This window comes from Schistocerca nitens, chromosome 2 (assembly GCF_023898315.1).
Source record: "Schistocerca nitens isolate TAMUIC-IGC-003100 chromosome 2, iqSchNite1.1, whole genome shotgun sequence".
NCBI lineage: Eukaryota > Metazoa > Arthropoda > Insecta > Orthoptera > Acrididae > Schistocerca > Schistocerca nitens.
This window is the reverse complement of record NC_064615.1, coordinates 1,007,599,096-1,007,671,184: the sequence shown is the minus strand read 5'-3', so window position 1 is coordinate 1,007,671,184 and position 72,089 is coordinate 1,007,599,096. Positions and strand designations below refer to the sequence as shown.

Sequence of the window (72,089 nt, the reverse complement as noted above, 5' to 3'; positions counted from 1 at the left end):
AAAATCTGGGAGACTTACAACAGCGTTATACGAAAATATTTTTGATTTGTGATGAAGCCTTCCGTGCAGAAGAACAAACTCCTCTGTTAACTGTCCCGAGAGGAAAATAACAAATTCACAGTTGAACGACGACATACTTCAAGGTCAACGGGAATTGCCACTGTGCAGTATTAAAGTGGTTCGCCCCCCAAGTCACTCCGCCGGTACAGCTCTGCGAGGTCAGCTAAGGTACGGAATTTTATAAAAAAAGCTTCCAGACTGCTCTTATCTCGTAGAGAGAAAAAAAGAATCACATCCCGAAAAGAGGGCACTAAAACAGATTCCACTATACATCACCAACTATCCTCGCCAATATTTGGCGACATGAAGCGTTACGCATGTTTTGCTGCCGAACTGTGCGATGACAGCGAACGTTTTACGAATGTAAACCAAGTTAGATTTTTATGTAAACTTTAAAACGACCATGTCGGTTGTTTGGTTGATTTGAGGGAAGAGACCGAACAGCCGTGTAAAAATGCGACGTTTATAACGTGTGCAAGATGCCGAAAAAGTTACTGCTTCCCCTACAGAGAATAACTCTCCAGCGCTTTTACGTCAACAACTGTAAAATATTAACAGTATCTAATTTTATGTACAAAGTTCTCGTGGACGCCTTATAATTCCTCATGCTCTTACGTAAATATTAACAAATGCAGTATACTGAGCTTCATCCCGGTTTATATGCAATGCAAGTAAAGAAAGAGTTGAAAGTAAAAAAAATGGATGTTTCCCTCTTTCGGACTCGAACCCACGGCCCTCAGATTATTGTTCTGTTCCCTTTCCACTGCACCAACCGCCACCTGGAAACTAACACAAATGGCTGATGCTGCACCCGACCCGCACCAAAAATGCTATTTTCTTTCAAGGCTTGGACATCTGGAGCTCCCACTTTCGTCACTTTCAATTCTGGCCAAGACATGTGTATACCTTGAATATGTGCTGTTTCCAGCCATCAGCAGTCCAATGCCGATGTTGACAGGCCCAGGCGTGGCGTAAAGCTTTGTGTCGTGCAGTAATTAAGGGTACGTGTGGGCCTTCGGCTCCGAAAACCCATATTGATGATGTTCCGTTGAGTGGCTCGCACGGTGACACTTGCTGAGGGCCCAGCACTGAAATTTGCAAAAGTTTCGCGTAAGGGTTGCACTTCTGTCACGTTGAACGATTCTCTTCAGTCGTCGTTGGTCCCGTTCTTGCAGGTTCTTCTTTCGGCCTCAGTGGTGTCGGAGAGTTGATGTTTCACCGGATTCCTGATATTCACCGTACCCTCGTGAAATGGTCGTACGGGAAAACCCTCACCTCATCACTACATCGGAGATGTTGTGTGCCATCGCTTGTGCGCCGACTAGAACACCACGTTCAAACTCACTCAAATCTTGTCAACCTGTCATTGCAACAGCAGTAACCGATATGATAACTGCGCCAGATACTTGTCTCATACAGGCGTTGCCGATCGCAGCGCCGTATTCAGCCTGTTTACATATCTTTGTATTTGAATACGCATGGCTGTACCAGTTTATTTGGGGTTTCAGTGTATAACAGTTAATATTGATGAATAAGCGGGAGAAACAGGCAGTAATAAGGGAGTCGGGAGGATTAAAAAATCTGTACAATACGGGATATCCCTCAAAACACGGGAGAGACTCTTGGCGTGAGAATGCTAGATGTGAGTGATGTCCTTATGTTAGTTAGGTTTAAGTAGTTCTAAGTTCTAGGGAACCGGTGACCTCAGATGTTAAGTCCCATAGTGCTGAGAGCCATTTTTAGAATGCTAGACGCGGTCCCGCCGGACCGCAGCGTACAGCCGGGCGCCGCGCCGCCATGCGGTCTGTTTCCGCGGCGCTGTCAGTCAGTGGCGGCGGCGCCTGTGCAGCGCGCCGGAATGCGCGCGCGTTGGCAGCGATTTCGCTTTCTTCGGAATGCGCCGTGGGCCGCGCCGCCCACGTGGCCGCTTCCTGCGGCCGCCCTCTCTGCAGGCACTGTGCGGTGTCCGCTGCCCGCCGCTCTGCTCGCCAGCTTGGCGGCCGGCGCTGGCAGGCGGCCCGTGCCTTGTTGCATTTATTTCTCGCCGCGGAAGGTCGACGGTCGAAGTCGAAGCTCGTCCGCCATACTTACGCTACCGTTTCGGGGAAAAGCAGCAGCACCTGCGCATAGCGAGAGCTTGTCGTTCGTCGTGCGTACACGGTTTCCCGAAATTCCTTCATCGGAGAAGTGCCTGTTCCAGAATTCGAATAAAGAAAATTTCCAACTTAGAATTAGATAGTTGGTGTAGCGAAGCAATTTAAATCATTTAATAAAAGGAGAACCAGATAGATTACCAATTATGTTATTTTCAGTGTATGATGTGCAGTGTTACGTGGCTTTATGCTTGATTACAGACTTACTATTTTATCAGTTGATTTGTTTTCACCACGTAACGCCCGCTGTTCACGTCCTTCTTCGTTGCTGAGCGATGTACCACTTTTCGTTCTGACGCCGCAACTCGTCCTTTCCTGTATTTTTACTACTTTTTATCTATATAACTGATGAACTATTCGTTTTGCCGTTTAACAACTTTTTAATAACTATGGAAGTATTAAATGGTTCGAATGGCTCTGAGCACTATGGGACTCAACATCTTAGGTCATAAGTCCCCTAGAACTTAGAACTACTTAAACCTAACTAACCTAAGGACATCACACACACCAATGCCCGAAGCAGGATTCGAACCTGCGACCGTAGCAGTCCCGAGGTTCCGGACTGCAGCGCCAGAACCGCACGGCCACCACGGCCGGCATGGAAATATTACAGGCATCGGGTCCCACCTAATGTGTCACCCGCCTATACTTTTTACATGAGCCTTTCAAGACTCGATCGATCTGTATACAAAGAGAAAGCAGAATATCTTCCTTTGACTTTGTCCAACAACGACCTAGGAAGCTCGACGCCGCCCAGGCTCTTCCATGGGTCGCGGTAGTTTACAGCAGTCGTTTTAGTCCTTGCCCACTTGCCGCTACGTCGAAATTTCGTGGTCATCGTTGGGCAACGTCTTCCACGTTATCTGCAACACAAATCAACTTTCTTCCCACAGAATTTCTGAAACCCCAAAAACAAACTGAAAGAACATAATAATAATAACTGTTCTTACAATTATTCGTATAAGTCTTGGTCGATTTAATGAGGGGTGGGACAGGCCTAAGCCTTGTGACACCACAGCTGCTACAATAGCTGCATACTCAGCAATCACGTACACTAGGTGACAAAAGTAAGGGATAGCGATACGCACATAACAGCTGGCGGTAGTATCGTATACACGACGTGTAAAAGGGCAATGCATCGGCGCAACTGCCAAATGTAATCCTGAGATTCATATGAAAAGGTTTTCGACGTGAATATGGTCGCACTACGAGAATTAACAGACTTTGAAGGCGGAATGTTAGTTGGAGCTAGACGAATGTGATATTCCATTTCGGAAATCGTTAGGGAATTCAATAATCTGAGACAAACAGTGTCAAGAGTCGGTCGAGAATAACAGATTTCAGGCATTACAATAACTTTATCTTGGAACTCTTCCATCTGGTCCGTGTTTGCATAAAACAATATGGCAACGGTGAGACGCCTTGATGCAAAATACCTTGTCATTCGTTTACTTATTTATTCCCCAAACTAGTTTCGGCGGCAAATATCACCATCATCAGTGGGTTCTTTAAATCTAAAACGCACATAGTTGTGCAAACAGAGTAACACAGTATTACATTTTTACTGTTCGTTTTTTGATGTACATTTTTCTGTGGATACTTTCATACTATCTCATTTACTGTATGTTATGGCATTAATGTCGCTGTTTGCGGGATATTTTCTGTACTTTGTCTGTTGCCGTTTTCTCTCAGCGTACATCATGTCATCTGCAGATGAGTGAGCGGTCATCTGCGACTAGCCGGCCGGAGTGTCCGACAGGTTCTAGGTGCTTCAGTCTGGAACCGCGCGACCGCTACGGTCGCAGGTTCGAATCCTGCCTCGGGCATGGATGTGTGTGATATCCTTAGGTTAGTGCTTTGTGGTGTAATGCGTCCCTTTTGTTTATGAAACGATCTAAAGGGGCCAATTTTCTCCGTATATTTACATATTTATAAAGAATCATTATACAGAGTGTTTAAAAGCCATTGCATCACACGGTTAAGTGTGACAGGTCACGCCAAGTGGGAACAACTTTTACTACAGACAAAATGTTCGCTGATGCTTCCGGGCAACACTAGGCATGTTTTGTTGAATTCGCCGGTCCTTGAACGACGAGATTTCACAGAACCAGCAGGGTCCACTCAATGCTCCTTACCCAATAAATTAGTAGTGTATTTCAACAATAAGAAGAAAGAAAAACTTGAGAACTGTGTCTATTAGCGCAAAAATTTTGTAAGTGGATCAAAAACACTGAACTATTCCCTTTCACTTGCAGCAGGTGACTGTATTATAGACAACACACATTGCATACGCACGCTGTGGAGTGCCTACTACACTCTGCCACCTCCTCTCAGGGGCACAACCGATAGTAAATGACTTTTAGCATCGACAGGAAGTGTCAGCGCAAAATAATGTCTCCCAGAAATGTTATTCACCATGACATCCGCCACTTGCAGATGCTGACTTCGAAACACCCTGTATGTACGTACGTATGTATGTGTGTGTGTGTGTGTGTGAGTGTGTGTGTGTGTGTGTATGTGTGTGCGCGCGCGCGTGCGTAAGGTAGACCGGGGGGGGGGGGAGATGGAGAAGATGCCACTGTTAATTATTTTTTTCTGTAACGTTTTAGCCACCCATTAAAAAAGTTCCAAATTCCTTCTGAGTTAAAGTATGATCCTGCATTTAACTACCCACAAACATAAACAGTAAATATCTGAATAAATGATAGGTACACTGCCATATTGAAAGTACTATATAGTTGTATCTTCCAGCCGGCCGGAGTGGCCGAGCGGTTATAGGTGCTAGAGTCTGGAACCGCGCGACCGCTACGTCGCAGGTTCGAATCCTGCCTCGGGCATGGATGTGCGTGATGTCCTTAGGTTAGTTAGGTTTAAGTAGTTCTAAGTTCTAGGGGACTGATGACCTCAGAAGTTAAGTCCCATAGTGCTCAGAGCCATTTGAACCATTTTTTGTATCTTCCACTCATTGCTGTATAAGATGCCACCTGTACTTGAAGAAGATGTAACTCTAATTTGTGGATCGGAATAAGACAAGAAAATTAAATTATTTCGTTTAACTAAAATACAAAAATAATCTGGCAGTTTGTTGCTCGTTGCTATTAGATTAACGCTTTCATTTGCTGTTCACTGTTGAGTGATTAATGTTTTACAAATATTGTAGTTACCACTGCCATTTCACAGTCCTAACACAACCACTTCTTACGCCTAAAACATTGGATGCTGTCGCACTTGGGTCCTTTATTATCATAAAAGGAGCCACACATTTCCACACTCATCGTCGTCGCTGTCATTCTCCTCATTGGTGTTACTCAGAGATAAAGAATCCTCATTGCTTGAAGATGAATTGACAGAGGGTCTGAACTCCGTGTTTCACAGTATATGGAGTTTTAGTCCATTCTTTCGTGCATTGTCCCATATCTGCCCTCTTTTTAGACTACGTTAGTACCTCTGAAATTTGAACTTTCCTCTCGGTTGGCCTGGATGCCAAAGCTTTGTTGGACGTATTTAATCAAAAGAGCAATTATTAGACTGTTCTGCACGACTTCTCGATGGTCTTGCAGCACTTCTGGATGGTCCTGCATGCATGTCGCTACTAATGCTGTAGCCGTGACCGGTGCTGGTGCAGAAGCAGACGTTGAAACACGGCTTGTGGAGGTACAGCAGGATTATTAGAGTGCTCTACATTGCTGCTGTTTCCAGTTGTGTGTTAATTGTATCGCCTGTTGCTCTGTCCGATATTGCAAATGCGTAGTCTGCAATTTTGGAGGATCATGTGGATAAATTAGGCATGCCGAAAATCCAGAGGTGCCATTACCCACAGATGCAGCACGACTCCATGCAGAACTCCACAGGTTACCTAACTGCAGACGAGTAACTTTGAGGCTGGATGGTTGTGAACACAACTGTTGACAGCCTCTTGCCAAAATGTTTTTAAGGGCTGGATGAAAGCCCAATCTAGTGATTGCGAGTACTGCGTAGTATGGATAGGTAGGTGAAGGAGAACAGTCTAACTCTCGGCTTCGAAATCAAGAAGATTGAAATCAGAAAAGAGTGACCTGGGACCATCCAGAATTAGAAATAGCTTCCCATGTTCCTTCAAGGAATGAAGCAATGGTTCAACTATTTCCTAACATATATCCATATTTACATACGCAGAACTATCTTTCATTTCGATGTGGGAGGCATGCCGTCTTCAAATTCAGATTTTTTCCTTTTCTCTTTAAATATGCGGTAGGGTGTAAGGAATTTCCATTCTCCATTGAAGCAAGGAATTAGGGATACGGTTTCGTCTTTCTTTACTGACGTTACGTGATGGACGTCTTTGGCACCCCTCAGTACAAGAACGTTTCCAGGTTTATCGCTCATCTGGGGTCCACATTTTCCGTGTTATAAATTTTCCCTGGTTGCCGGAACAACTTGTTCTCCTGGCAGGTGTGTAAAAATAGGGAAAAATCCAACCGACACATTTCCACATTTGCAATGGATGTACCCTGGGCATTGCTTACAACAACAGTGGCAAGAATAGATTCAACCAATCCTAGCCTGCCATCTTACTTTCTTTATTGATTTGATTAGGTATTCCACTTTTGTCCGCAAATGAATGTGCTAACCCCCGAACTGATGTTACGGTGGTGTATATCCAGCATTTTGCAGTCGTCTGATAAAGTCCACAAGTTTGATTTCATTTTCATCAAAAAGGTGTCCTGAAGAAATTTCCAATATGAATTACGTTTATTATTTTTTTGTAACTAAAATCCAGCGCCTGTAGTAAGAACAAAGTTTGCGCCACTGTTGATTTCATGATATTTTTTCCTGCAGGGCCTGGGTCGACCTTTGCTTGAATTGTTTTCTGTTCTCCATTTCAGGGCCCTGCATGTTCTTACATCTCTTATTTAAATGTACAACTTACACATTTTAATATCAATCACAAGTAGTTAGAATATATTCCTAACACTTACTCTACACAACTCTTTTGAACTTATCCGGCACACAGAGAAGATGCAACCTACATTTTCTTCAACATAACCTCCATTACAAAAAGGCTGATCATACTAGCTGGAAGCCACACAGTATGGTATCAAAACACCCATCATGATCATCAAACATCCACGACAACGGAACTGTAAGCTGCTTGCTTACAACTCAGAGTCAATACATCCTCCTCTTACTTTGTCTTCAATGGATAAATGCAGGCAACTGTCCTCTTCCTACAAACTCCACGTTCTCAGTAACAAGTGGTTTTGGACAGTGCTGTCATCTTTTGGGTATTGGCTGAAATATCAACATAGTGGCGTCTCCCGCCTACTGGCATCTTACACTGAATTATCTACATATTTATGTACGTTTTACGTCTTCTCGTAAACTACTAGACCAGTTTCAGTCAGACCTGGTACACACATCACTTTCTATCTGGATAGAACCACTGGTAGGGAAGAACGACCTACATCCCATACTGCTGGGGGTGAAGAGGGGGTAACTTAGAAGCGTAACTCAGGAACGTATTGAGCAATCTCAACCAAATTTTATATATATATATATATATATATATATATATATATATATATATGATTCATTATTTGTGTAGAAATACTGTAAAGTTAATTCACCTGCACTAACCTTAGGGGGCCAGAGTGAGCCGCATGGCTTTGGATAACGCGGTCTCCACGTTCATTGGTGATAAACACCGACCTGTTCATATCCCATGAACACAACGATCTCAGTTGTTTTCGGAGCGTTGTTTATAACTTGAAATAAGTGTAGCTTCTAAAACTCTAAGTCTTTTCATTTGAACCGTAACACCTGCAGTAAACAAACTTTAAAAAACAAAGGAGTGAATACGAAGAAAGGAGATGAATACGTGCCATATTACAGATTTCCACAACTTTTTGCTTGCTTGAAACTAAACCAGAGTTCAAAGTTTCCTCACGATTCAGATGTGACTGCAGTGTGAAATTCACTACAGATACAAATGAAACTTGTGTACAACTACGTGTGACGCGAACGAAGCTGTGAGGAAAAAAGCTAGTTCAGTTTAAAATCTAATGGCCGTCCCGTCATAACTTGTGACTTCACCCTATCAAATGATTTAAATAGTTTTAGAATTATTGATGTATCTGTCGTTTCGAATCCGTGCCACGGTCGAACGTAACAACTGTGTTGTGAGCTTCTGCGGCAAAGCGATTTCCAGAAACGGTATAATACTTTTTTATTGTGGTATGTTTATGTTCGAAGTCTGAAAGTTAGAAGGTTTTTTCGTAGAGTCCTGAAGTTGTGGTCTTGATTTAAAGCTGAACTACGTGAATACTACACTCCTCGGCAGTTTTCCAGTATTTTTGCAAGCAGTCTCCATGGAAACTGCAGTTTCCCACTGCCTTGCCAATAAAGTGGAATCTACCGTTTGCGTGACATGCAGTCGAGTCTCTGTAACCGTCCAGTTCAATCTCTCCAAAGATAAATTTTTATCAGATAGTTTCGACAAGTGATAACTTCCAGTTGTGACTCATTCACACGTTAAGTAAAGATTTTTAAGTTTTGTACGTGCGTAATTTCAAATTTATCGGGTAATGAAAACATACAGCTGTTTGCTCTGCGAACAGTTTGAGCCTTTTATGTGTGGGCGTTCAGCTCAGGCCTATCGTCGTAGACATTGCTACGTATCCACCTTGTCGTCACGACACTTGTACGAACCGCGGGTAAGTTTCTTCAGAATTGCACCATTAAGAGCAGATTTCATATTACCCAAATGTAACGCTATCAACGTCGTAGTGTAATATATACACTCTTTGCACGTCATCAGGGCTCAGTTCGAAACTGGACTCATCACTGAAGACAATTGTACTTCAGTCAATGAGATTCTAGATCGTAGACATATCTGAAGACATCGCGGACAGTGGTGTGATACGAAAATGTCTGTCGCCTGCCATGCGCCTCGACTGACAAACAGTAATGATGGTCTGGGGTGTCATTTCTTCTCATAGCAAGACCCCTTGGGTTGTCAGCTGTGACCCTTACAGCACAGCGATACGTCGACAATATTCTACGCCCCGTTTTATTGTCCTTCATAGCAAGCTTTCCTGAGCTTACATTTCAGCAAGATAATTTCCGCCCGCACACTGCGGCGACAATTTCTACTGCTCGTCTTCGTGCTTGCCAAACCCTACCGTGGCCGGATCTCTCCTGAATTGAGACTGTTTGGAGCATTATGGACGAGGCCCTCCAACCAGCTCGGATTTTGGCGATAGAATGCGCGAATTGGACAGAATTTAGCACGATATCGCTCAGGAGGACGACCAACAACTGTATCAGTCAATGCCAGGCCGAATAACTGCTTGCACGTGGGCCATAGATGGATCAACGAGTTATCGACTTGCCAATTTGTGAATTTCTTTCCCTCGAATAAATTATTCAGTTTTTCTGAAACTGTAACCATCTGATCATTTTTTTTTCTTTGTACATGTACATCACGTCCACCGATTTCCGTCCCATTCTGATAATTCCTTCGCGGTGCGTCGCTGGATTTTTTTTTTTCTCCCTAGTGTATGTTAACGGCAACAAAAATCGGAGATTGGTCGTAAAGCGAAATGTTACATGCGAACGGAAAACACCATTATAAATGAATTCACTAGTTGAAAGTATGTCGAATTTCATATAATACTAGTAAGTTAAAATTATTTACGTTCTTGGTCCTTGATGTAGCGCATCAGTAGCGAGCATGAACGTAAAAGGAACGGAAAATATTAGAGTGTAATAATTCGTACAGAGTGAGCTCATTAAGAGATGGAACTTGACGATGTCTAATACGAAAATTCGTCTCCTGCTTATTGAAAGGTACATCTTGGCTTTCCGCCGGAGTTATTACAAAACAGTTAATTAATTATTATCTCTTAAAAGCACCTGTTTAAAATATCTACCGTGACGATCTGATTAATTGTGAAAAGAAATAGTAGTGTGCACATTGATCGTAATTTCAGATGAGTGCTATTCTTCCCCCCCCCCCCCCCCCCCCCACTCCATTGTACAGCTGCCGACGATTTAGCAGCACGGCTGTCGGAAACGACTGTCTTCAACTTTTAAAGTTATTAGCTATAGTAGCGATTCACTCGAAACATAAGATTTGTATTTGTTTCTGGGGGAAATTAAAGATTGTGTCAGTAATTAATTTGTGAACTACTCTATTGCAAATAATTTTAATTCACCTGCCATTACAAATCACCACTACAATTTTTAACACAGCATTATCGGCACACTGTGTGAGTATACACATTATTCATGTCGAAAACGATGACGCACGACTTCAGTACCCACTGCAAGTCCGTCGTTGACATTTTCACTGTCTTGACAAACCTGCCGTAAGCGACTCCTCGCAAAATGTACGGCTCTCACGCCACGTGAAACAAGGAACCCGAAAAAGCGCAGTGGCAACACCTTTTCACCCTACGGCAGCCATTATTTCTTGAGTTTTTCAAGTCAGTGATTCACTTAACGGTAATAAGGTATTATACTGACTCGTTCAGCTAAACCTAGTGTAAAAAGAGCAAAACATACGGTGTGCTTTAAGTGATGTACGCAGATTGGTTTCCCGCTTCTCTTTAACGACTGCTGTTACGACAGCTCGGCTTCCAAATACGGCGGCAGCTGCTTTACTTGGACAGAACGATAAATACACGGCCAGGCGGGTCTCATTGCAGGAAAAGCCAGCGCGTGTCCGAAGGAAACAATTGTCTGAGTAATTGAGACAGTAAACCTCGAACGGCCGTCTGGAGGTGAAGGCAAACGCATGGGTGGGCAATGGCGGCTCGTGAAAGCAGCTGGACAACGCATATTTCCTCTTCTAATTCCCTAATGAGTTTTCTAAGGCACCCTCATATAAAAAATTAATTACATATCGTTCCTATATGCTGAAAGATGTATTTCTTCCAAGTACTGAATCTTCCTTTTTTTAGTCCTTGAGACAACACTATTCTGTAGATTACTTACGTTGAGGCATTATCAAACGAGTTTTCGACGAAGACGATACTTATGAAATATATAGTTGTAACGACCAAAGCAAAAAATAAAAATATAATAACACAATTAGAATTATGGAGGATGTCCCGTCGACGTCGAGGTTATTAGAGATGGTGCTCAGGCTCGAATTACGTCAGGGATAGGGAGGGAAATCGGTCGTGCCTTTCAAAGGAGCCATTCACGCTTTTGCCTGAAGCGATTTAGGGGTTGGGTTGGATTGTTTGAGGGAAGAGACCAGACAGCGAGGTCATCAGTCTCATCGAATTAGGGAAGGGCAGGGAAGGAAGTCGGCCGTGCCGTTTCAGAGGAACCATCCCGACATTTGCCTGGAGCGATTTAGGGAAATCATGGAAAACCTAAATCAGGATGGCAGGACGCGGGATTGAACCGTCGTCTTCCCGAATGCGAATCCAGTATGTTAACCACTGCGCCACCTCGCATGGTAATTAAGAGTTAAATGTTGAACAACACGACCTGTTGCAGTTGTCGTAAGCTTTTGGTGTATCTTTTTATGACGGGAAATGAAGTAGTGTTTCAATAGTGTTATGTCATAAAAATTGCAAAGTTGAGACAAAAACAAACAATTAGTACGTTAATAAAGCCCTAATGCTCGCATTAATCATTTTCACTGGTGAGCACCACTGAATGAGTAACTACTAGATTTTTTTTTCTTCGATGCCAATCGATGATCGGAGAAACACACAGTGGCCATCTTCAGATCTGTTTAAAACTTATCCTAACACCCTAATGTGATAATTGGAAGATAGCGGAGAGACAGTGGCGGAAGTGAAGGCGTGATGGAGGATAGCAGTTCGTGCCTGAATAGCTCAATAAGAGAATTAGCCACGAAATGCAAAGGTCCAGGGTTCGAATCCCGATGCGGCACAGAGTTTCTTTCTACCAGAAAATTTCAAAACAGCACCCACTGCGCTGCTGAGTAAAAGATTAGTCTGTCTTCTATTTTTCCTTCTTCGTTCAGATGGTTCAACGAGTAAATTCTGATATCTCTCCGGAAACTGTTAGTTCATTTTGTGATCTTACAACAGTCCCAATTAGTCGAACCTGCACAAGAGATCACTTTAACGAAGAAAGCAGATTAGCAAGGGATCAGTTTGGTCTTAGGAGAAGCAGAGACATTCTATAATCGATTTTAGCACTGCTTTTAATTTAGAGGGGAGATTTACGAAAACATTGATACATTCAATACTTGACGAAAAATGTGAAGCACCTAAAGGTATGGTCTTTAACCGCTTACACGCCATCGGCGGGTGTGTCAAATTACTACAGTTTAAACTCTCTGTGGGAGGTAGAAAAAGGATCTGATTGCATTGGTGTTCTCGGTTAGAGTTGTTACTAGGCCTGCTAAACATGTATGGACATGAAAAGCGCCAAGTATGGAGTGATCGCAGTTTTAAAGCGGCCTCATTACGGATCTCCATTTGGCCGGCTGGTGAAAACATGCAATATACAGACTTGCGGAATATTCGGTATTGCTTGGGGATATGAGGCCAAGCACGCTAGACAAGGTTCCAGTGGATCACGTCTGACCACCACAATTGAGAATTGTCGTACTGTGCAGCGAGCATATCCTAGCCTCTTCACATCTTCGCCTGATATCCGTGAATAAGTAGTGGACTTCCTGCAATATTCTGTGTCATTCGCCTTCATTGGTTGGAGCCTACAAGTAGCTATATTAGGGATTTACCGTCTCAAGCGTAAGATGCTGTTAAAACATCAGAAACGGCTGAGTTCGTAATGGTGTCGTCATGGGGAAGCGTGGACAGCTGACGAGTGTCGTCGCACCGCCCTGGCTGGCCGTCGTCGGCCAGTATAACGACAACTTGGCAGTGGTCCCATTCCTCCAGTATTTTGGAGGGGCGCAGCGGTGTTATTCCTGGCAATGCAGCTTGGAGAGCCATCGGCTATGACGTCAGGTGACACCTTGTAGTGATTGAAGGAATTCTGACGGCACAACGGAATGTCATGTACATCCTGTCTTCTCATGTGTTGCCTCTCATGCGACAATATCGTGGTGCAACTTTACAACAGGACAATGTTCGTCCACAGGTGACACGGGTCTCCGTAAAATGTATGCGTTATGCATAGACAGTCCCGTGTCCAGCAAGATCTTCAGACACGTTACCGATAGAGCATATTTTGGACCAGCTTGGATGACAACTCTGTACCAATTCCCATGATATCAAGGGCCAGTACACAGTCGTGGGCCAGCTTGCCTCCGGATTGGATTCAGCGTCCTTGTGACATCCTTTTCAATCGAATCAGAGCGTGCATCGAGGCCAGAGGGTGTTAAATATCAGACAGACATGTTGTTTCATACTGTTGATTAATTTCTAAATTTGGTTCTATTTTGTAATCACTGCAACATCGCATATCCTCTCAACCCGTTAAGTTTCATCTCGCTTCCTCCTCCCATTCTGAGCGTATCACTTATTTTGTCAGTCAGTAGATTAAGACGCTTTTGATATTTCATAGTAGACTCTTTTTGCCGCTCTTAGGCGGTGAAGTATATCAATTACTAGCAATGAAGTTACTCCACTCTCTTCATGTGATTCACGAAAATAATCAGGACTGACATATGCGCAAGAATGAAAAGATCAGGAAAAGTATAAGGCAAGGTTGTCAATTGCCACAACCGATATTTAATTCGTATATACACTGAAGAGCCAAAGATACTGGCACACCTGCCTAACATCGTGTAGGGTCCCCGCGAGCTCGCAGAAGCGACGCAACACGACTTGACATGGACTCGACTAACGTCTGAAGTAGTGATGGAGGGGACTGGCACCATGAATCCTGCAGGGCTCCCCATTAATCCGTAAGGGTACAAGGGGCTGCAGATCTCTTCCGAACATCACATTGCAACGCATCCCAGATATGCTCAATAATGTTCATGTCTGGGACGGGAGGGGGGGGGGAGTGGCCAGCGGAAGTGTTTAAACTCAGAAGAGTGTTCCTGTAGCAGTTCTGGACGTGCGGGGTGTCGCATTGTCCTGCTAGAATTGCCCAAGTCAGTCGGAATGCACAAATGACAGGAGTGGATGCAGGTGATCAGACAGGATGCTTACGAACGTGTCATCTGTCAGAAACGTACCTATACGTATGAGGGGTCCCATTTCATCCCAACTGCACACGTCCCACACCATTATAAGGCCTCCACCAACAGTCCCCTGCTGACATGCTGGGTCCATGGATTCATGAGGTTGTCTCCATACCCGTACACGTCCATCCAAACTCGACACAATCTGAAACGAGACTTGTCCGAATAGGCAACATGTTTCCAGTCATCAACTGTCCAGTGTCGGTGTTGACGGGTCCAGGTGAGGCGGAAAACATTGTGACGTGCAGTCATCTGGGTTTACACTAGTGCGCCTCCGGCTCCGGAATATTATATCGATGATGAAACTTCCTGGCAGATTAAAACTGTGGCCGGACCGAGACTCGAACTCGGGACCTTTGCCTTTCGCGGGCAAGTGCTCTACCAACTGAGCTATCCAAGCACGACTCACGCCCCGTCCTCACAGCTTTACTTCTGCCAGTACCTCGTCTCTTACCTTCCAAACTTTACATAAGCTCTCCTGCGAACCATGCCGAACATGAGTCGTGCTTGGGTAGCTCAGTTGGTAGAGCACTTACCCGCGAAAGGCAAAGGTCCCGAGTTCGAGGCTCGGTCCGGCACACAGTTTTAATATGCCAGGAAGTTTCATATCAGCGCACACTCCGCTGCAGAGTGAAAATCTCATTCTGGATATATCGATGATGTTTCGTTGAACTGTTCGCACGCTGACACTTGTTGATGGCCCAGTATTGAAATCTCCAACAATTTGAGCAAGGTTTGCACTTCTGTCATGTTGAACGATTGTCTTCAGTAATGGTCCCGTTTCTGCAGGATCTTTTTCTGGCCGCAGCGATGTGGGAGATCAGATGTTTAACTGGATTACTGATATTCACGGTATACTCGTGAAATGGTTCTACGAGAAACTCCCCATTTCATCCCTACCTTGGAGATGCTGCGTCCCAACGCCACGTTCAAACCACGTTCAAACTCGTTTAAATCTTGATGACCTGACATTGCAGCAGCAGTAACCGATCTAACAACTGCATCAGACACTTCTTGTCTTACACAGGCGTTGCCAACCACAACGTCGTATTCTGCCTGTTTACGTATCTCTGTATTTGAATACGCATGCCTACACCAGTTTCATTGGCACTTCCATGTAGAAACAGCCGGTGGAGAATTAAAGACCTATTTCGATGCAGAGGTTGTTTACCACAGACACTAAGTCGTGACGATACGATTCGCTGATGTGAGCCAGACAATGACTGCAATACGACGGTAAACAAAAAGAAAAGAAACATAAATGAATTCAAAGCAATTGCAAGCGCAGCATGCAGACATGCTATATGGCTTTACGTTAAACTTGAACTAGGCACTGTCGAGAAGGTGATATTTCGATATCCCGGCTGTGGAACATACGAGGTGCGGCTAGAAAAAAACCGGACTGATGCTGGAAAAAACATTTATTTACAATTATTTACAATTTCATGTTATCTCCTTCAATGTACTCTCCTCCTCGGTCTCTACACCGCTCCATACGAATTTTCCACTGTTCATAGCAATGCTGCAGATCATTTTCGGTAAGTCCCTACATTACTTCCGTCGCTTTTTCTTTTACTGCTTCAACAGTCTCAGATCTAGTTCCTTTCAAAGCTGACTTGACTTTAGGGAAAAGAAAAAAGTCACAGGGGGCCAAATCAGGTGAGTAGGGTGGATGATCTAAGATGGGAATGTTGTGTTTTGCCAAAAACGTCTTCACTGACAACGCACTGTGAGCTGGGGCATTGTCTTGGTGAAGGATCCATGACTTTTTTCTCCACAAATCGTTCCGTTTTCTCCGTACTCGCTCACGTAGGGTAGCCAGGACGCTAATGTAGTAATGCTGATTCACCGTTTGTCCCTCTGGTACCCAATCAATGTGCACAATCCCTTTGATGTCAAAAAAAACAATCATCATTGCCTTGAATTTCGATTTTGACATTCGTGCTTTTTTTTGTCGTGGAGAACCAGGAGTTTTCCAATGCATCGATTGGCGTTTAGTTTCGGGATCGTAAGTAAAAAACCACGATTCATCGCAAGTAATAACATTTTGTAAGAGGGTGGGATCACTTTCAATGTTTTCCAGGATATCAGAACAAATCATTCTTCTGCGTTCCTTCTGTTCAATTGTGAGACACTTTGTTCATGTTGAAACTTTCACGAAGAATCTGCCTAACACTTTCCTTGTCAACTCCTGTTAACTCAGACACTGCTCTGATTGTTAAACGGCGATCTTGTCGAACAAGTTTACCGATTTTTTCAATGTTTGCGTCAGTTTTTGCTGACAATGGTCTGCCAGTGCGAGTGTCATCACTGGTGTCTTCGCGGCCATCTTTAAATCGTTTAAACCACTCAAACACTTGTGTTCGCGATAAACAATCATCGCCGTACACTTGTTGTAACATTACAAACGTTTCACTTGCAGATTTTCCTAGTTTGAAACAAAATTTGATGTTAACACGCTGTTCTTTCTGTACACTCAACATTTTCCGACGCACAGACAAAACGTCAACTACTTAAAACAGACGCCACGGGCAGACTGAGTGCAGGAGGCAGATGAAACTCGAGCAGTAGGCGGAGCGAGAGTCACGTGACAGGCCACGCGACTTTCAGCCTTATTGCATTCGTTTTATTGTTTCACCAGTACTAGTCCGGTTTTTTTCTAGCCACACCTCGTATAGAGAAGAAAAGTGCAACAAATACGTAGAAGCAAAGATTTCTCAAGGCTATAAGCACTCGCCTCCCCTAGCGGGGGTGGGGTTGACGGTGTGGGTGTGGGGGAAAAGGGGGACACTTGTCCCCTCCTTGAATCTGGAGCCCAGATTTTGTTTTTCGTAAGAGAATTCTCACGAATATCTAGAAATTATCATTGGCTTCTTCAGTAAATTGTCGACCGTTGCGGGAAATATTGTGACGTTTGCACTAAATATCTTGAGATTTTTTGTTGGCAACACTTTCACGGGAAACTATGCCGATTGCTTGGTAAGGCGGCGGTTTTGTGCCGTTATAGTGCCCTTAGTGTTTTCTCTGTCGCTTCCTACAAGAAAAGCAAAATATATAAAATTTGAAAGTAGAGAAAATTTCCACTCCAAAATCCTAAGAATCTACAGTCTTCAACACAGCACAATATGTAGTTACACCAGTTATGAATTCTGAACTTCCACGTTTGTATAATGATGTGACAAATTGAAAAGTCGAGCGCAGGAAAAGTTTATAGTGGTTTTAAGAGATTTCCACGTCCGTTTACGCATATACTGGGCCTGAGTTACACTTTATCCAATCAAACCAAAATACAAAACAAATTTTGTTTGAAATTACTTGTCCCAGTCTACTTCGGGAAACAGAAGTTATGGAAGCAATGTATTTGAATTCGTTAGCACGATCACGTGTTAACTTATGTATACAATGATGTGTCGGCAGAAGTGCCAACACCGTGTTGTTTGAGGAAGCCGAAATGCACGCTATAAGCTCACGCAGGATGGCGTGAGGTCTGAAACAGGATACTTAATGAATGCTATAAAGAAAAGTACGTAGCTGCTGGAATACTTAACTTTAATCCACAATTGGTGAACATTGGTCTTGTTACTGTACATGCTTCATTAGATACATAGCAAAGGATAAATGGCGCCTTGCTAGGTCATAGCAATTGACTTAGCTGAAGGCTATGCTAACTATCGTCTCGGCAAATGAGAGCGTAATTCTCATAGAACCTTTCCTAGCAACGTCGGCTGTACAACTGGGGCGAGTGCTAGTAAGTCTCTCTAGACCTGCCGTGTGGCGGCGCTCGGTCTGCAATTACTGACAGTGGCGACACGCGTGTCCGACGTATACTAATGGACCGCGGCCGATTTAAAAGCTACCACCTAGCAAGTGTGGTGTATGGCGGTGACACCACATACAAAGTGAGATCAGAGTAGAATTAGCGTTTTTTCTCTAAGTTTAATCCCTGTTCCTCCACCTCGAAGAGTATTAATGTGGCATATATGGAGACGAAAATTTAATAGTCATGGGTGACTGGAATTCGTCAGTAGGAAAAGGGAGAGAAGGAAACGTAGTAAGTGAATATGGATTGGGGGGAAGAAATGAAAGAGGAAGCCGCCTTGTAGAATTTTGCACAGAGCATAACTTAATCATAGCTAACACTTGGTTCAAGAATCATAAAAGAAGGTTGTATACCTGGAAGAATCCTGGAGATACTATTAGGTATCAGATAGATTATATAATGGTAAGACAGAGATTTAGGAACCAGGTTTTAAATTGTAAGACATTTCCAGGGGCAGATGTGGATTCTGACCACAATCTATTGGTTATGAACTGCAGATTGAAACTGAAGAAACTGCAAAAAGGTGGGAATTTAAGGAGATGGGACCTGGATAAACTGAAAGAACCAGAGGTTGTAGAGAGTTTCAGGGAGAGCATAAGGGAACAATTGACAGGAATGGGGGAAAGAAATACAGTAGAAGAAGAATGGGTAGCTCTGAGGGATGAAGTAGTGAAGGCAGCAGAGGATCAAGTAGGTAAAAAGACGAGGGCTAATAGAAATCCTTGGGTAACAGAAGAAATATTGAATTTAATTGATGAAAGGAGAAAATATAAAAATGCAGTAAATGAAGCAGGCAAAAGGGAATACAAACGTCTCAAAAATGAGATCGACAGAAAGTGCAAAATGGCTAAGCAGGGATGGCTAGAGGACAAATGTAAGGATGTAGAGGCTTATCTCACTAGGGGTAAGATAGATACTGCCTACAGGAAAATTAAAGAGACCTTTGGAGAGAAGAGAACCACTTGTATGAATATCAAGAGCTCAGATGGCAACCCAGTTCTAAGCAAAGAAGGGAAGGCAGAAAGGTGGAAGGAGTATATAGAGGGTCTATACAAGGGCGATGTACTTGAGGACAATATTATGGAAATGGAAGAGGATGTAGATGAAGATGAAATGGGAGATAAGATACTGCGTGAAGAGTTTGACAGAGCACTGAAAGACCTGAGTCGAAACAAGGCCCCGGGAGTAGACAACATTCCATTAGAACTACTGATGGCCTTGGGAGAGCCATTCCTGACAAAACTCTACCATCTGGTGAGCAAGATGTATGAGACAGGCGAAATACCCACAGACTTCAAGAAGAATATAATCATTCAAATACCAAAGAAAGCAGGTGTTGACAGATGTGAAAATTACCGAACTATCAGTTTAATAAGTCACAGCTGCAAAATACTAACGCAAATTCTTTACAGACGAATGGAAAAACTGGTAGAAGCGGACCTCGGGGAAGATCAGTTTGGATTCCGTAGAAATGTTGGAACACGTGAGGCAATACTAACCTTACGACTTATCTTAGAAGAAAGATTAAGAAAAGGCAAACCTACGTTTCTAGCATTTGTAGACTTAGAGAAAGCTTTTGACAACGTTAACTGGAATACTCTCTTTCAAATTCTGAAGGTGGCAGGGGTAAAATACAGGGAGCGAAAGGCTATTTACAATTTGTACAGAAACCAGATGGCAGTTATAAGAGTCGAGGGGCATGAAAGGGAAGCAGTGGTTGGGAAAGGAGTGAGACAGGGTTGTAGCCTCTCCCCGATGTTATTCAATCTGTATATTGAGCAAGCAGTAAAGGAAACAAAAGAAAAATTCGGAGTAGGTATTAATATTCATGGAGAAGAAGTAAAAACTTTGAGGTTCGCCGATGACATTGTAATTCTGTCAGAGACAGCAAAGGACTTGGAAGAGCAGTTGAACGGAATGGATGGTGTCTTGAAGGGAGGATATAAGATGAACATCAACAAAAGCAAAACGAGGATAATGGAATGTAGTCAAATTAAATCGGGTGATGCTGAGGGTATTAGATCAGGAAATGAGACACTTAAAGTAGTAAAGGAGTTTTGCTATTTAGGGAGTAAAATAACTGATGATGGTCGAAGTAGAGAGGACATAAAATGTAGACTGGCAATGGCAAGGAAATCGTTTCTGAAGAAGAGAAATTTGTTAACATCGAGTATAGATTTAAGTGTCAGGAAGTCGTTTCTAAAAATATTTGTATGGAGTGTAGCCATGTATGGAAGTGAAACATGGACGATAACCAGTTTGGACAAGAAGAGAATAGAAGCTTTCGAAATGTGGTGCTACAGAAGAATGCTGAAGATAAAGTGGGTAGATCACGTAACTAATGAGGAGGTATTGAATAGGATTGGGGAGAAGAGAAGTTTGTGGCACAACTTGACTAGAAGAAGGGATCGGTTGGTAGGACATGTTTTGAGGCATCAAGGGATCACAAATTTAGCATTGGAGGGCAGCGTGGAGGGTAAAAATCGTAGAGGGAGACCAAGAGATCAATACACTAAGCAGATTCAGAAGGATGTAAGTTGCAGTAGGTACTGGGAGATGAAGAAGCTTGCACAGGATAGAGTAGCATGGAGAGCTGCATCAAACCAGTCTCAGGACTGAAGACCACAACAACATATGTTGGTTATTTTTACAAAATTGTTAAGGCTTTCGTGGCCACTTGTTGACAAACTGCCTATTGGCTTCTGTCTCGGGTTCTTCGGCCGACGTTCATCTAATGATTTTTCTGACGTTTCGCCAGCACGAGTGGCTGGCATTGATAAAGCTTCACCCTCCATCACCGGCAATGGAGGGTGAAGCTTTGACAATGCCAGTCACTCGTGCTGGCGAAACGTCAGAAAAATCATTAGATGAACGTCGGCCGAAGAACCCGAGACAGAAGCCAATTGGTTATTTTTGTTGATATTCAACAGTATTTTCTCAATCGATTTGACTTCTTTATATTTTAGGCTTTTAATGTTGTCGACCTAACATTACTGAAATACAAACAATGCTTTTGTGAAGAGTTTCAAGCTATATTTTTAATCCGTTTGATATCGTGAGTTTAATCATACGAGAATTTAACTGGAAAATTGTTGAATCAAAAAAGTGGCTTCCATATTCAGGATAAAAGACGTATATGCGTACCGTTTGACTATCAAAACAATCTGTGTTAATTATGCTATAAATGACATAAATCATTGTAAGACTCTGCGACCTTCATCACTAGTCAATGTAAGCCACCATTAGAATTATTTTTAAAAAGTCAATGTACTGTATCTAGTGAGTTCACACCTGCACGTACGTAGTCATGGTACAGTTGTAAGTGTGAACTGACGAGATACAGTGTATCGAGTTTTTTAAATGTATGATGACGGCTGTAGCCGAAACGCATTTAGGTGTACTTTTAAAAAAAAATAAAGGTAGAATAACGATCAAGACGGACAGTTACTGATTAATGTGTGTACTGTCAGTCGTTGTTTACTTTTTTATACCTCTTGTCGGTATTAGTTCTTCGTACATTTGAATCAGCTGTAAGTTGTATTTAAAAAATGGGAGTTTTTGAATATTGAGCCCTCTTGGAAAAATTTCGACGGGCGGGGGCACCTACATTCAAGGCAAAGGTGCTTTCTGGAAAAAAAAATAGCGCTATCAACATCCAAAGATATGTATACAGTGACATCAGGAAATGATTCATAAAAGCTTTGTGGAGAATAAGAAAATATTGCTGCGGAACGTGAACAATCAGGAAGACAGTAATCAAGCTATTAAACGCATTTGCAACTTGTTATTACAGGAACCGCACAAATAAACCAGGAAAGTCATTGCTGAAAATCATAGTCGAAGGGACGTGGGAAATGGAAAAAATAGCATGGCTAGATATTCGTATATGTGACGCAGATCGTTGATGATGTAGGATACAGTAGTTGTGCTGAAATAAGGTGGTTAGCTGTCCAGCGTCAAAATTCAAGAACTGCATCCGTTTAATCTTAGGCCCGGCAACAACAGCAATAGTGATTTCACACTGTTTTTCCTCTGAACTTTATAAACAAGGAACTGTCAGCGACAGGATCCGAAACGTGTTTATTTTGAAGTATACACTACGTACACTCTCTCTGAAAAACTCAAACTATTTGCCAGAGCAGAACTGGGACTCTAACTGCTTAACCTTATTTTCAGACACTAAGCTTCCCTTTGCTGCAAGAAATGCATGTATGACTCAACTGGAAGACGTGACATACTTTTAACTCGCCACACACGTCAATACCATGCAGTAAACTGACTCTGAGCTGTTCTTGAATCAACTATTCGACGAGAATAAGTGTGCTACAACATTTGGTCTTAAAGTTTTCAACGGAAACTGCCTTGAAGGAAAATATTTCTGCTGCTGCTCCTGGGTTTAGAAACCAAATAGCTGTCCAAGATATTCCTTACAGTTACTTCTATTTCACAGAGAGGATGGATATGGAGAACCTGATATGGTACACCGAAGGTGAAACAAATGTCACAAAACAACAGCAGTGTGATTCGTAGATAGATGATCTACATTTTTAAGCTGACAACGCTGCTTATGTCTCTACGTTCCGCTGCAGTTTTATATAGTTGATTAGAATTATTTCATTCTTCGCCCTCTGAGGAATAAGTTAGTAATTGTTGATAAAGTCGCACTTTACTGAAGACAAACAAGTGCTGAGTATTAACTGCTATCGTAGAGACTGGCGTCCGACTGAATTTAACTTTTTACATCGACCAGGAAAATGTATCACACTCCTGAACATAATATTGCTTCGGAAAAACGTCCACTTCGAAAATATATGGACAATTACGTTTTACAAAGAAAGTTATTTTAGTTTTCCTTAGGATTTTCAATAACGTACGTATGGGATTTCCTCGTTTTTTCAGATCATCTCCATAAAATTTTCAGGTTAAATGAAGCTTTCATTCCTCTTCTTTTTTCATCGTGTTACAACACTTATATTATCTCCAGTTTTGAAGTTTAGTATTTTCCCCCCGTCATTCTGTAGAAAATACATCTCTTATATATCACTTGATCTTGAGAAAAGCACAAAAATAAGTTACTGAAACACCTAGAAAATATGTACGGCGTCAGTTTTTACGCTGTATCGTGTTACAGACTCTTGTGACCAGTCTCGCACTAGATGGATGACAGTTATTGTGTGCATTTCTCCGAGTTTGTTTGGTTCTTAAACGAAATTACCAGGGTAACCCGCAGTCTGTTGATTCTTGCACTGAACACATCAGAAACAGTTAAGGTTCTATGACGACTGAGGAAATTGAGAAAGTAAGTGCTTTGGTTTCACAGTTCTATGCAGGATACTGATGACAGCTATGATTTTCTAGCACTTTAATGTTGCTGACATCAGTAACGCGAAATTTTTTGTACTACGGGTACCGACTTGCACCTATATCGTGATAATGTAGCACGTAGATTTCCGTAGAAGTAAACTCAACTGTCCGAGAGATTACGTTCGTACAGTTTAGAACCTTGAAACAGTAGGATTATAAACGTTACACGAAGCTGTGGCAAAGTATAAATTAAATCCTTGTCGAACGTGACAAAAACGACTACGTTTAAAATTTACCACAGTTACTGCCAGCAGCGATACGGGTGTTTGAGGATCGGTGCTGAATGTTCTAACTAATTAATCGTAATCCAATCAACTTTCCGGTACAGTTCTTTTGATATTCATTTTTTTCAGCAGTAATTTAATATTGGAAGCTTGGGGCCAATGTTAACTTTTCGTTAAGCTTTATCACCAGTACAGTGACTGCAGTTACAGTTGTATATAAAGTCAGTGGGGGACACGCGATATTCCTGCTATGTGAGCATTGAACATTAAATTCAAAATGAAACAGAAATGTATAAGGATCCATAACTGTTTTGGGCAGCTGTTTATTAAAAACAGTGATGGGCAAATGTAAAGACAAAAGTGACTTTCGCCATGTAACATAGCTTGGTGAAACTAGGACAATACGAAGAAAGAACTGCTACAGATTAGTTCAAAAGGGAACTGAAAGAAATATGCAGTGAGACGAAAAGAAATGACACTGTTATTCAAAGACAATATTTACACTGACGTCAACACGATACATGATGGCCCCGCGATCATTAAAAAAAGGTGGGCATGGTTGTTCATAGGCTGCGTGATCACTACAGACGACAGTGTTGCTCTGAAACTTGCTCTCATGCTAACCCCAAGGTCGGCGAATAGTTCTTCTGGTGGCGCATTCCATTCCTCGAACAACGAGGTTGACAACTATTGGATGGTCGTTGGTGCATGTGGACGTGCTGTAATACGTCGCCAAGTGCAACCCACATAAGCTCAATTCCATTTAACTTGAGGGAAATGGCAGGCCAGTCAATTCGCCGAACATCCTCTGATCCCAGGAACTCCTCTACCTGCGCTGTTGGATGCTGTCGTGCATTGTCATCCGTAAGCATGCAGTTAGGGTCGGATCCACCCCTGTAAAGTCGGACATGGGGAAGGACTACGGTGTCACCATAACATAGACCGGTGGGCGTACCGTATTCAAAGATTTATACGTCATTACGCCCGCTATGGCAAAAAAGGCATTTCTGGCCAAGAGAAGTCTACTAATATCAAATACCGGCCTTAATTTGAGGAAGAAATTTCTGAGAATGTACGCCTGGAGTACAGCATTGTATGGTAGTGAAACATGGACTGTGGGAAAACCGGAACAGATGAGAACCGAAGCATTTGAGATGTGGTGCTATAGACGAATGTTGAAAATTAGGTGGACTGATAAGGTAAGGAATGAGGAGGTTCTACGCAGAATCGGAGAGGAAAGGAATATGTGGAAAAGACTGATAAGGAGAAGGGACAGGATGATAGGACAGCTGCTAAGACATGAGGGAATGACTTCCATGGTACTAGAGGGAGCTGTAGAGGGCAAAAACTGTAGAGGAAGACAGAGATTGGAATACATCAAGCAAATAATTGAGGACGTAGGTTGCAAGTGCTACTCTGAGATGAAGAGGTTAGCACAGGAAAGGATTTTGTGGCGGGCCGCATCAAACCGGTCAGTAGACTGATGACCAAAAAAAAAAACGCCCGAGCAAGATCATGACCCTGACACCTGGACCACCAAAACGATCACGTTCGACATTGCTGGTCGTATCCTCATATGGCGAGAGGTGAGAACGCGCAATACACCCAGTAACACTGTCCAAGACGATCGTTGTGATGGGTCAGGTGATATGGATGGGGAGACATAATGTTGCATCGGCGTATAGACTTCAGAATCTTTGAACACCGAACACACTACGGTCAACGTTAATCTGCACTGTACTCCTTCCCCATGTGCATTTACTCAGGGTTTCATTCGACTCTGAGTTCAGCTTTTTGGATGACAATTCGCGATCGCATTGAAACGTGTAGGTGGAAGAACTCTTGGAACGACAGGATATTCGGCGAACGGACTGACGTGCCCCTTTCCCCAATTTAAATTGCATTAAAACGTGTGATATGCCCTAGGGGAAATGTGTTGCAACACCGACGAACGCTCGGTAGTAGCCAACCACGCTGGTGCAGGAATGAAATGCCCTACCACAAGAAATTCTTACCAACATTGATGCCACCGTATGAGCAAGTTGCACACTATGAATTGCCGTCCGTGGTGATCACACACTCTATTAAGAACCACATCCTACCTATCGTAATATACAGGGGAACGTCACGAATGGCGGTGACTTCAGTGTAAGTGCTATCTTTGAATAACAGGTGTCATTCCTTTCAGTTACCTTCTGTTCTATATAGAAGCCGTTCTTTCTATGTTTGGTGCAAGTTTCACCGTGCTATGTTACTAGTCAGTGATACCTGATACCAACGTTAAGTCCGTCCTCAAATTTTGACACCATTCTATACAGGCATAGAATAATGTAAGTAAATCTGATATCAGTTTAAAAAATAATTTGATAATTTTCTGTTTGTCACGTAACTTGAAATGGCGTAAAAGGATCTGCAAGACGAATGTGACTTCGTCATTTCACGAATAGAATGTCCACAGAGGAAACGTGCCCTGTTTTTGAAAAACATTTTCATTCTTCGACGGCAATAACAATGTTCTGGGCTGGGATTCTGAATAAGTTTGAAACTTTCCTCCTCGTTTGTCATCTCGCAGCTTCTGTAGCACCGGGCGAACTCCTGTCGCTGCCACGACTCCACGAATCCCGTGCGGTGCGCGAGAATAAGACGCGACGTATTGCTCCATAGGCTTCTTCCCAAACATTTGTTAGCGAACCTAGATAATTTCTGGGCACTGCCACACCTAAGTTATAACGCCAAGTAAGTGTCACCAGCCTCGCTTTGACCCGAGAGAGAAGGTTAAATTACTTACTTCCACTGTACCACTGCTCCATAACCAGCGGCAGTCTAACTGCTCTCAAAAGACTACCATGGCCGACCACTGAAATAGACAACAAATCCCGCACTCAATCTATGCACCGTCATCAACCGGTTTCTAACATCCCCTCCGTAAGTAACACGGGAACACAGTCCGAAGTCAAATAGGGTGAGGGTGAACACGAGAACTCCACACTTATTCTCTTCTGATATCCCTTGCGCCGGCCGCAGTGGCCGAGCGGTTCTAGGAGCTTCAGTCCGGATCCGCGTGACTGCTACGGTCGCAGGTTCGAATCCTGCCTCGGGTATGGGTGTGTGTGATGTCCTTAGGTTAGTAAGGTTTAAGTATCTCTAAGTTCTAGGGAACTGATGACCTCAGATGTTAAGTCCCATAGTGCTCAGAGCCATTTGAACCATTTTGATAAAATAAATAAATGTCGTGTGACTAGGATCCCGTCGGGTAGACCATTTTGATATCCCTTACCAAGTCCGCTTCGTTTGTCAACATTTGTCAACAACGTCTGCAGCTACCCCATTGCTCCACGCTCTGTTAACTGGTCTCGTTGTTAACAGTCAGCGTACGCCCGATAACATCAAAACCCCTCCTCTTCGAATACCAGCATTAGAGCAAGGCATATCCAAAGTGCACGAAACGGAATTCACTTTCGAACACTTCTGAACTTTCCTTTAATAGAAAAACAACGTTACTGGTCCCTGACTACGAACTTAGAAAATACGCCTCCTTCCCATCTCCACCCGAGAGGGCTCAACTCGCCTCCAGCACCCTAACACTGCCACCGACTGACTCCTCGATTTCGCTAGCTGCCCACAGCTCCAGATTATTTTCACATGCCGCTATCTCGGCCAATCAGCCTTCAGAACAGAAAGTAGTCAGTGCTATTGGCCATTCCCTGCTGACGCTGAGAGTACATCGGTGAAGCGCTGCTGCCTGTCGACACTTACAGAAGTACAAGAAACGCCAGCCATTCCGTGGGAAAACCCTTGTCTTGGCAGAGCACGCAGTCGGGTGAGTCCAGACCCCGTTAGCCGGCTTAAGAGGACCCGACCCTTTATCTTCACACTGGAGAATAGCTGCTGTCCCACGGACACTGGCAGAGTGGCGCTTTCACTCACAATAGCGTGCACTCGCCGACCGTCGCGGTCCAGAAGTTATCTGTTAGAAGTTATCCACCTTTTCCTCACCTTAGCCGGAGACTTGTCCAAAAGAGGGAGCTACAGGGAATAAAGATTTACCGGCTTAACTATAATTATGGTTCCGATTCCAGATGCATGACTCATTATGGGCTGCCACAATTATTTATTTAATTCCTAGCGAAGCTGTCATCGACAGATAATGCAGCGTATTACATGAAGTAATTTTTTTGTGGTATTGATTGCTGCAACTGTAGTATGGTGGGATAGCCAGGTTTGCAGCTGACGGGGAGTAACAAAATGTCATTCCGGCCGCCCACATCGCAAAGCTAGTGTATTCCTTTCTGAAGCGGAAGTAACTTTTTTCTCGTTGGCGCCTGTGTACCGATGTGGATGCCGTCGCAGAGGGAACAGTGTAACGTAGCGGCGTTGTGCCGCTTTTCCAATGCATTAATTGAATCCAAACAAGCGATGCGTTTCAGCTAGCTCTTTACCAGCTCTGCTGTGTCACATACAAATAATACTGCCGGAAAAACAAAACCGAGAAGCACTGAATGCGAGATTGTGGGCCAAGAGTAAAATGGCCAGTACTACTGTGATGAGCAACTAACGCAAATATTTCCAGTACAATACAGTTGTAAAGATAGGCCTACGTGGGGGTTAGAAGTCGATCGAAATGCAATTACACTCAACGGGCCACCGGAGACATCTTCATGCACATGAATACTCTGCGAATTACACGTAAGTGCCTGGCAGAACTATCTTCACAATAATTCTTTGATACTCCAATCTCGAAGAGCGTGCGGAGAAAAAGAACACATATATTTCTGTGTGAGCTCTGATTTCCCTTATTTTATCATGATGATCGTTTCTCCCTATGTAGGTCGGCGTCAACAAAATATATACGCATTCGGAGGAGAAAGCTGGTGATTGAAATTTCGTGAGAAGATTTCGCCGCAGTGAAAAACGCCTTTATTTTAACGATGTCGACCCCAAAACCTGAGTCTCTTTAGTAGATATGTTGGAACTTCTAAGTGTTCTGCCAATGAAACGCAGTCTTAGTTTCGCCTTCCCCACCACATTTTCTATGTGTTCTTTCCCATTTAAGTTGTTCGTAATTGTAATTCCTAGGTATTTAGTTGACCTTACGGCCTTTATATTTTCATTATTAAGGGTCAATTGTCAATTTATGCACCATATAGATATCTTTTCTAAATGGTTTTGCAATTTGTCTTCACTTGTCCCATGCTGCGCTGCAGAATTAGCTGTGTTATGTTGGTCACTTTCGGTTTGTTGGTTATTATTGGTAAGGCTTTCATAGTCCCCTCTTCTGAATCCCACAGCGGGACGCAACTTGTACGCCATCCTGCAATATCCAATATCCAATAAATAATACAAACGTCGCAACAATTGCCACCTGAGATGTAAACAAAATTCATAAGAACATTTACAATGCCAATGCAACTTCTCTTTTACTAACTTGTGTACAGGCCTATATTTATTTCTACCCTGACTGGGAGACCTCACTACCCGTGAGGCCATTTTCTAGGATGGCCTTCGGCTGTGCGTCTGAGGTATGACTTGTGAGGTTCTTTTATTGAGGTTCTAATAATTGTACCACAGAGGCCTATAACGACCTTGTCTAAAATCGAAGTACCTATTAGCACACCTTATACTATTAGGCATAAATACATATTCTCTGTATGCGTCCCTAAATTGACGAATTAAATCGTCCAAATTAGACTTATAATACCACAGTTCTTCTAGAACAATAACAGCTGCAGAATAATTTATTCTGTTGCCATAAAATGTTATAGCTAATTCATCAGTCCTCTGCTGATTGTTGGGAACAAGGAAAGCCAGGCGCAGGTCGTCCGGATAATTTCGGATATGGTCCCAGTTGGCATAAAAAAACTCCAACGCAGACATTAGCTGTAAACAATAACCTTTATTCAGAATGTAACAGTGCCTTTCCTCTTGCAAAATGTCATATACACTCTATTTCTTACAACATAGGTTAGGTATTTTACTTCACTCTGAACATTATCAGTCTTCTCACGTTCATCACCAGCTTTTTGCAGACCAATAAAAAATGGATTACTACCTTGAAACAAACGATTCTTAACTTTACATTGCGTTTCTAGATCTGTCCAGGATTTAACTTTGGATATATCTGCAATTGTTTCAGGTTTAGAATATGTTACAAACTTAAATCTATTTTTCCTAGTATATTTACGCCATGGAACACCTGCCGAACGTTCAGGATTAAGATCAAATGCACCAATTTTATTAGTACAAGCAATACGAAGTTTCTCCAGAGCGCCTTGATCTTCAAATATCTTCTTGTTAGCTCTTTCATCCAACGTTAGGCGCTCAATCCTAACATTAATTCTATACACGTATGTTACTACCTTATTAATAATTACAGAGCCCGCATCTCGTGGTCGTGCGGTAGCGTTCTCGCTTCCAACGCCCGGGTTCCCGGGTTCGATTCCCGGCGGGGTCAGGGATTTTCTCTGCCTCGTGATGGCTGGGTGTTGTGTGCTGTCCTTAGGTTAGTTAGGTTTAAGTAGTTCTAAGTTCTAGGGAACTGACGAGCTCAGCAGTTAAGTCCCATAGTGTTCAGAGCCATTTGAACCATTTGCAGTGAGTTTGATTTGTTACGCCACTTATCGCAGTGCCATTTTTACACAGAAAATATTTACACAACAGTGCAAATGTTGACGGCACGCGCTGTGTATCATTATTTTATACAAACTTGTTCCATTCACTTGCGGACACGCTGTTGACAACAGTAACGCCACGTCATTCGTCATCCTGGACCTCGCATTCAGTACTACTCAGTTCTGTTTTGGGTTTGTTTTTGCCTGAAGGTTGCTTGTTATAAGGGGCAGCCAATTTAAAACCTAACACCCGCAGAACGATTGTGGTTCCATCATCGAGGAAGTCTAAGGGTAAAGGACCCCTGCAGTCGAAGAAGGAGGTCATCGTGATCTAACCGGGAAATGGATTTCCTTGACGGGGGAGGTGTAGGATGTTTCCACTTTGGCTTTGCCACTTGCCTCCGGGCTGTCAGAATGCTGTCAGACGCAATCATACTGTTGCACGATAACCCCGCCCCCACGCTGCCAACACATCCTCCGTACAGCCGGGATCCTTTGCCGTGTGGTTTTCACGTCTTTGACGATCTGGAGAAACACCAGTGTGGACGACCGTTTCAGTAGGGAGAGGAGTTGCAATAGCAGGCGCGGTTGTGGATCCGTCAACGGCCGACCGCGTACTACGAAACAGGGATTGATTGTCTCGTCTCCCAGTGGGACAAATGTCTTGACGCGTGTGGCGATTACTTTTCAATGGAACCATTCCATGGTCCCGCTGTGGAGGATTTTCAGTTTTCATTTGACTGCCTCTCATTTTATTTTATGTTTTGTGTTGTTTTGGTGATTGCTATTACAGGCTTCTGTATTGTTGTAGAGGTTATTTTCTTATAAACAAAGGTAATTTCGGGAATAAACTGAATAAATCGTAATTAAATTGGTATGGTACTCTGTAACACATCACTAAGAGACCACGACTCCCTTGTACCAAAATAAAGGAATCCATTTACAACTTACGAATTCTCGTCGCTGGGATTCAGGTTCACCTTGAATACGAGTAATTCAGTAGTGTGATTACAGCATTCATGTACTATTGAACGTGCTAATTACAGGTTACATGCTTCAAAAACATATATTTATTGCGATTGCAGTTTCAAGTATTCCTCATTTTGAAACAACTGGAATAATACTATACGTAATTACGTACAAATGTTCATAAACGGACACTTTGGGTTAGCAGCTTCTACAAATCACAACTTCAGATACGGTATGCACACAGGCACAAATGAAGCCTCTGTTCCAAAACTTCAAACGATTACTCAGCAATCCGATATATACTTTTACATCCGCATGATTACTCTGCAGTTCACTGGCAGGGAGTTCATCGAACCAACTTCAAGCTATTTGTCTACCATTCCAATCTCGAATAGCAAGCGGGAGAAACGAACACTTAAATCATTCCGTGCAACCTCTGATTTCTCTTATTTTATTATGATGGTCACTCTTCTCTATGCAGTTGGGCGCCATCAAAATATTTACACACACTGAGGAGAAAGTTGGTGATCGAAATTGCATGAGAAGATCCTACCACAAGGAAAAACTCCTTTATTTTAATTATTGCCACCCCAATTCACGTATCATATCCGTGGTACTCTCTCCAGTATTTTGCGATAGTACAAAACGAGTTGACTTTCTTTGAACATTTTCAATGTCGTCTGTCGATCCTATCTGACGCGGATCCCACACTGCACGGCAAAACTCCAGAAGAGAAAACAAGCGTAGTGTAGGCCGTCTCTTTAACAGACCTGTTGTGTTTTCTTAGTGTTCTTACAATAAATCGTATTCTTCGGTTTGCTTTACTCACAACATTACCAATGTGATCTTTACAAAGTAAGGAATACTCTAATTATTTAGCTGAATTTACAACCTTTAGAAAAATTTGAAATTTGTAGTAAGTTGCTATGGGACCAAACTGTTGAGGTCGTCGGTCCCTAGGCTTACGTACTACTTAATCTAACTTAAACTAACTTACGCTAAGGACACACACACACACACACACACACACACACACACACACACACACACACACACACACAGGGAGGACTCGAACCTCCGACGGCTGGGTGGGGCGGGGGGAGGGGGAGGGTTGAGCAGCGCGAACCGTGGCAAGGCGCCCTAGACCTCGTGGCTCCACCGCGCGGAAAGCCTTTAGATTTGTTTCATTTATAGTGGAGCCGAAATTTAGCGGATTCCTTTTGGTACTCATGTGAATGACTTCAAGCTGTTCATTATTCAGAATCAATTGTCACTTTTCTTCTTATCATACAGATATCTTGTCTAAATCTTTTTGCAATTTGTTTTGATCATCTGATAACATTATAAGACGCAAAGTGACAGCATCGTCTGGAAACTATTTAAGAGTGCTATTCAGATTTTCTTCTAGATCGTTTATGTAGGTCCTGAACAGCAGAGCGCATATAACCCATCCTTGTGGAACGCCATATATTAGTTCTAGTTTACTCGATGACTGTCCGTCAGTTGATACGAACTGTGACAATATGGACAAAACAATCATTAATGTGTTTTTGTGTGTTAATACAGGATATGTCTAAGAGGGGGAAAGTGAATGGGTTGTATGTTATTTGCTTTCGCTTCCGCTGCAACCATTTTGTGTAGCGTGTCCAACCATTTTAGTTTTTGCTACTACAAATCTCTCAAATGGAATGCCGTGATGCATCCCTAGAAAAGACTTGACCTTTTTGATAGTCTTGTTGGTTGTCATTAGCGAATATTTTGCAGACTTTGTGTCTTTTCTAGGGAACACCACGAGGAGGTATTCTCTTCCGGTCCCTCGTTAGACTAATTGAAAACAGTTACAAAATTGTCAATGGGTATGACGTCCATTAAACTATTTTCCACTATTAACATAATATCAATGTTTGTGACGCTTTCTTGTTTTTCTGTGCGCAGGCCACACAAATTTCGAAAGATTTAAGTTGCCGTAAATTTTCAATAGTCGCGTCAGTCTTAATTGCTATCAAATTGCTTCTTTTCCCATGACATTTAAATTTAATCGGTCAAACTCTCGAAGAATTTTTCCTAATGAGTAAACATTTTGATGTACTATCGATATTAATGCATTTATACTTCGCTTCCACACTTCAGAGATGTTAGTGCAATGGCGCCTTCCATTGCACGTCCACATAACTCTTGACACATGCCGTTAACGAAGCACCAGCCCGCAAAATAGTCCTAGAAATTTTGAAGCTTTCTGTTTTCAACCGCGCTTTCCTGAATTCAAAGCCAACCATCATCCAACATTTCCAGGGGAAAATGTGCTGGGGCTGAACATATTCTCATGTGACAGCGCGTTTCTTCTTTTCCCTTATGGGCAGGAAGAAGAAGGCCGTTACACTGAAATTGCTGTCGCAGACACCGATTAAAATGATAATTGCAACCTGAATTCTCAGGAAAAAAAAAACAAAAAAAAAACGATTAGCTGATTCTATGATAGCGATTTCGAAGTCCTTCATGAGAGACGTAGGTTTCCGTTCAGGCTTATCATCGCTTCAAAAATAATATAACAGCTTCAAAAACAAACGATCGTATGTTTCTATCTTTTTTTTCAGTAGCAAAGCGCAGATGTCGACAGCTGGAAAAGAGTTTGTTTCTTCCCAAGAACTTGTGTGGTCGGCGTGAGGTACAAACCACGGTCCAGCCTGTTTGCTCGAAGCGGCATCCCCCAACAGTTCGCTGCAGGTAGCGGCCGACGGGCCGGTGCTTGCTATTTCTGGAACAGCTTGTTGTGAGGTCCACTACCTGGAGTGTCTCGGGCTCCGCAGATATGTCAGCACATTCCGTCTCCGCTCAAGTGTCACCGCGACCACCTGTCACAAACTCGCCTGGCCACACTGCGAGCGGCTGCGTGCTGTGCTGTCGTACACTTTCACCTCCTCGACGCGGTTCGTTTCAGTTGTGTTCTCTTCAAATCATGGCACGGTACACAAGTGCGCTTTTCCCCTTTGGCTCTTCTAGCAGCTGCTTAGGTACTGTGCCGCGTGAATTTCATTGTCTACCAGCACTGCAGACGTGCACACTCAAAAGTAGAAAGAAATATAAAAATAAGAATTAAAATAAAATAATTAGAAAGTAACTTTTTTTGGTCTTGGTAGATTAAATTTTTAAACTAGCCGTCGTATGCATATCCGCTTATAGTGTGACCAGGTCACCGCTTGTACACGTCTGAAGTTGGGAACGATGACTTTTTGTGCCAGTGTGCATATACGCGTATGTAATTTTGAGGTATTGCTCATCCATAGTTTCACATGTGTTGCACACAAAGTGTGTTTCTTTATATGGAAGTCTGTACGTCACCATTTCTAGTATGCTTTCATTTGTGTGAAAACGAGTAATACTTACCTGCAATCGCAGTGAATAAAATTTTTTGACAATCGTAAGCAGTACTTGCTGTGTACAATTATTGAAACGGCAGGTAGAAAACAGAACGCCGGCCGAAGTGGCCGTGCGGTTAAAGACGCTGCAGTCTGGAACCGCACGACCGCTACGGTCGCAGGTTCGAATCCTGCCTCGGGCATGGATGTGTGTGATGCCCTTAGGTTAGTTAGGTTTAAGTAGTCTTAAGTTCTAGGGGACTGATGACCTCAGATGTTAAGTCCCATAGTGCTCAGTCATTTTCTTTTTTATTAGCTTAGACATCGTTCGGCCCCTTCATTCAACTCAGATTAGCGTTCTGGAGCATACAGAGAGCCAAAATTCAAACGCACGTAGACATAAGATAACAATAAAAGGAATAAATTGCTGTTCACAAGACAAAAAATCTCGTAAGGCACTTTCCAGTTCGACACACGAGTTCTTTAAAAATAAGTTCTTTCGAAGCTTAACTCCTTTCTAAGTTTAACACTTGGGCCTTTAGGTGAAAGTATATAATTTGAAAGATTAATTTGTTGTTAGCAAATAAAACCCGAAATACAGCTTCTATAAAACAATGCGGGAAACAGTTCAGTCGTTGTCATAATGCGGAAACTGATCGATTTATCTGACGTCCAAAAGGGCACAATCATTGACTTCTGGACCAAGGGTGGAAGTCTTTCCAAAACTTCGGTGTTTGTGATCTGTTCGCGTGTCGCCACGGTTAAAGTATATAGCGCGGAGCAAAATGGCACTATGCAAAACCGAAGCCGAGGCTATTGTGATGAACCAAGGGCTGTAGATTACAGGGGTGAACGACGACATCGGAGATGTGTACAGGCGAATAAACGTAGAAATGTTGAGCAACTGACCGCCAAAATAAACCAAGGGGCTACCAACAGTGTCTTCTCAACAACCGTGTAGCGAACGTTGCTGCGTATGGGCCTCTGTAGCAGGCACTTGGTTCATGTATCCATCTTGTCTCTGTTCAACGGTGACGAAGGCTGGAATTTTCATGCTAATACCGCAGCTGTACTTCCACTGATTGGCGACAGGTGACCTTTCCAGATGAATCACATTTAACGGTGCATCGTTCAGATGGTTGTAAGCCAGTACGGCGAGAAAAGTCTGAAATCAAACACTCAATAACAATCGAGAATGTGTTGTGGAATGGGGAATGTTTCCGTGCTATTCCCTGGGTGATCTCGTCGTTCTGGAAACCACAATGCGTCAACCAATGATTGCATCTGTCCTTGCGGATCATTTGCACCGCTACGATGGCGTCTTCAGACGGGTCAGTGCAACGTGTCACACAGCTCGCATTGTGCGTGCGTGGGTAGAAGAGCAGCAGGATGTGTTTCTGGCCACCAGACCCCCCCCCCCTCCTAGATTTTAACTCAATCGAGAATCTGTGAGACCATCTGGATCGGACTGCTCTCGCCATAGATCCTCAATCGTGGAACGTAGCACAGCTGGCAACGGCACTGAAGAAGGCATGGCTTGACATGCCTATCGGTATTTCCCAGAACCTCAGTCACTCTTTTCCTGCAAAAGATTTTCATTAAAGATTTTGACAGGTGGTCCCATTAATGTGACTCGACCGTTTATTTGCCCACGTTGCCACTATAAACATTCAAATCATTATACAAATTGCATATTACAATTATTACACTACTGGCCATTAAAATTGCTACACCAAGAAGAAATGCGAATGATAAACGGGTATTCAAAATATATTTTATTATACTAGAACTGACATGTGATTACATTTTCACGCAATTTGGGTGCACAGATCCTGAGAATATAGTAACCAGAACAACCACCTCTGGCCGTAATAACCACCTTGATACTGCTGGGCATTTAGTCAGAGCTTGGATGGCGTGTAAAAGTACAGATGCCCATGCAGTTTGAACACGATACCACAGTTCATCAAGAGTAGTGACTGGTGTATTGTGACGAGCCAGTTGCTCGGCCACCATTGACCAGACGTTTTCAATTGGTGAGAGATCTGGAGAATTTGCTGGCCAGGGCAGCAGTCGAACGTTTTCTGTATCCAGAAAGGCCCGTACAGGACCTGCAACATGAGGTCGTGCATTATCCTGCTGAAATGTAGGGTTTCGCAGAGATCGAATGAAGGGTAGAGCCACGGGTCGTAACACAGCTGAAATGTAACGTCCACTGTTCAAAGTGACGTCAATGTGAACAAGAGGTGACCGAGACGTGTAACCAATGGCACTCCATACCATCACGCCGGGTAATACGCCAGTATGACGATGACGAATACACGCTTCCAACGTGCGATCACCGCGATGTAGCCAAACACGGATGTGAACATCATGATGGTGTAAACAGAACCTGGATTCATCCGAAAAAATGACGTTTAGCCATTCGTGCACCCAGGCTCGTCGTTGAGTTCAAAATGGTTCAAATTGCTCTGAGCACTATGGGACTCAACTTCTGAGGTCATTAGTCCCCCAGAACTTAGAACTAGTTAAACCTAACTAACCTAGGGAGCCGGCCGAAGTGGCCGTGCGGTTAAAGGCACTGCAGTCTGGAACCTCAAGACCGCTACGGTCGCTGGTTCGAATCCTGCCTCGGGCATGGATGTTTGTGATGTCCTTAGGTTAGTTAGGTTTAACTAGTTCTAAGTTCTAGGGGACTAATGACCTCAGCAGTTGAGTCCCATAGTGCTCAGAGCCATTTGAACCATTTTAACCTAAGGACATCACAAACATCCATGCCCGAGGCAGGATTCGAACCTGCGACCGTAGCGGTCTTGCGGTTCCAGACTGCAGCGCCTTTAACCGCACGGCCACTCCGGCCGGCCTCGTCGTTGAGTACACCATAGCAGGCACTCCTGTCTGTGATGCAGCGTCAAGGGTAACCGCAGCCATGGCCTCCGAGCTGATAGCCCATGCTGCTGCAAACGTCGTCGAACTGTTCGTGCAGATGATTGTTGTCTTGCAAACGTCCCCATCTGTTGACTCCGGGATAGAGACGTGGCTGCACGATCCGTTACAGCCATGCGGATAAGATGCCTGTCATCTCAACTGCTAGTGATACGAGGCCGTTGGGATCCAGCACGGTGTTCCGTATTACCCTCCAGAACCCACCATTGCATATTCTGCTAACAGTAATTGGATCGCGAGCAGCAATGTCGCGATACGATAAACCGCAATCGCGATAGGCTACAATCTGACCTTTATCAAAGTCGGAAACGTGATGGTACGCATTTCTCCTCCTTACACGAGGCATCACAACAACGTTTCACCAGGCAACGCCGATCAACCGCTGTTTGTGTATGAGAAATCGGTTGGAAACTTTCCTCATGTCAGCACGTTTTAGGAGTCGCCACCGGCGCCAGCTTTGTGTGAATGCTCTGAAAAGCTAATCATTTGCATATCACGGCATCTTCCTCCTGTCGGTTAAATTTCGCGTCTGTAGCACGTCATCTTCGTGGTGCAGCAATTTTAATGGCCAGTAGTGTATTTCTTAGGCTACGATGTAAAAAAGGTACTGTATGTCTGAAACAGTCGTCCAGAGTAAGAAAAGGGGCTAATCAGACCAGGTTATGTAAATAAATTTCATTTCCTAATAATTTTTATTCCCCGGAGAAAAGTCTGGAGAGACGCTCTTCAGCTGGCGGTTGTTTTGAACGTGTCAGGCTGCGAGGTCTGTCAGTCGGTGAGAGGGGGACGAGAGTACGCAGACAGCTCGAGTAGGGAGCCGAGCAGCGGCCGGCAGACCTGCGGCGCTCGTGCGCCTCGGCGGCCGGCAGCCAGCAGCTGCGCGCAGATAAATGTGTGGCCGGCCGCAGACGTCCTCCGCGGGAGTTCACTGCGGCCGCGATAGGATAGCGCCGGGAAGCCGGAGGCCCTTCCTCCGCCGTAGGGAAACCCGTGCCCGTATCGACTTACGCACGGATCGATGCTTCTCTGGCCGCCCGCAGCGCACAGCGTACCGCTGCTCCTCGCGCTCCTGCTCTCGCTTCCGCCTCGCGACTATCTCTGCCGCTGGCGCGCGTTACTCTCGGTTATGGCTCGCCAGAGGTGCTCCGTACTTATCGCGGCGGAGCGATCGTAGCCATCGATCGCGCGTCAGAACTTACCTCTGGCTTGTAAAACTCAGCCACCAGGCCCGCAGGTCCGAACAGCATACACGGTGATTCAGCTGCCGTTCCCTATGTGTTTTATGCAACCCGCAACGCTTTCAAAAAACACGTGCGAGATTTTCATCTTCTCTCGCTCGCTATGCGCGAACTACCGGATGATCCGTTTGAGATGTTCTCTGAACAATTTTCTGTAATATATGTGAAAATGATGGAATTGAGAATGGGTGGCCACAATTGGCTGATTTGGGGGCAGGGGACCAAACAGTGACGTCATCGGTTCCATCAGATTATGGAACGATGGGGAAGGAAGTCTGCCGTGCCCTTTCAAATGAACCATTCCGGCATTTGCCTGCAGCCATTTAGGGAAATCACGGAAAACTTAAAACAGGATAGCCGGATGCGTGTTTGAATCGTCGTCGTCCTGAATGCAGGTCCAGTGCGCTAACCACTGCGCCACATCGCTCGCGCTGGCCATGCCCCAGTATGCAAGCCAATGGCACTTACTTTACAGCACAAAAATCAGATGTCAGAAACACACCGTAATGATGTGGCACAAATTACTGCATTCAATGTATCTTGACTTTAAGTGAAAATGCTCGTTATGCCATGATAACGCACTCAATGTGTCGTATTGTATTTTAACGACACACGCAAGCACTCACACAGCAGAATTACAGAGCTCGACTCCAATTTGTTTTGATAATGTGCAAGAGGCAAGAGGCGGACAATCAATGGTTAAACCGATTGTCCGCTGTTCAATGTTTAAGAAAGATGTAGCAGAGTTATTGCTCATTTTGAAAATTGTGTCTGTAACGTTCGTATGAAAAATGTCCCTCGTTCTCAGAGATATTGCCTATTCCCCTTGTACAGTGTTCCACTCACAAAGCACGATCTATGGCGTTGTGCGCGAACCAGTATCCCCATAACGCTCCGGCCATTGCTCGGACTGTGTAGGAACTATCATATCAACAAAAACAGCTCTTATTACTATGACAGACGGACTGGAAGAGTGTACTTGTACTGTATCGTGCATCAAATAACGGTACCTTTCGTTTGTTGTTAGTTCACTTGGAAAGATGACACTGAACGCCATCTGATCAAAAGGAGCCGGACATCCCTACCTAATCCGCAGTGGACCACCAGATGTCACAGGAGGCAGATCCGCCAGTACTAAAGGAGCACTGAGTTGTTAGTGTAGAAGCAGTAACAGCAGAGTAGGTCGCCCTGGAGAGCTCAGCCACTTAGTCATTGAGCGTCACACGATTAACAAATCTGTCAGAAACATTTCACCCTGCTAAAGCTGCCAAAGTCGACTCTTGGTGATGTGATGTTCAAATGCAAACGCAAAGGAACAATAAGTACTAAACCGAGACACGGCAGACCTCATACTGATCGACAGGGACCATCGACCAACGCGGAGCGTGATTGCAAAAAATCGCTTGAAATGAGCGGAAGGAAACCCTGGTGAGTTCCGAAGTTCTACCATCAGTCCAATTATTACAGTGACTGCGAGTAGAGAGCTAAAAGGAATGGGTACAATGATGGAGCAGGTCTTCATAAGCCACACTTCCCTGTGTCAGAGCTAAGCGACGATTGGGGTGAAGTAAAGGGCGACGCTACTGCCAATTGACTGACTTGAAACTAGACATTTGCAGCGATGACTCTTGTTACACCCCATGGTAATACGATGGAAGGGTTTTGGTTTGGCGAATGCTCTGAGAACGTTACATGCCATCATGTGTAGTGCCAGTAGTTAAGTACGGAGGAAGTGGTGTTTAAGACGTGGTGATGTCGGTGGTGGTGGTGGTGGTGGTGGTGGTGGTGGTGGTGGTGGTGGTGGTAATGATAATGACGATGTTTGCTTTCTGGGGCGCTCATCTGCGCGGTCAGTTTAAAACGTGGAACGTTTCTCACGGTCAGGGTGTGATTCCCTTACTGTGCTTAAGAAAGTGCTACATGTTGAAGAGTATGAAGATATTTTGCAACACTGTGAACTGCATACAGCAGAGGTACAGTTCAGGGACGATGATTATTTCAACATGACAATGGTGGTTCGATGAACCCTCCACCAGGCACTTAAATGTGATTTGCAGAGTATCCATGTAGATGCATTCTATCATGAAGCAGCATCTGCTAGGTAATGATTTGTGGTCAGAAAACTTCCTGAAATGGACTGGGCTAGCACAGAGTACCGACATGAACACAGTGGCAAACATTTAGGATCTGTCAGAACATCGAATTGGCTCCAGTCCCCAGGGTGCGACATAGCTAACTTCTCTGCTTTCAGCTCTTGATGAAGTATTAGCCCCCATTCCTCCGCAGAGAATAAGACGCTTCGCTGGATGTGTCCCATGCACTCTTGAAGCCGACAAAGGCGAAGGGGGTGGGGGAGGGGCGCACACCTAATAGGTACTATGATACTTTCGATCAGACAGTGAATATTTCACATACCTATCGGAAGTTATGGTTTCGTGGAGAATGACTGTTCCAGTAATTTGTATCGCACTAACTGCACATCACGTTCCCTCACTTCGTGCAGAGGTGGTTGATGTAATAGATAAGTACTTTTAGAGGTCCACTGTCGTTTATTCTGAGTGTTCACGTACCCCAATAAAAGAGCAAAGAACACTTTAGGGTCAACCATGCACAGACTGTAGTAGTCAGTCAGTGCGTGATGGAAAGATACTGACGATGAGGAACAGTATCTGAACGAGCCAGTCTACGCGCTACCGCTAGTATGTAAGTTTTCGGTTTGAATTTGTGCTCCGTTCTGTCACCAGGTGCTGCTGATCTGCCAGTCCGAAATGACAAATGAAAAATATCCTAATTTTGTTCCAAGCTCTCTCCTAACTCGTCTCCCCCTCCCTCTCTCCCTCCCTCCCGAAAAAAACCGATAGGCCACCTGCAGCGGACTGGAGCGTCACACGATGATCGCAGCTGGCCTACTGGATTTAGTCTCCGGGCGACGCTCGCTTGAGTGGCATTTCAAACACCTTGTGGTGTAATCCGGTACAAACAGGCCGACTATAGACTACTGGCAAAGATGATTTCCTTCTCGTTCTTCCGCTGACTTGATCCCTATCTTAATATGAAAGCAGTAATTTAGGATTAACTTATACACTGTGTTCTTGTCTGATAAGAGGCACTTAGAGGGCAAACTTGCTTTCACCTGTCATTTCAGTCTGAGGCGTTAATCCTATACTAGCGTAAGCTCGTTTGAAAGGGCGTACTAGAGCAAAAAATCGTCGGCGCACTGAAACATTGACATTTGGTTCAATTAGTAGAATTTATCCACGAAATGGAGACTTCGTACTTATTGTGCGTCCAACGCGCACTTTTAAACTGGAAGTCTCCCCGTATTTAATTTGTTTGTCAACATTTTCCTTAACACAACATCGTCAATAAAACGAATGGTTCAAATGGCTCTGAGCACTATGGAGCTGAACATCTGAGGTCATCAGTCCCCTAGAGCTTAGAACCACTTAAACTTAACTAACCTAAGAACATCACACACATCCATGCCCGAGGCAGGATTCGAACCTGCGACCGTAGCGGTCGCGCGGTTCCAAACTGAAGCGCCTAGAACCGCTCGGCCACACCGGCCGGCTAATAAAACGACAAAGGTTCTTTAAGTAAGCACACTACAGGGTAACTGCTTTTTTCAGTAGCTGTACGACTTTTCACGTCAATTCAGAATGATTCCACAGTGTGTGAGAGGCATGGTACAGCGTGTGTAACTGAGAAATAAAAACTAAGAGATGTAAGTCAGAAACACAGAAAGGTCTTACATCTACGTGTGAATACAAACTGGTACACTGAGTCCCTCAACGTCCCGTACGAGCCACATCGTACTGATGGTCCAGACAAGGAAATACAAAAAAGAAAAATAAACGAATGTGCGATTGCTAGCGTGCCGGTGATGACGCGTCAATTTCCGAGACTGCTGCACACTTCGGAACGATTCGTACTGTCGTTATAGTCCCGCGTATCGTTCCAACAAGACAAAAGTAAATATTACAAAACGCATACGCAAACTGCGAACACGATATTACATCAGCTGTTTGCTTTACTACAGACCCATGAAAATTTGTGCCGGACCGTGACTCGAACCCGGGTTTCCAGCTTATGGCGAGCGGCCGCCTTAATCACTTCGGCTATCCACACACAACTCAAGGTTCCGTATATCATAGCGTGTACGTTCCGTACTGCTCGCACACCGTTCGTGTGATTCCCGCATAGAGAGAATGTTGTTTCTCGTCAGTTTACAAGCTTTGGCATGAAATACAATTCGTGCAGTATCTACATTTCACAGTGTCTGCGTAGTTCCTTCAGACATTTGCATAAAATTGCACAGAAACTGGCAAGTACAGACGCTGCACAGGCTGTAAAAGGAAATACGTTGGTTGAACTCCAATACATACCATTTTTCCTGCTGCTCGTCGAATGATGAATTTTTCTATCTCTCCCTCCCTCTCTCTCCCGTATCACACACACACAAAAAAACAAGCGCCAGGTTTCAGGATTAACATTGAGAAACTCTAAATTTCGCAAAGCAACACATACGCTGCGGCGTCGATGTCGTTGTGGTGAAGAGCGAAATATGTATGAAATGTGGAGCGACGGCACCAGCTGTGCTCAAATTCATCAGTGCTACCGATTCGGTTCGCAATTCCGCTTCGACAAATATGCATGCAGATCACTTTTCCTCGACGAATGTGCTGTTATTACTAGTAACTGGACACGGACGGAAACATATTGCTGCTATTTTTTAGTTCCCCAGTTCACGAGCCGTCGTCGCCGGTCGGATGGCCTGCATCGTCAGCTACACAGGGACTCTGCACATATCGAAAGAACCATCAACTTTACCCACCATACGAACAAATACACTTTCCCATATACTGTGTTGCTGTTGTGATCTTCAGTCCGAAGACTGATATGATGATGCTCTCGGTGCTAGTCTATCCTCATCTCTCCTTAACTACCACAACCTACATCCATTTGAACCTGTTTACTGTATTCAAACATTCATCTCCCTCTGCACTGTTCCCTCCTCCCACCCCATACTTTCCTCCAATAGAAAGCTGGCAATTTCGTTGATGCCTCAGAATGCGTCCTATAAACCTGCCCATGATTTCTTTTTAGTCAAGTTGTGCCATACTCCCCAGTTCTATTCAGTACCTCCTCATTAGTTAGGCGATCTACCCATCTAATCTTCAGTGTTATTCTGCACCACAATTCAAAACTCGTATTCTCTTCTTGTCTGAATTGTCTATCGTCCACGTTTCATTTCTATACAACGCTTCAGGAAAGTCTTCGCAACACTTAAATTAGTATTACATTTTAACGAATTCTTCTTTTTCTTACTTTTCCTGTTGTCAGTATGCATTTTATACCCTCCCTACTTCGGGCATGGTCAGTTATTTTGTTGTCCAAATAGAAAATTCATCGACTAACTTCAGTGTCCCATTTTCTAACCTCACTACGTAAGCATCGCCTGATATAGTTAAGTTACAACCCATTACCCTTGTTTTAGCTTTGTTTATATTCATCTTTGTAAGACACTATCCTTCCGTTCAGCGGCTTTTGCAAGGCCTCTGCCGTATCTGACAGAATTACTATGTCATTAGTAAGCTATGTGGACGTTAATTCACTTCCCAAATCTCTCCTTGGTTTCCTTTACTGCTTGCACAACGAATAGGTTGAGTAACATCTTAGATAGTCGCCGGCCGCGGTGGTCTAGCGGTTCTAGGCGGCTCAGTCCGGAACCGCGTGACTGCTACGGTCGCAGGTTCGAATCCTGCCTCGGTCATGGATGTGTATGCTGTTCTTAGGTTAGTTAGGTTTAAGTAGTACTTAGTTCTAGGGGACTGATGACCACAGATGTTAAGTCCCATAGTGCTCAGAGCCATTTGAACCATTTTTTTTTTTTTCTTAGATAGCCTACAACCCTGTCTCACTCTCTTCTCAAGCACTGCTTCCCTTTCATGTCCTTCTATTCTCCTAACCGCAATCTGGTTTCTGTAGAAGTTGTAAATAACCTTTTGCTCCCTGCATTTTATCCTTGCTACATTCAGAATTTCAAAGTGTGTAGATCCAGTCAACAGTTTTCTCTAAATATACAAATGCTAAACGCGCAGGTTTCCCTTTCTTTAACATATCTTACTGCACAGGTCTTTGGTTCAATAGTGCCTCGCGTGTTCTTGCATTATTTCGGAACCCAAACTGATATTCTCCGCGGTCGGCTTCTACCAGTTTTTCAGTTCTTCTGCAGACAATTCGTGTCAATATTTTGTAGCCATGAAGTATTAAACATATGTCTGTAGTATTCACACCTTTCAGAACGTGCCTTCTTTGGAACTGGAATTATTACACCCCTCCTGAAGCTTGGGGTATTTGAAACTTCCTGGCAGATTAAAACTGTGTGCCGGACCGAGACTCGAACTCGGGACCTTTGCCTTTCGCGGGCAAGTGCTCTACCATCTGAACTACCGAAGCACGACTCACGCCCGGTACTCACAGCATTACTTCTGCCAGTATCTCGTCTCCTACCTTCCAAACTTTACAGAGGCTCTCCTGCAGTTTTAATCTGCCAGGAAGTTTCATATCAGCACACACTCCGCTGCAGAGTGAAAATCTCATTCTGGAAACCTCCCCCAGGCTGTGGCTAAGCCATGTCTCCGCAGTATCCTTTCTTTCAGGAGTGCTAGTTCTGCAAGGTTCGCAGGAGAGCTTCTGTAAAGTTTGGAAGGTAGGAGACGAGATACTGGCAGAAGTAAAGCTGTGAGTACCGGGCGTGAGTCGTGCTTCGGTAGCTCAGATGGTAGAGCACTTGCCCGCGAAAGGCAAAGGTCCCGAGTTCGAGTCTCGGTCGGGCACACAGTTTTAATCTGCCAGGAAGTTTCATATCAGCGCACACTCCGCTGCAGAGTGAAAATCTCATTATTGGGGTATTTGCCTTTCACACATATCTTGCTGACCAGCTGCAAGAATTTTGTCATTCCTTGTTCTCCCAAAGATCTCAATGCCATGTACTAGGCTTCTATATATTCTCTAAGACAGATTTTCCCAGAATTATTTAATAAGGCTCTGTAATCCCCGACACTGTCGACGTTTTTCCATAGATTTCATTTGGTTAAAAGGCAAAAATTCCTAGTTCAAAAATGGCTCTGAGCACTATGGGACTTAACTTCTGAGGTCATCAGTCCCCTAGAACTTAGAACTACTTAAACCTAACTAACCTAAGGACATCACAAACATCCGTGCCCGAGGCAGGATTCGAACCTGCGACCGTAGCGGTCGCACGGTTCCAGACTGGAGCGCCCAGAACCGCTCGGCCACCTCGGCCGGCAAAAATTCCTAGTCGGGCCACTCTTTGCCCTATACTAGCTCACCTAGGTTTGGCTGTGAAGAACCTAATTCCACAGTGGATGAAAATCCCGCTAACCCACTCTGATGACAGAATGAAAAAAGTGTAGATGAATGTTCTGGGAGGGAACATTGATGAGGGATACTACATTTATTCTCTGTGGACAGCCTTAAATAAAGACGTCGGTTGTAAACAATGGTAAGGGACAAATTGTTTTGAGGAACAGTGCTGTAAGGTGTCAATAAAATCGCTTACATCAGATATTCAAGTACATGCATAGTGTTTTTTTCATTTAGAGAAGTCACTGTTTTCAAAAACGTCCGCAGTGAGGACATATTTTTGAAATGGTCAATTCTAACCAAATATTTGTTCTTTAAAATTCGTCAGTTGGCACTTAACATTGTTTATTTCCAAACTGAGAGAACTTAACCTGGGGCAGCATTGACTTACAACTGTTTACTTGCTGGGTGAGTTGACTAAACTATTTCTAAACCTCTCAAAAATTCAAATTCAAGATGCCCGAATTGATTTAGTTTCTGATACTAAGATTTGCATTAACAATATTGACAAAAATAAAGTATGTCAACCATGAATATTAATCTGTGATTCAGTACAATATAAATTTAATTCAAGCAACCACCTTACAACAGTACGTAAACAATGTTAGGGGTGACCAGTATCATTTCGGCCTTCACCTTGTCACATAAATTCACATTAACTCTAATAAGGGATAACGTTGTTTGCTTGATTAAATTTCACCTATACCTCATTAGCAACAACTTTTGAAAGGAATTTCTGTTCAGCAACGTATTTGAGGATCTTAATCTCAGTCACACATAGCAACCTCAGATTCGCACAACTGGTTTCACGGCTTAAAGTCGCATCCTCAGGTGCAACGTATATGCTTAATAGCAAAGTACAGGGTCAACTCATTTTACGGATTTTAAAATTAATAACCTGCGTCTATATATATATATATATATATATATATATATATATATATATATATATATATATATATATATATATAAGTGGACATGAAGGTTTTTAAAAAGGGACCGGATTGGCGACAAAACATTGTCACTGCTTACACGATTACACTCTGCGATATACAAATTACTATGCGGAAAATAACGGATGACCTTGTCTTACCAGTGGGACGGCAGGGCATCTCCGTGCAGAGCAAAATGAAAGCGGCCTGCACGCACGACAAAGAGAGACTAGCTGGTTGGCGGAACGGAAGCTATCCTTGTGGACACTGACGTCATATAGTAATGACTAAGAAAGAGCGCTGGGTCGCACGCTACCTTTAAAAGCTAGAATAATACAGAATGTTATTACGTACTAACACCTAATCATAAAAACAATCAGATTTAGTCAGAATGCTTTGTTGCTTTAATTCCAGTTGACATTCAACGTGAACTGCGTGTTTTCTTTTTCGTATCTAAAAATTTCTACTTCCTCAAACATTTTCAAAATATGGCTTTTTTATTTTTGTGAAGTATTTTTAAATTGTGAACCTGTACTCCCTTTCGCGTAAGTGCGCTGTTAAGGAACACTTTAAATTACGTAATCCACGATCTGAATTAGCAGCGAACTTACGAGAACAGGGGCACAGCATCATAAGCCATTCAGAAAATTTAAAAAATACTTCATAAAAAAGAACATTTTGAATATACAAGAGGAAGTAGAAATTTTTGGATATAAAAACGAAAATGGACAGTTCACGTTGAATAACTAATTGGGATTAATGCACCATAGGATTCTGGCTAAGTTTAACTGTACGAAGGATTAGGTGTTAGTACATAATGAAATTCTGTATTGTCCTCGCTTGTAAAGGTAGAGACCCGGCATTCCTAGTCATGAGTATATGACGTCCCACTGGCCAGGAGCATGGCTGCAGTTCCGCCAGCCTGCTAACATCTCTTGTTGCTCGTGCGGGCCGCTTTCACTTTGCCCTACAGGGAGCTGTCCTGCCGCCAAACTGGTAAGACACTACCACGGAACTGATTCCACATATTACTTTGCATAGTGCCGAGACTAATCATGTGAGCAGTGACAATATTTTGTTGCCTATCCAGTCCTTCCCTAAAAACTTTTAGCGTGCGCTCACTATAAAATATTTTCTTTCTAGACAAACTGTTTTATATTCTGGATAACCATGGCTGTTCAAAGGCATGATGTTAACAGTAGGTAAAGTTATTTACCAAAACACAACCGGTTTAGCGGCCTAAAGCCGCATCGTCGGGTGAAACATACACGTTAAAACCGAGCCGGCCGGTGTGGCCGTGCGGTTAAAGGCGCTTCAGTCTGGAACCGCGTGACCGCTACGGTCGCAGGTTCGAATCCTGCCTCGGGCATGGATGTGTGTGATGTCCTTAGGTTAGTTAGGTTTAATTAGTTCTAAGTTCTAGGCGACTGATGACCTCAGAAGTTAAGTCGCATAGTGCTCAGAGCCACGGTAAAACCGAAGAACAGTGTCAACACATTTCGTTGGTATTAAAATTAAAAAAATAAATAGCTAAAATATACTCAGTCTTAAAAGATCATAGGCACGCCCATAGCTCGTAGTCAAATTTTGTTATGCAGAGAATATCGTCTATACTACGGCGAGCGACAGGTAAAGAAGACATACTCTATTTTTTAAAATTTGTCTCCGTCTAGAAAGAAAATATTTTATAGTGAGCGCACGCTAAAAGTTTTTAAGAAAGGGCTACGTAGGCGACAAAATATTGTCACTGCTAACATGATTAGTCTCGGCACTATGCAAAGTAATATGTGGAATCAGTTCCGTGGTAGTGTCTTACCAGTTTGGCGGCAGGACAGCTCCCTGTAGGGCAAAGTGAAAGCGGCCCGCACGAGCAACAAGAGATGTTAGCAGGCTGGCGGAACTGCAGCCATGCTCCTGGCCAGTGGGACGTCATATATTCATGACTAGGAATGCTGGGTCTCTACCTTTACAAGCGAGGACAATACAGAATTTCATTATGTACTAACACCTAATCCTTCAAACAATTAAACTTAGCCAGAATCCTATGGTGCTTTAATCCCAATTAGTTATTCAACGTGAACTGTCCATTTTCGTTTTTATATCCAAAAATTTCTACTTCCTCTAATATATTCAAAATGTTCTTTTTTATGAAGTATTTTTTAAATTTTCTGAATGGCTTATGATGCTGTGCCCCTGTTCGCGTAAGTTCGCTGCTAATTCAGATCGTGGATTACGTAATTTAAAGTGTTCCTTAACAGCGCACTTACGCGAAAGGGAGTACAGGTTCACAATTTAAAAATACTTCACGAAAATAAAAAAGCCATATTTTGAAAATGTTTGAGGAAGTAGAAATTTTTAGATACGAAAACGAAAACACGCAGTTCACGTTGAATGTCAACTGGAATTAAAGCAACAAAGCATTCTGACTAAATCTGATTGTCTTTATGATTAGGTGTTAGTACGTAATAACATTCAGTATTATTCTACCTTTTAAAGGTAGCGAGCCACCCAGCGCTCCTACTCATTAGTATATGACGTCACAGTGTCCACATGGATAGCTCCCGTTCCGCCAGCCAGCTAGTCTCTCTTTGTCGTTCGTGCTGGCCGCTTTCATTTTGCCCTGCACGGAGATGCCCTGCCGTCCCACTGGTAAGACAAGGTCATCCGTTATTTTCCGCATAGTAATTTGTATAACGCCGCATGTAATCGAGTAAGCAGTGACAATTTTTTGTCGCCAGTCCGGTCCCTTTTAAAAAATTTTCATGTCCACTCGTTATAAAATATATATTTATTTGTTTTTAGAAGCAGGTTATTAATTTTAATATCCGCAAAATGCGTTGACCCTGTACTTTGCTATTTACCATATACGTTGCACCTGACGATGTGGCTTTAAGCCGCGAAACCAGTTGTTTATTAACACAACTATTTTTCCCGCTGTTAGTGGAGTTCTTCCTAGCATCGTTTCAGATAAGAGGCACCACCTCTCGTTTTATCGTGGAACTGTGAGCTAAAATAAATAAAGCACATTAGTCATGTTTTACAGCCAATAATTCTGTTTCTTATCGACTGTCACTTACCACTGTTTATAGCTGGGGTCATCAAATGAATTTCATGTTTTCTTGTGGTTCTTTAGTTTCGTTAGGCTGACATACCAAACCTGTGTTGCTGTGCTGCAAATCTGGATCTAGTAAAACTAATGTAAATTTTGAACACTAGCACAAAACGAAGCAAAATCCGAGGGACTTATTTGACTTACATCTTTATTTTCTTCTCCCATTTACATCAGAAGGGTTACAAAGCATCTTTTCGGACCTTAAATCCAGAAGTTCCAATTTTTTACACCTCCTATACGTATCTTCTTCCTACTCTTTAGATATCAAGCGAAACTGAGGTGGTGGCAGCAGAGATATGGACGGCCAAATAAGCTCCTAATCGCTAGTGTAATACATCAAGACGAAGACATATAAATATTGTTATAATTCACGAAACTGAACGGATCAATTTACGTCGCAGAGGGGGAGAGGTGGGAGACGTGTAATATGGCAGAAAGGAAGACGGAGTCTCATCGAAGATAGCTCCAAAACCTTTCACAATCTTTTACGGATTTCCAGTCCGCTGAATCCCGCCAGTTTACCTACGGCAAAAACACACAAAAAAGACATAAAGTAACCTACAATGTGCTTTAATGTTCACTCGTTGATCGAATTGCCTTGGATTTTGTAGCTACTGTAACTCGTTTTCCCTCTTGTATTTATGTGGTTTATGAAATGAATGACTTTTCTCTCTCTCGTTGTTTAATCTGGCCTTCCATCGTCTCTCAGTGCGTCATCTGAATGTCAGCAGTTACACGTCGCTATAACATGCACATACGGAGGAATGATCGCCATACAGCTGACGCATATTCTGTGTATGTTGATCCCCCTTATTTGTAATTTACTTGCTCCAGCGTTTTTTTTTTTTTAGGAACTGGAATTCAGAACCGATTATGCTGATGAGCTAATATATACGAAACGACTTATGAATGTTAAGGAGAGGTTTACTACCTTTGGCCCGAAAAAAGCATGTTCCTTGAGAATTTTTTTCTCGGGATGTGTTATAGTTATCAATGTAAAATGTGGTCAAAATTTTTATTGGTATTTCCTCTACAAACTGGAATTTTTTCGACCGGAAATGTCGAAGAGCAAAGGCGGAAGTGCCGTTGGAACGAAACAAAATTTCCATGTAGACCTCCACGTGCGGTATGTCACAGGTCAGCCGGCTCGTCTGAAATCAAAATTGAGTTGACGTTGTAGAAGTATATAAGATTATTTAGGAGTTGTACCTCGCTTAAGTTATTTCGACCATAGGCAACAAAAAGGCGGCCATTTGAAAAAAAAGAAAATAGGGTTTGTTTCATCGATTTTTCGACTTCGTCGGCCAAATAAAAGTATTTATAGTTGCTGGATCTGAATAAAAGTGGTGCAACTCCGAGACAATTTAGTTAGCTTCGTCGGAAATAAAGAATCATGCCATTCGGTGCAGTAGATTTGGAGTTATCCTACCGCGCAATAAAGAAAATTCATTTCGTGAAAAACGCGTTTGAAGTTTTGACTGCATGTAAATGCAATATTATGTAACTTACGTTCAATATGCTATTCTGTATCCATAAACTAGTCCTTCCTCTTCCTCATAGAGGGCGTTCTGCTCGATCTGGGCCATCCTGCGCTGCTCCATAGCCGCTCGTACGGCCGGTGACAAGCGGTTTTCGGCCGCTTGAATCCGGTGGTCGCCCGAATGCTTGGCGAACTGCGTCGATTAGAGTCCCAGGGTGACGCCCATCGTTGTCATGGTCTTCAGAATTGCTGAATACCCTTCGTTGAAGCTGCTCACTGCCAGGAAAGTCGCAATCTCCACAGTCTTCGCACCAGAATGGAAATGCTTGGGAGCTAACTTCCAAATACACGCGCTCAAACTTTCATTTGAATTTCATGTGTTTCCTACCAAGCACCGGTACAATAACTCATCCTCCGAAAGAAAAAAAACTGGTGCGTGAAAAAGGCCGATTTCAGGTAGGTGCATTTTTTTTTGTTCACCCGCGAATAACAAACATTTCCGTTCCTTATTCGGAAAAACCGTTTCAGGGGTGGATTCTAAACACTTTTATGGATCCAAAAATGCAGTTTAAAAAAATCAATTTTAAGAACGGTGACACTGTTCGTGAAGCTGCCTAATGAACTTGAATTCCCTATCGTTCTTGCATGTAAAGATACTTGAATTATTTCACATGTGAGTATGTGTTAGTTCATCCCTTACATGAAAATTACTCCAGTTCACTTGAAGATTAGAATTTCTTCACAAGACAGATCAAATTAATAAAATTATCCTGATCGCTCCAGCAGAGAGTACATAATGTTTTAATAAAAGGCTCCCAAACACAGCGAGTCATCGAAGGCATTGGGTTAGCCATTCCGCCCAATAGCTACAGACAGCTTGTTAGTTTCATGTCCCATGGATAATTTGCACGATAAATCATAACGTTGTGAAACGAGACACTTTCCATTCACATCGAAAATTAATTCGAAAATATGGCTACATGCTGCACATTTATAAGGTTTTTTCGTCTTTTTTCCTAATTTTGTCTCCTTAGGAATTTTCTGTTTCCACGATTTGTAACTAATTTAAATGCGCGTGCGTGACCTCAGTCCATTTAGTGGAGTGCGTGTGTTTTATGCAGCACGTGTAGGTTCCGTGTACTAGAGAATTCAGTTTTTTATGCTGAGGTGGCCTAGTGCAGCAGTCAAACAACCTGCAATTCCCAGTGTGAGCACTGATTTGTGTTTATATATTCGGTCGTATTTCAGTTGTGTGTTGATGTTTCTGGTGTGTAAGCGTTTTATCAAGAGTTTGGTCTATATTGCTGTAGCGGCCAATATAATAAAATAGGGGATGTTCGTAATTTTGTGCCTCGTCCATTTCCTATTTTCGTCCCAGGAATGAAATTGAGAACTTTTATTGAAAATAGGTTTTATTTGCTATTTGCATAGATTACTTTACTTTTTTCATACGAGGGAAAGCGAGCCGAGAGATATGGATTCGTTACGGAAACTACTTGGTCTGTTATCACGAAACTTAATCTTCATCTTCGTGGACACACACATCCAAATGGGAAATGTCTTTAGAAGGCTTAAAAACCTTGAAAACTTTGTTCATTCACGGCCTTCAATTAATTTATAACAGTGAAAGTATTTGGCATTGTTGGAATGGAAAAATATATTTAAATTGTCTGTACCTTCGAGATTTTTGTTGAGGACGAAATTAAGGACGGTCTTCTTACATTTTTGTTTTCGCAGTGTTGACGTTTCTATCAAATACTGGCTTTAGAATGTTATGACAATTAAATTGTAACTTTCCTGCAAAAGGACAATTAATGCAGAAATATATAGACCAATTTGTAGCCTTTGCCATAATTTTTCAGGGCTTATAAAGGTCCTAACATACTATGGTGACGAAATTTGGGCCACTACCTTACAGAGGTGAGTTAATAATTCCACCGACCTCCTTTTACAATTTACAATGACAGAAATTCTTTCACGGAACAGGAGAAACTTTTTCAGTTTGTTTACAAATTTTACTTCGCAGTCTGCCAGACTTTTTATGTCACTGGGTAAGTAAGTGATCAAAAATTTTTGTTGCAGCATTGTGCACTCCTTTTTGAGCTAAAGGCAGTAACGAATGGCATTTTTCCTTCTGGTGTTGTAATTATGCACATCACTGTTGCTCTTGAACTGCAGAGTATTATTTACAACAAACTTAGTGAGGAAATAAATATACTGTGAAGCAGTACACAGAGTACACAACTCCTTAAACAGATATCTACAAGACGATCGTGGTTGAGCACCGTATATTATTCTTACAGCACATTTTTGACTGATGAAGAGTCATTTTCTTATAGTAGAGTTGTCCCAGAACATTATTCCGTAGGACATTACTGAATGAGGGTATGCAAAATACGTCAGCTTACTCATTTGTCTCTTTCCAGGATTTACAGTTACTCTAAATGAAAATGTGACTGAAATAAGTTGTTTTGCGAGTCCCAAAATGTGCTGTGTCCAGTTTAAAGACTCATCTCACGGAAATTGTTCCAAGCCGTATGCAGGACACGCACATCTCGCTCCTTTTTGTGTGCTCAGTAGATTCGAGATCATACGATCCGGTGGGTTTCACAAGCACCTTCAAACTATTCTGACAAAATTGGACATAACGTCTTGCCGCTGGTACAGTTCATGAACGATACGCTGTAGATGATCAAACTGACGTATGTGACCAGCCATTAGGTTTTGCGCCGGTCGCCAGTGAGAGGTGTGGCAAACATATACTTCCACGTCCTGGTTGAACGTTATCCTATTGGCTAGCGGGATACGCAACTCTTTATAATCATGTTACTTCGCCTGCACCAATGTCTACCATGACTCGTCAGTCAAGGCGGACCATTCGAAGTTTCGACTGTGACCCCTTGCATCAACAAGCTATAACTGGAGATAGTTGATACTGGCGGGGGCAGTTTTCTCCGGAGTACCCCCAGTAGAGTCTGGACGCAGTTGCTCGCGAAAATCTCTGTATCTGTGCGGTGTTGCAAGTACAATGAAACGCCAAAGAAACAGATAAAGGCATGCGTATTTAAATAAAAGAGATGTGTAAACAGGCAGAATACCGCGCTGCGGTCGGCAACGCCTACATAAGACGAGTGTCTGACGCTTTTTAGATCGGTTACTGCTGCTACAATGGCAGGTTATTAAGATTTAAGTTTGAACGTGGTGGTACAGTCGGCACACGAGCAATGGGATACAGCATCTCCGAGGTACCGATGACGTGGGGATTTTCCAGTATGATCATTTCACTGGTGCGCCGCGAATATCAGGAATCTGGTAAAACTTCAAATCTCCAACACAGCTCCGACCGGAAAAAGATCCTGCAAGAACGGGACCAAGGATGACTGAAGGGAATCGTTCGACGTGACAGAAGTGCAACCCTTCCGAAAAATTGCTGCAGATTTCAATGATGGGCCATCAACAAGTGTCAGCGTGCGAACCATTCAACGAAACTTTATCGCTATGGGTTTTCGGATCCGAAGGCCCACTCGTATACCCTTGATGACTGCACGACACAAAGCTTTACGCCTCGCCTGGGTCCGTCAACACCGCCATTGGACTGTTGATGACTGGAAACATGTTGCCTGGTCGGACGAGTCTCGTTTCAAATTGTATCCAGCGGAGGGACGTGTACGGGTATGGAGGTAGCCCCATGAATCTATGGACCCTGCGTATCAGTAGGGGACTGTTCAAGATGATGGAGGCTCTGTAATGGTGTGGCGTATGCGATTGGAGTCATACGGACGCCTGATACGTCTAGATACGACTCTGACAGATGACACTTTTGTAAGCATCCTGTCTGATAACCTGCATCCATTCATGTCCATTGTGTATTCCGACGGACTTGGGCAATTCCAGCAGGAGAATGGGACACCCCACACGTCCCGAATTGCTACAGAGTGGCTCCAGGAACACTGAGTTTACACTTCCGCTGACCACCAAATTCCGCGGTCATGAACATTATTGAGCATATGTGAGATACCTTGCAACGTGCTGTTCAGAAAAGATCTCCACCTCCTCGTACTGTTACGGATTTATGGACGGGAATGCCGGATTCATAGTGTCGATTCCCTCCGGCACTACTTCAGACATTAACCGAGTCGACGCCACGTCGTGTTGCGGCAGTATTGCGTGCTCGTGGGGGCTCTACACGATATTACGCAGATGTACCAGTTTCTTTGGCTCTTAAGTGTAGTTTCCTTTGGATGTGGCACCAAGGATATGGTCGCATTACAATGCCGTGATATCGGACCGTGGCGACTGGTGTTGGCTCTCTCTAAGACACTGGAGGTGCCCTTAATTGCTCACGTGAGTGTGTGTACATCTGTGAAGCATACATCTGAAGATCCAATGCATATTTTGTAGTTGCATACCACCCTACCCCTCCGCCACTCCCACACCTGTTCGCCCTTGATCGTCTTCAGGTGCGTCCGTGTCTGTAAACTAATGGAGTTATTTCATGGCTGCGAACTAATGGAGCAATTTCAATATTGTCCTCTAACTAGAAGCTAGAGTCTGTACGGAAGTAAGTGACGTCATTTTTGTTTTACTCAGATTATTGAGTCGCTGCATTGCTGACAGCTGTGTGTGAGAACAGAAAAGCGCTGTTTGCTGCTAAATCAGTTTCACAATATGTGCTGGCAAATGTTTTATCTAGGATGGGACTTCAAAAAGTAAGTCAGACATTATTATGGCAAACCAGGTAACGTTTACTAAATGCTGACACAGATACATGACACTCTTTTTTCAGCATAGTCATTAGACCTCTGTAAACAACGACCGGAACAGCTTATCAATCGTTCAATTTCTCGACAACAGTAATTTTGTCGGAGGTCGCGGAGCCATTGGAGAACCGCTCCGTGAACTTCCTCGCCGTTGCGTAATATCTTTCCCACAGATGTACTTAGAGCTTACCGATTGGCTGGACATTATCGTCTGTGTTCGACGTCGATGTGTTTCCTCGGCGATCAGTATTATCCATAACGAAATTTTCTCTTTGCATCGGAGTATGCGATGATATGAAACTTCCTGGCAGATTAAAACTGTGTGCCGGACCGAGACTCGAACTCGAGACCTTTGCTTTTCGCGGGCAAATGCTCTACCATGAGAGATATCCAAGCACGACTCACGACCCGCCCTCACAGCTTTAATTCCGCCAGTAACTCGTCTCCTACTTTCCAAACATCACAGAAGCTCTCCTGCAGGAGAACTGAAGCCGTGAGGACGGGTCACGAATTGTGCTTGCGTCTCTCAGATGGTAGAGCAATTGCCCGCGAAAGGCAAAGGTCTCGAGTTCGAGTCTCGGTCCGGCACACAGCTGTAATCTTCCAGGAAGTCTCAGTATCGTCCACGTCTGCGCGGACCTCCCTAAACTGTTGGCATCATGTTACTGGGGCTGGACGTGATATCGCATTTGGTCCATGTTGTTGTTGTTGTTATTGTTGTCTTCAGTCCTGAGACTGGTTTGATGCAGCTCTCCATGCTACTCTATCCTGTGCAATCTTCTTCATCTCCCAGTACCTATTGCAGCCTACATCCTTCTGAATCTGCTTAGTGTATTCATCTCTTGGTCTCCCTCTACGATTTTTACCCTCCACGCTGCCCTCCAGTACTAAATTGGTGATCCCTTGATGCCTCACAACATGTCCTACCAACCGTTCCCTTCTTCTAGTCAAGTTGTGCCACAAATTTCTCTTCTCTCCAATCCTATTCAGTACCTCGTCATTAGTTACTTGATATACCCACCTAATCTTCAGCATTCTTCTGTAGCACCACATTTCGAAAGCTTCTATTCTCTTCTTGTCTAAATTATTTATCGTCCATGTTTCACTTCCATACATGGCTACACTCCATACAAATACTTTTAGAAATGACTTCCTGACACTTAAATCTATACTCGATGTTAACAAATTTCTCTTCTTCAGAAACGCTTTCCTTACCATTGCCAGTCTACATTTTATATCCTCTCTACTTCGACCATCATCAGTTATTTTGCTCCCCAAACAGCAAGACTCCTTTACTACTGTAGGTGTCTCATTTCCTAATCTAATTCCCTCATCATCACCCGATTTAATTCAACTACTTTCCATTATTCTCGTTTTGCTTTTGTTGATGTTCATCTTATACCCTCCTTTCAAGACACTGTCCATTCCGTTCAACTGCTCTTCCAAGTCCTTTGCTGTCTCTGACAGAATTACAACGTCATCGGCGAACCTCAAAGTTTTTATTTCTTCTCCATGAATTTTAATACCTACTCCGAATTTTTCTTTTGTTTCCTTTACTGCTTGCTCAATATACAGATTGAATAACATCGTGGAGAGGCTACAATCCTGTCTCACTCCCTTCCCAACCACTGCTTCCCTTTCATATCCCTCGACTCTTATAACTGCCATCTGGTTTCTGTACAAATTGTAAATAGCCTTTCGCTCCCTGTATTTTACCCCGGCCACCTTCAGAATTTGAAACAGAGTATTCCAGTCAACATTGTCAAAAGCTTTCTCTAAGTCTACAAATGCTAGAAACGTAGGTTTGCCTTCTCTTAATCTTTCTTCTAAGATAAGTCGTAGGGTCAGTATTGCCTCACGAGTTCCAACATTTCTGCGGAATCCAAACTGATCTTTCCCGAGGTCGGCTTCTACCAGTTTATCCATTCGTCTGTAAAGAATTCGCGTTAGTATTTTGCAACTGTGACTCATTAAACTGATAGTTCGGTAATTTTCGCATCTGTCAACACCTGCTTTCTTTGGGATTGGAATTATTATATTCTTCCTGAAGTCTGAGGGAATTTTGCCTGTCTCATACATCTTGCTCACCAGATGGTAGAGTTTTGTCAGGACTGGCTCTCCAAAGGCTGTCAGTAGTTCTATTGGAATGTTGTCTACTCCCGGGGCCTTGTTTCGACTTAAGTCTTTCAGTGCTCTGTCAAACTCTTCACGCAGTATCGTATCTCCCATTTCATCTTCATCTACATCCTCTTCCATTTCCACAATATTGTCCTCAAGTACATCGCCCTTGTATAAACCCTCTATACACTCCTTCCACCTTTCTGCTTTCCCTTCTTTGCTGAGAACTGGGTTTCCATCTGAGCTCTTGATATTCATACAAGTGGTTCTCTTTTCTCCAAAGGTCTCTTTTATTTTCCTGTAGGCAGTATCTATCTTACCCCTCATGAGATAAGCCTCTACATCCTTACATTTGTCCTCTAGCCATTTTGCACTTCCTGTCGATATCATTTGTGAGACGTTTGTATTCTCTTTTACCTGCTTCACTTACTGCATTTTTGTATTTTCTCCTTTCATCAGTTAAATTCATTATCTCTTCTGTTACCCAAGGATTTGCACCAGCCCTCGTCTTTTTACCTACTTGATCCTCTGCTGCCTTCACTATTTCATTCCTCAAAGCTACCCATTCTTTTTCTACTGTATTTCTTTCCCCCATTCTTGTCAATTGTTCCCTTATGCTCTCCCTGAAACTCTGTACAACCTCTGGTTCTCTCAGTTTATCCAGGTCCATAAGTGGCCTGAATTCCGTGGTAGATCTATGTGAAATTTGAACGTTCTGTCCCGCTCACTTCAGCTCTGCTGTCCGTATCCGTTTGCCGCGTCATTTCAGCCCCACACTGTGATAAGTACCGCAGCAGAACCGTGTCTGCAGGAAACCCAGAACATGTGCTACCTTCTGACAATGCGCCAGTTTGGTGCGCAGTAGCCTTAGCGTGGGACGACATGTGTAACTTTCTTTGTGAAGTCCCTAGTTATGTCCTGAGGCAGATGTAATTTTGCCTTTTCGAGAGAGATATTCTGAGTTATTTGTCTGAATTTGTCATTTTAAAATGGCCATAAAGCAGAGAGCTGTGGCTTTTTTTTCTAATGATTGCAGTCGAATAAAGGAAGAAAAACTTCGCAAATAAAGTTTTATAGATATGTTGTTCTCCGGCTTCCAGCGTGCACGGTGATACTACATCCACGAGCTTCCCGCCGAGTGCTCTTCGGACATTATCAAATGATCAGCTGTCACTTGACAATGACCAAGGACCATTGGGATGAAAGCCCGTCTAGAAGCACCTGGAAGTCCGAGAAGATTTTATTCTGCTGTATCACCGCGAGAGTATGCATTCATACGCATTTTAGGTTATTACCAATACGCGGCAAAATACAATAAAATAAGTTGTACAGTAGTGTCTAAGGAAAAAATATACAGCTTTTATGAAAAAAAAATTGACGTGCAATTTGCGCATCCAACGGTCATGTTGCACCGTCAGAGTGATGGTGGTCAGCCCGCATCTCGTGGTCGTGCGGTAGCGTTCTCGCTTCCCACGCCCGGGTTCCCGGGTTCGATTCCCGGCGGGGTCAGGGATTTTCTCTGCCTCGTGATGGCTGGGTGTTGTGTGATGTCCTTAGGTTAGTTAGGTTTAAGTAGTTCTAAGTTCTAGGGGACTGATGACCATAGCTGTTAAGTCCCATAGTGCTCAGAGCCATTTGAACCATTTTGATGGTGGTCAACCACGAGTGAAATCCTTGATTACAGCATGTATTCAACAGCTACTGGAGTTTTCTGATAAGCTAGAATGCTGGGGTCACAGTGGGATGCTGACTGATAAAAACACAATACGTATTTACAGTTCCTGAAATCGTGTTTTGAAATGAGGAAGTGGAAGATATTGGAACACACAGTAGCAATATTGTCTTCAGGTTTTCGCAGAACTGATGTTGTTCCAACTTCACTTACTTCATGATTCAGCTTTACTGACATTTCAAATTTGTCCGGATAAAATCTGCGTAACTCTGAAGAGGAAATTTACGTACCGAGTCACTTGCGCTTGAAAAACATATCGCCTTGAATACTCGGTACACACTACTGTGTGAGAAAAACAGCAGAGGCTGCGCTGCTAGCAGCATTCATTTAGACACGAGGTACCCACAGTAGCTGCGCAGCGAGCCGTTATCGCAGAACAGGTACGCGCTGTGTCGGCGGGAACCGCAGGTCTGACTCTGCTGCGTATTCGTCATGTGCTTCCGCCCGACGCTTCGTTGTTTGGCGTAGCCACGCGGTGACGTGGTGTGCTTCATCTCTCCTTCTTCGTTCTGCGTACTGCATGGTTCTAACCGGTTACGCTGAAGTCACTGACTGAGCATGAAACAGGCAACTTAATATCATCACGTACTTTTATATTACTTCTATGTGCGAAACTGATGGATGGTGATCGAATCGATCAAAGAAATACAACAATCATTCCTTTTATTCCCCAAGGAGTGTGTCGGACATTTTCCTATCTTCAGCTGGCTTAGTTCAGTTATCTGAACATAATTATCGTTTTATGTAAGTCTGCAGGCTTTCGTGGCCGTTGTCAGTGAAGTTAACGTCTTCTGGGTTATTAGCCCGTGTCATGTTTCTTCTAAAATGTTCGATGTTTCGACCCCTCTGCTGGGATCTTCCTCAGGATCTTTTGGTGTCCAACAGTCTGGAACCGCGCGACCGCTACAGTCGCAGGTTCGAATCCTGCCTCGGGCATGGATGTGTGTGATGTCCTTAGGTTAGTTAGGTTTCAGTAGTTCTTAGTTCTAGGGGACTGATGACCTCTGAAGTTAAGTCCCATAGTGCTCAGAGCCATTTTGGTGTCCACTACTGCTAGAACACTGTCAGAGACGATTTTTTTCCCTTTATTCTTATTTGAATACCTTTACAGAAAGCTGAGCTGGCAGCAGCATCCTATGCCGCTCTTCAGCCACAGGTTTGACATATACACAGAAAAGACTGAACAAAGTGGTGGGCAAAAAACGGTAGACACAGAAATCAAAAAACACGAAGCCGTTCACGCTCGACGAAAAACACACTAAAAACTGTCGGCACGGCGCACAAACACTGACGACTTCGACGTCACAGGTGAACGTGGGAGCGTGACGGCTAAGAACACTAAACACAAACACGATGGCACACACACGAGAAACCGATGGCGATGATCTCCGGCGCGCGAATGTCCACGTAACATGTGCGAGTCCGGGGACCTGCCAAGAGTGTGAGAAGCAGTGGGGGGGGGGGGGAGAGGGGAGGAGTAATGGAGGTATGGTGGTAGGGGAAGCCTAGGGGAGGAGTGGGGAGAAAGGGAGGAAGGAGGGAAGGGGGAGAGAAGGGAGATAGGGTGCCCATAAGAACAAACACAGGAAGAGGGAGGGATGATCAAAGTTGGTAGGAGGGGTAGATGGAGGGGAGGAGGGCATCATCAGGAAGCTGGCGGAAGCAACCTCGAGAGAGGGTATGGAGAGTGTAGAGATGGAGAGCAGGTGGGACGTGGAAATACAGACCGGGCAGCGGATGGGGGCGGGAGAGGATGGGAGAGACCAGCAGGTGAGGAGGATCGAGTTTGCGAGAGGTGTAGAGGATCCGTATCCGTTCGAGGAAAAGGAGGAGGTGGTGGAACGGAAGAAGGTCGTACAGGATCCGCGTGGGGGAGGGGAGACGGATGTGATAGACGAGGCGGAGAGCATGGCGTTCTAGGATCTGAAGGGATTTGTAAAAGGTAAGGGGAGCGGAGATCCAGGCAGGGTGGGCGTAGCAAAGGATAGGGCGAACGAGGGATTTATAGGTATGGAGGATGGTGAAGGGGTGCAGACCCCACGTTCGGCCAGAAAGGAGCTTGAAGAGACGGAGTCGGGAGCGTGCCTTGGCTTGGATTGTCCGGAGGTGGGGGCTCCAGGAGAGGCGACGGTCGAGGGTGACGTGTCAGAGACGAGCGTCGCGTCCACTTATATAGGGGGAATTTTCCGGCGTTCGTGCTGGAGAAGTGATAGTATTGGTTAAAATTCATATGGCTACCACTGGTGGGCCATAGTCATAGGCTAATACAGAAGAAGCGTTGATAGCTCATCTCCTGTGGATACCATTGGCGGTCATCGTCCTTGGATAGAAAGGCACTAGTCCCCACTATGATGGAGAAGTGTTATTGGTTGAAATGCCTGCTACCGCTATTGGTTGGTCGTCATCAGTGGCTAGATTCGAAACGGACAGAGCAAGAGAGGGGGAAGGTTTACTCAAAATATTATTGTCCGCCGAAGTGACCTGCTGCGCGTTGTTGATGCCGCTACCACACCGCGGCCGCGTATTTACTTCCTTGATGTCGGGGAGCCACGATGCCGGAAGCCTATAGCCGTCCTCTCTATTGAAATTGGGTGCATTCTTAGAAATTTCAGCCGCTTCTCGGACCTTTCTTCTATAAATGTTTGTTTCTTTAGCCAGCACACGTACGTTATTAAAATCGATGTCAGAGCCACAGTTCTCGTGATGTTCCGTTGCTGCCGATTTGCACTTTGTTTTAGCCGCATGTGCCGTTCGTGTTCCTTAATGCGTTCTTTAACAGTTCTTCCCGTTTCGCCTATATACACTTTGCCGCAGCTACATGACACTTGATAGACGCCTGCATTTTAGAAGAAACATGACGCGGCCTAATAACCCAGAAGATTTTAACTTCAATAATTATCGTTGTTCTATCGAATTGCACTTTCAGTGTAGTAGATACACCAGTGCGGAATAACTACTTCAAATTCCATGCTATTCCAGAGGCATATTGAGATCTGCATGACAGGTAAGGAGTACCTGATTTAGTGCTGTTGCCAGTAGTTCCTTCTATTTTTTACTTCTAGTTATACTCACTGATATAACACATTTTTGGAATATGAGATGTGGCTGATGCTGCCACAGATTAAGTGTGTATGCGCCGAAGATAAACGACCAACAGCTGTAAATTGTGAAGCCTCAGTCGAATGCGGCATCTCTGGTGTCTGTAGACAAATGAGTGTGGCAGTGCCCTTTCTTTGTGTAAGAACTGTTGTTTTGTTTTACTGGAAAAGTAGGTGGAATAATGCAGTAACTAACTCTCACGTAGATTCACATTAAACTGGAAAATTTGCTATTGAAACCTATTTTCAAGAAGTGTATGGCGAAGAATGTTTATTACGTACGCGAGTTTTTGAGTGGTTGAAACCTTTCCAAGATGGACGAGAACACGTTGAAGTTGGTTCACGTTCGGAACGGCCTTCAACCTCTAAAACGGATGCAAATATCGAAAAATTGGTAACCTTATTCGATCTGGACGTTCGTTGAGTATTCGTTCGATTGCTTAAACTGCAGGAATTAACAGATAATGCGTAAGGCAAATTTTACATATTCCATTTAACGTGAGAAAATTGAGTGCGAAATTGATGCCGAAAATTCTCACAATCAAACAAAGAAAATCTCGTGAAAATATTTGTATTGACTGAATATCGTTGAAAATTATCCTGATTTTTAGGAAAGAGTATTAACATGTAATGAATCTTGGTTTTTTTTCACTTATGGTCCACAAACTAAGCTCCAATCCATGTACTTGCTGGAGACACTAAAGCGTAGAATGCTGTCATTTATTATGTTGACATCGGCAATGACTAATACTCTGAATCGTAGAAATTGCTACTTTCCAAATTGTATGTGAAATTTCATTCCACTCATTCTTGGTATTGTATTCAAACGGAGCGATGCACTTCCGCCATTTATTATCATGTGTGAACCTCTCTGATTCGCCAATATGCTCGCTATGTAGCGCACTTATCTTGTCTGGGGGCATATACTTTGGCTACAGGATCGTGATTTTCGAAACAGCGACGGTAGGCAATGAAAACCTCTTAACTCCGTGTATCTGTGGAAACCTTGCGATTCCAACAACCAGTAACTCCACTATCAAAGAAAGATTTGAAAGTGCATGGACTTCTCTAATCCTTCAACAACTAGGCTTCTGCTATGTCGTTACACATGAAGCAGCATTACCTGTATCATTTTATATATTTCTAAGAAACCGTTTATACTTATGCTGTGAAATATAACAAAATGGAGTTAAAAGCTTTCGTTGCCTACCATCGGTATGTGCTTTAGAACATGAGCTCGAAATCAGACAGCACATCCCTAAGATTTTATGCGCAATTACTCCTGCTACACTTTACAACCATATCTCTCACCCCACCTCTCCCCCCAACATCTCCCCCCTACCTCTAACCCCTACCCTGCCCCCTTCCCCTTCACCCTCTAACTCTCTCCCCCCTTTCACATCTCACCCCTTTAGCATCTCCCCCTACCCCTTTACCCCCCCCCTCTCTCTCTCTCTCCCCTCCACTCTTTCTTTTTCTCTCCACATATCTCTCCCCCCTCTGTCCGCCTCTCATCACGCCCCCTCCCTCTCCCCCCTCCTCCCCCTCCCTCTCCTCCTCCCTCTTCCCCCTCCCTCTCCCCACTCCCTCTCCCCACTCCCTCTCCCCGCTCCCTCTCCCCACTCCCTCTCCCCGCTCCCTCTCGCCGCCCCCTCTCGCCGCTCCCTCTCGCCGCCCCCTCTCGCCGCCCCCTCTCGCCGCCCCCTCTCGCCGCCCCCTCTCGCCGCCCCCTCTCGCCGCCCCCTCTCGCCGCCCCCTCTCGCCGCCCCCTCTCGCCGCCCCCTCTCGCCGCCCCCTCTCGCCGCCCCCTCTCGCCGCCCCCTCTCGCCGCCCCCTCTCGCCGCCCCCTCTCGCCGCCCCCTCTCTCCTCCCCTCCCATCTCCCCCTCTCCCCTTCCATCTCCCCCTCTCCCCTTCCATCTCCCCCTTTCTCTCTCTCTCTCTCTCTCTCTCTCTCTCTCTCTCTCTCTCTCTTTCCACCCACTCACTCTCTCTCTCTCTCTCTCTCTCTCTCTCTCTCTCTCCACCCACTCACTTTCTCTCTCTCTCTCTCTCTCTCTCTCTCTCTCTCTCTCTCCACCCACTCACTCTCTCTCTCTCTCTCTCCACCCACTCACTCTCTCTCTCTCTCTCTCCACCCACTCTGTCTCCACCCACTCCCACCCCCCCTCTCCCCCTTCTGTCTCCCCTTCTCTTTCCCCCCTCTCTTTCCCAGTCTCTCCAACCATCTCACCCCCTCCTGTTTCAACCCTCTCTCCCTCTCTCTCAACCCCTCTCCCAACCTGTCCCAGTCACCACTCTCCCTCACTACCCCACTCCCCCTATCCCCCACCCCTCCTCTCCACAAATCCCACTCTGCCCCACTACCCCTCTACCCCACTTGTCACTTCTCCCCGCTCGACCCCCGTCTGTCCCGCTTGACGGCCCCCTCTCCCGCTCGACGGCCCCCCCTCCCACTCGACTCCCTCTCCCATACGCCCCCTCTCTCCAGCTCCCTTCTTTCTCCAGTTCCCCCCTCTCTCCAGCATCCCCCCTCTCCTCTCTCTCTTGTGCCCTCTCTCTCTTCCTTTCTCCTTTGCGTGTGGATGGTGGTTAGTGGTAGGGGAGCGAGAGCACAGGATTTTCAGAACTATAGTGAATATATCTCTGTATGTAAGCAGATGAGGGGAAACTGCAGCTAATTGATGGAACTAATTGCATCTCCATTTGTAGAATGGTTTTGATCTCATACGAGTGCCACTTGAAAATGTTCCTTCTAGTTGAATGCGTACTTGATGTCACTTGTTAATGAAACCGAAACATCTCATTTACTTTTTTTTAACAGGAGTCGAGATTACATACTGTATTGATCAGCGCCCTAAATCATCATATTTAACATTTTACTCAACAATACAGACAGTCACCACGGTAACATCTAATGTGGGGTGTCTCTTTGGACTCGGAATGAAACCTGCTCCCTTCAAGGTACACTAATTTTACAGAAGCGGTACTGAAAAGAAGAGTTCGGTTAAATACAAAAAGATCTTCCTTCCTTCGATCAGCTTCGATGGAACCTCGCGTATTTGATCATTCCTGTGAAAGCAAGAACACCAGTTTGATGCAGAATTAAAGAATGTTTTTATGGAGTCTTTACTCGAAATGGTTTCTCTGTTAATCTTTAGCATATCGGGAGCATTTTGAATTTTTTCGTGAAAATTTTAACCTGTGTGTAAAAGCCAGTATCACAGACTTGGGAAATCTGCGATGCCAGCATAGTAGCTGTGAACGTTAGCTGCAAGAAAGAGAGACGAAAGGTGCGGGTGTAGGAGGAACGCATTAATCATCGACATCGATTTGCTCGGAGGGTTGGGGCCGCTGCATGAAAAATGACTCTGAGCACTATGGGACTCAACTGCTGAGGTCATAAGTCCCCTAGAACTTAGAACTACTTAAACCTAACTAACCTAAGGACAACACACACATCCATGCCCGAGGCAGGATTCGAACCTGCGACCGTAGCGGTCGCGCGGTTCCAGACTGTAGCGCCAGAACCTCTCGGCCACCAGCGGCCGGCCCGCTGCATGAAAAGTCGCTAGCAAGGTACTCAGGACTTGTCCATCTACAACGTACCGAAGACCTGTCAACATCAGTGATCAACAGCTCTGATGATCTCCTAATAGCCGGCCGAAGTGACCGAGCGGTTCTAGGCGCTACAGTCTGGAACCGCGCGACCGCTACGATCGCGGGTTCGAATCCTGCCTCAGGTATGGATGTGTGTGATGTCCTTAGGTTAGTTAGGTTTAAGTAGTTCTAAGTTCTAGGGGACTCCTGACCTTAGCAGTTAAGTCCCATAGTGCCCAGAGCCATTTGAACCATTTTTGATCTCCTAATATGTAAGATTGTTTTTGGTTGCACGAAAGAGGGCACTATTGATCTTACGTGAAAAGTATCTCCCTATTGGTTCGTACTTTTGTTTACGGACACGCTGTATACACATTTACAAGTTTTACTTCATTTTTATGACTGTAGTTGGGCACTGCAATTTTTACACCCATTAATTTTGTTACTTTTTTATACCCTTGTAATTTCTCTAGTCCACTCTGTTAAAAAATGATTCGAAACTTGTATCAATCTTTTTCGACACGCTGAACTCCTAACAGTTAACTGCAACACCATCTTTTGCTTTTGCTGGCTTATGCGTAGCAGAAGTAGTCGCATCGTCCACAACCGGCGCTTGGAGGCCGTTTTGTGATCGGATGTCAGCGACGGAGAAAAAGCGGCGGCACTGTGGGCTGGCCGGCGCAGATGCGCCCGCCCCGAAGGCCGAACACGTCATCGCGTCTGCGCCATCAGCACCACCGGCCCCAGCGCCGCTGCGCTGCGCTGTGCTATCAGCGGCCGCGTGCGTCACGGCCGCCAGACACAACACGGCCTGCCTCACGCACTTCCCGCTGGGCCGCTCTGCGACGAAGCGAGTCTGCGCGCAACTCGTCACCAAGGCAGAGGAACTTTAGCACACGAGACTGCATTTATTCGACGCTGAGAGAGGTGGCCAGCAACAGAGGAAGGCGGGAAGTTTTGGGAGAAAACGAAGGAATGAAATCTGGCATGTTCGTCTCTCAGCGCTTGACGCAGAATTTTCTGTGACGCTGTGTATACGTAGAAGGCAATTTATGATCACTCGCAGTGTCTATGATGCAGAGACCACTCGAACAAACAGGTGGTTCCAGACGTTGATGAAAGTAGTGGATGTATGAGGGTTCTGACCAAATGGGAGAGTTGTTCTCTTATGTAAACAAACCAGCCGAATGCCGAAGTCCAATTTAATGATCCTTATGTAAAGAAACTGCTCACTTGTACCTGCGTTTTGTTAGTTTAGAGCGTAAGTAATGGGCCATAGCTCGCATAATAATGACAATTAATGGTCAATAACTGTCATGTCTGTAACCTTAGATACAATAATTACAAGTAATACATCCCAGTACGTTGTCCTCGATGGTGAGTGTTCATCGGAGTTGAGGGTATCATCTGGAGTGCCCCAGGGTAGGTCCGCTATTGTTTTCTATCTACATAAATGATCTTTTGAATAGGGTGGATAGCAATGTGCGACTGTTTGCTGATGATCCTGTGGTGTACGGGGAGGTGTCGTCGTTGAGTGACTGTAGGAGGATATAAGATGACTTGGACAGGATTTGTGATTGGTGTAAAGAATGGCAGCTAACTATAAATATAGATAAATGTAAATTAATGCAGATGAATAGGAAAAAGTATCCCGTAATGTTAGAATACTCCATTAGTAGTGTAGCGCTTGACACAGTCACGTCGATTAAATATTTGGGCGTAACATTGCAGAGCGATATGAAGTGGGACAAGCATGGAATGGCAGTTGTGCGGAAGGCGGATAGTCGTCTTCGGTTCGTTGGTAGAATTTTGGGAAGATGTGGTTCATCTGTAAAGGAGACCGCTTATAAAACGCTAATACGACCTATTCTTGAGTATTGCTCGAGCGTTTGGAATCGCTATCAGGTCGGATTGAGGGAGGACATAGAAGCAATTCAGAGGCAGGCTGCTAAATTTGTTACTGGTAGGTTTTGATCATCACGCGAGTGTTACGGAAATGCTTCAGGAACTCTGATGGGAGTCTCTAGAGGAAAGGAGGCGTTCTTTTCGTGAATCGCTACTGAGGAAATTTAGAGAACCAGCATTTGAGGCTGACTGCAGTACAATTTTACTGCTGCCAACTTATATTTCGCGGAAAGACCACAAAGATAAGATAAGAGAGATTAGGGCTCGTACAGAGGTATATAGGCAGTCATTTTTCCCTCGACCTGGTTGGGAGTGGAACAGGTAGAAAAGATTCTAGTTGTGGTACGAGGTACCCTCCGCCACGCACCGATGGTGGATTGCGGAGTATGTATGTAGATGTAGACGTAAATGTAGATGGCTCAGTAGGGACTTGGATTCATGATTACCCATGTATCCATCTACCATAAGGATCTTCGCTCTACTGTATCACTTCAGCAATGACTGCTGTTGTGTGCCACTGAGTACACAGCGTGTCATACCTGGTGATTTAAGAGTGCTGCACGCACATTCTCGCTCATAAATTGGAACCATCAGATCTGTTAGTCGTGGATTTTGATAAGTCATAGGTACGTTGTACAGGGAACTGTCCTGAGTTGTGGCTAGCAGCTTTTCATGCGATTGCCTTAGTTTGTGAGATAATCGATGTTCAAGTTTTATGTGGACCTCCAATATCGTAAAGTTAAATATGTTTGGAGAAACGAAGTGTAGTGCAGCCGCTAGATTTCATGGCTACTATGTAGGCAGTATGGGTTCAAGCCCTGCCTCTGTACTTCCCTTCCAGTTTCATACAAAATATCATTAAATAAAATACATCATGGAAAAGTATTCAATTATAGTCAGTTCCACCATAGTAATTTCATTCATAAATCAATCACTAAACCGCACTTCCTTGAAATGTGCATTTCGTTTGTGGTTCGTAGGTAAAATTCCAAATATCTGCACAGCTTCAAAGAGTTTTTGACGGTGGATGAAGCATTAGCATCTGCAGAATAATTCCAGATACAGACAAAAGTATTCATCTATAATGTTGACCTCAATAATGTAATTAAAACCGACCAACCGGCTTCCAGTACCAATCGACGCATAACAGATCTCTTGTCCCCCACCCTCTTGCTCAATTTCGCCAGAACTCTCATATGTCCACTACTCATGATGGCAGAGTTAACAACGTGAGAGGCTAGACAAAAACGATGTCCAGAATGTAACAACCCACAGAGAAATAAGAGAAATTTAAACTAGAAGCGTCAAACAGGGAAGGACAGTCACTCTGCGGTAATGGTGTGCAAATCTTAAGGATGAAAGTAACGTTTATATGATGTGTTACTACCAAGTAACAAAGCTCGACGAAACTTGGACCCTAGACAGAAAGAACTGAAATACTACAGTACAGTACAGTTCAGTACTGAAGGTAAGGGAAAGACAAACGCAATGAGACAAAGTCACTGCTGTTCGCGACTGCCCCATAGACATAACGAAATGTGTGGCATGGTTCTTAACGGAGCATGTGCTTACCACGCATAACAGTGCGTACTCTGCAAAGAACTCTCATGCTGTCCACACGATTGGTAAGGAGTTCTTGTGGTTGGCCGTTGACAAGTGTTGGATGGTCGATGATCCACGTGGATGTGCTGCAATATATCTCTCAACTCATGTGGTACGTGCTCAGTGGGACTTACGCCAGGGGTCAGTCCATTCGCTGAATATCCTCTCATACCAAGAGCTCATCCACCTGTGGTGCTCAACGTGGTTGCACATTTTCAACAAAAAAAAAAAAAAAAAAGTCATGGCTGAAGACACCACTGAAAAGAGTACAGTGTCACAATAACATTGACCGGTTAGTGTGCTGTGTACAAAGATTTAAAGGTCAGTAAGCCTGTAAGTAGGCTGTTTGTTTTCTTATTGGCAACGTTACGTAGCGCCCTGTATGAAAATCACTGGCTGTGCTGTGTGCAGTCTGTGGCTAGTTTGCATTGTTGTCTGCCATTGTAGTGTTGGGCAGCGGCAGCTGGATGTGAACAGCGCGTAGCGTTGCGCAGTTGGGGGTGAGCCGCCAGCAGTGGTGGATGTGGGGAGAGAGATGGCGGAGTTTTGAAATTTGTAAGACTGGATGTCATGAACTGCTATATATATTATGTCTATTAAGGTAAATGCATTGTTTATTCTCTATTACAATCTTTCATTTGCTAACTATGCCTATCAGTAGTTAGTGCCTTCCGTAGTTTGAATCTTTTATTTAGCTGGCAGTAGTGACGCTCGCTGTATTGCAGTAGTTCGAGTAACGAAGATTTTTGAGAGGTAAGTGGTTTCTGAAAGGTATAGGTTAATGTTAGTCAGGGCCATTCTTTTGGAGGGATTTTTGAAAGTCAGATTGCGTTGCGCTAAAAATACTGTGTGTAATTTTAAACTCAGTCGTGTAAAAATTTTTCTAAGGGGACGTTTCATATGTCGACCCTTAGCCGAGAATATCTCACTGGAATCTTCTGATTTTTTTCTTGTAGTTTGTGTAATTAGTGTAGCTATTGTTTATTACTAGAGCGTAATTATAGAGAGAATTTCCTTTGTAGTTGTAGTTTTTCATTGTCGTACACAGTTGTGGCATGCATGTAGATTTGCACCAAGTATTTCACAGCTGCGCTTGCAATTAACTAGATAGTATTTTCAGTGCTATGTTAATGTGTTTTGTTATTTTGCTCTTCAAATTGTGCTTTTCTGTGTTGTTGTGTGAAATATTGTGACAATAATGTCGTGTGAAAAACGTAATACTAGGCTTCAAAGTAAACTGAGAAATGACAGTGAAGACGAAAGCAGTGTGTTAGCGCCGAAGAGTAATGAATTAACTAATGTTCAAAGTAGTAATTTGGTAATTGTGCATAGGGAAATGGAGCGGGCTGCAAATAATGGTGTAGGCAGTGAAACAATTAGTGAACAGGGAAGCATTATCGATCGATCGGTCGGCAACAGCTCGCCTCAGGGATCCGAAATGACAGAACACAATATTGCAAATACTATAGACTCAGGTTTTGGGTCCTCACCGTTTTCTCA

General features: G+C 43.9%; 1 protein-coding gene and 1 non-coding gene across 2 annotated transcripts; both read right to left on the bottom strand.

The window, feature by feature from the left end:
* Nucleotides 1–14,663: 14,663 nt before the first annotated feature.
* Trnas-cga (transfer RNA serine (anticodon CGA)) lies at nt 14,664–14,737 on the bottom strand. The gene has a single exon. It is a non-coding gene; the product is annotated as a tRNA-Ser (tRNA).
* Nucleotides 14,738–38,316: 23,579 nt separating this feature from the next.
* On the bottom strand, nt 38,317–65,362 carry LOC126235501 (rRNA 2'-O-methyltransferase fibrillarin-like). Its single transcript, XM_049944220.1, has 2 exons — nt 65,130–65,362; nt 38,317–38,500 (listed from the first exon to the last, which is right to left on the bottom strand). Exons 1-2 carry the CDS (start codon nt 65,360–65,362, stop codon nt 38,317–38,319), a joined length of 417 nt encoding a protein of 138 aa, XP_049800177.1.
* Between the last annotated feature and the right edge of the window lie 6,727 nt (nt 65,363–72,089).

Coding starts and splice junctions, on each gene's coding strand:
- LOC126235501 (XM_049944220.1), bottom strand. CDS start 65,362: ATGGGAGGGGAGGAGAGAGGGGGCGGCGAGAGGGGGCGGCGAGAGGGG. Junction 38,501..65,129: donor GGGAGCGGCGAGAGGGGGCG/GCGAGAGGGAGC, acceptor ATCTGCGCGCAG/CTGCTGGCTGCCGGCCGCCG.